The following is a 72,089-nucleotide window of genomic DNA, read 5'->3' as shown; positions in this document are numbered from 1 at the left end:
ACCATCCCAGTAATGCGAATAGTGCACTCTGCTAATGCGTCTATTACGAGTGTCATAACATAGTTAGGTAGGAGTTTGAATCCTACAACTGCCCAGTGTGTGTGGAGGGGGGTTAGTGTGTGTGGATGTCTTTGTGAGGGAGATGTCCCTTTTGGCAACTGTGAAAACACTCTACAGGATGCACATTGCTAAGCACTGATGATGTCAGCACCCTATAAGTATAGCAGGAGAAGAGAACCCACCCAGTAATGTGAATAGCATGCTCCGCTAATGCGTCTGTCACGAGTGTCATAGCATAGTTAGATAGGGGTTTGAATCCTGCAAATGCCCAATGTGTGTGGTGGGGGGTTGGTGTGTGTGGATGTCTGTGTGAGGAAGATGTCCCTTTTAGCAACTGTGAAAACACTCTACAGGATGCACATTCCCCTATCTAAGCACTGATGATGTCAGCACCCTATAAATACAGCAGGAGAAGAGAACCCTCCCAGGAATGCGAATAGCGCGCTCTGCTAATGCATCTGTCACGAGTGTCATAACATAGTTAGCTAGGGGTTTGAATCCTACAACTGCCCAGTGTGTGTGGATGTCTGTGTGAGAGACATGTCCCTTTTGGCAACTGTGAAAACACTCTACAGGATGCACATTCCCCTATCTAAGCACTGATGATGTCAGCACCCTATAAGTACAGCAGGAGAAGAGAAACCTCCCAGTAATTTGAATAGCGCTCTCTGCTAATGCGTCTCTTTCAAGTGTCATAACATAGTCAGGTAGGAGTTTGAAACCTCCAAGTGTGTGTGTGTTTGGATGTGAGGAGTTTGTGTGTATGCAATTTTGTATGAAAAACATGTGCCTTTTTGGCAATCAGGAGATCACACTACATGATGCACATTACCCTTTCCAAACACTGATGATGTCAGCACCCTATAAGTACAGCCGGAGAAGAGGAACCTCCTACTAATCCGAATAGTGCGCTTCGCTAATGCGTCTTTCTCACGTGTCATGACATAGTTAGGTAGGGGTATGAATCCTGCAAGTGTGTGTGTGTGTGGGGGGGTAGTAGGGTGTGTGTAATTGCAAGTGTGAGAGAACAGATCCTTTTGGCAAATACTACAATACACCAGATGCTGCATATTCCCCCAGTAAACACAGGGGATGTCACCACACTATCAGTACAGCTAAACAGGGCTACTTGGCCAGTAATGCCAATAGTGCGCTCCGCTACTGGGTCTATTACCATTGTCAGAGCTCAGATAGGTATGTCTTGGAAACCCACAACTGCCACGTGTGGTTGTGTCACACAATATGACCTTGTGTGGGTTTATGTGCATAACAATGCATGCCATTGCCTAAACCAGCAATGGCAATGCACACATGATGTATGTGTGTGACACATACACATAAATACCTGTGACCTGCAGTAGTTACCATGTCTGACACGTGCCTCGAGTGGATAAATGGTATTCACAATGCATAACAATATGACTGTGTCTTACTGTGCAGGGGCGCAATGCGGTATGTGTCTATACAGTGTGGGTTGTATATGGTATAATACCTACAGCAGGGGATACACATCTGGTCTGGGCCATATAGTCTACATGTAGTCGATGAACAGGTGCTGCATGTTCCCACCTGTTGTGGGAGTGGTAACATGTTATTCCACTGCAATTCAGTGACCACATGCTGGGAACCTTTCAGCTAGTGTGTTGTAGCTACAGTAATGCTCACCCACAATGTTTGGCTGGATGTAGTCCAGCCATATAAAGACATTTCTTGAGAATGTCATATTGCCAGTATTGTTAGGGAGGATAGGTGGGTTTCCTGTGTATGGGAGGGTTGTGTGTGCCAGGCTATGAACCAGAAGGCAGTCCAACACACTGTTAGCTGCTCATGAATAGGCCCTGATGCTTTGTGCTGTGCCAACTACCTGGAGGTGTGTGTATCTGTGGTACCTTGGGATACCACCCCCCTGTCCATGTGTGTTACATGTGTAGGGGACGACAGGCATGGTATGAGGTATAACCTGGCAGTGATGGGTTGCACCTGTGAGCCGTGAATCAGGACTCTGGTACTGCACAGACATTGCAGTTCACCGTGCTGAGGACAGTGTCCAGTGCATGCATCTTGCGGTGTACACTGCTGGTGTTGTGTAGCATTACTGTTAGTGTCCTATCCTGTGTGATACCCGCGGAGGTGGCTATGTAATCCGTGTCCTGCAGCAAAAGGCACTATGTGTGTATCAAGGGCATTTGCCAATATACAATGGCCCATGGGTGTCACGTGCAAGCTGCCCTCGCAAATCATTGTGGCTTCCCTAGCATGTAAGCACACGTTGACAGCCAGTGGATACCCTATGAATGACATTGGAGATTGAGCAGAATGTAGACATAGAACACCCTTCCTACATATAGTGGTAGCATACCTGGTGAGGGTATGATGGCAACCAAGATCAGGCTCATACTGGCCCGTGCCACATGCTGAGAGATCCCTTCTATGTTCCCTATCATGTAGTCCAGGGAGGTATGTCTTAGGTCATCCATAGTGGCATGGTCAATGACTGAGTCATATGTGTCCATGCCTCTGACTGACCTGTATGCATGTGTTTTGTGGTGGACCATAGTGCCCCACAGGCGTATCACTGTGACCTTCACCATGTACAGCCTGTTGAGCGGGACCCCACTGCAGCGGCCAAGAGAGGTACCTGACACATCTGTAGCAGGTGTGTTGTGTAGCCCTACAGGCTGTGAGTGTGTGGCACACGGGATGTGTGTGCCATGTGTGGCATGTGCTCTGTTCCGACGTAATATATGCCTGTGTGCCAGCTGCGGAGGTGTGTGATGCTCAGGCAGGATGCTATTCGAAGTCTCCAAGTATGCCCCAGTGTGTTCAGATTGCTGTCAGTGCGGGTCTATGTCAGGCTGGTATTGTAGTCACTGTAGTATGTCATGCCACCTGACAGGGTATGGCAGTACTGGGTTCAGAGTGCTCATTCCCCAGATTGGCTATGTGGTGGCATTCCACACATGTGTTGCACGTTCCTGGCCAGGGGTGAGGGTTGACTGCATACATGTGGCAGCTGTGACATTGCCACATGACTCACATAAACCACAACTGGACCATAGAGGTGATTCACAGGTTACCGTTGCACATGCTACCATAGTAGTGTGATTGCCATGGTGATTACCAACACATAGGGCCAATGGGGAACAACATACTGAAGGTGTGTATGTGTGGGTGTACTGCTACTGATTTCATAGCACTGGCATATATGGCTGCACACGTGGCTAAATGCCAGGTAAGTCATGTGCAATGTATCACAGGCAACGTACATGCGAACAGGACAGACAGTGACGTTCTGTCATGTGGAAACTTGACATATTATAGTACGCTATGCAGATGTCACTAGGAGTCCACAGAAGCACTGTAACTCTGCATTGCAGGTGGAAGCAGTGCTCCAGGGAACCCCAAGCGAACATGCATGCAAACAAAGCTACAGTAAGCAGGGCTGGAAGTAGTCCATTGAACAACAAAGAAGGGGTAACACTAACAGTAGGTAACAGTGCAAATATGTAGGCACTATCAACATGTACCCAGGAATGCACAGCTCAGATGTCCATGGTAGAACTGATATTATGTCATAGTTAATTGTGATTTGTATTACATTGGTACTGCACACATATCAGCATGTGCAAACATCCACATTGCATAGTCGTTGTGGGCAACTTGCCACCATTACTGTACATGTCCATCATTGCGTATCACTACTTGCATTAGCTTCCCCCCTGTGCTGCCCATGTATGTGGCTATCTGTTGACATCCTTACCACCGGTATGCAATAATGTGCAGCTGTTACACTATGGTACTTACTATGGGTGTAGATAACAATTCAGGACAGTCATACGGTTACTGCATCAGGCATGCTGGGATATACACACAGTCATATCAGCACACTGTACTGTTACCAACATGATACTACTAATACACTTCTATGTAGTCACTGTGTGCATCAGCAACGTGTTTACCTGTTCCTGCACTGATGTTGGAGATTGCAGGAGGTGGCACAGTTTCATCATATGCACAGGGTGTGAATTAGGTATGCCTGAGTCTGCCACTGATACCACCGATTGACATGTGTGTGTATGTGTGTTGGTGAGGGACAGCAGTACAGGGTGGGGCACTGTTGGTGCAGTGTGTGCATGTATGTGGTAGCCCTAGGTGTTAACATTTCGCATGTGTGTATGCACACAGTTCCACCTCATGGCTGCCATATACAGGAGTTTGTGGACAGCCACAGACTGCACCTGGCAGGTCATACAGATCAGTGTCTGTGGGCACGGACATGGTACCTGTGCCTGGCAGGGGTGCTACGGACCGTATCTGGTACTAAGCCAGACTGGATACTGTCATCAGAAGCGGGAGTGTGTTGACTGGACACAGGTCCCTGTTGGGACTGTCCAGAGCCACGTGCACGTGGTCTCCTGGGGTGTTCCGATGACAGCACAGACCCAGCATTGCTGGGGCTGCTGCTGGCACTATGGGGGCGTCCGCGGGCCTGTTGTCGTCCGCGCCAACTGCCAGCTGCTGCTGTTGCTGGCATACAGCCACGTCGACGCCGCAACCGTCCACCATTGCCCTGGCTCATGGACATGTGGTTGTGGAACTGCTGTAATATGTCCCCACAATGTCTGTCTATGACATCGGTGAAATTACGGATAGCATCCACGATGTCACACATACTGTCAGTCATGGCTGTGCAACATGCTCTCAGCTCCCTCAGACCCTGTCTGGTGTACCTTTCCATACGCGACTGTGCCTGCATGACAGCCCGAAACATAGCTGAGGTTGACAGACCTCTTTGGGCACGTCTGCCAGAGGCAGTACGCCCACGGATGCTCCCACGAGAACCCATAGGCAACTGTCTGTGTGGTACCATCACAGGACCCTGCCCATGGCTGCTGTGTGGGGATGGCATGTGCCACAGATGCCACATTACCCTGGTCAATGCCCACTGTATCCTGTCCATCACCTAGGGACAATGGTGACATAGGATGTACTGGCAGGATGGCTGTGCGCAATGATGGAGTTGACAGCTGTGTACTGTCAATTGGCTGACCAATGACGGACCCTGACACACCTTCCTGTGCCATTACACAGATTTCATCATTATCAGTACCTGTGGCACCAGATTCAGGTTTCTTGCTTCAGGACACCAGAGCAGCACCAGAACCTGTGGGAGGAAGACAGGAAACACAGTTTACAATGTCTACACAATGTTACCAGTGATGCACTTATGCACACATGCACACATGCACACGTGGACATGTGCACACATGCACACATGCACACATGTACACATGGACACAGGCACACATGCACACATGCACATGTGCACACGTGGACACAGGCACACATGCACACATGCACACATGCACACGTGGACACAGGCACACATGCACACATGCACACGTGGACACGTGTACACATGGACACATGCACACATGCACACATGCACACGTGGACACAGGCACACATGCACACATGCACACGTGGACGCAGGCACACATGCACACATGCACACATGGGCGCAGGCACACATGCACACATGCACACGTGGACACAGGCACGCATGCACACATGCACACCCCGCAGTATACACACAGAGCACTACTGAGTTACACTAGTATTACTAGCACTATCAGGACTATTATAGGTATTGTTAAAACACACTCACCAGCATGGATGGGCTGCCTTGCTGTAACACCGGAGGGACCTGCAGAAATGAGGAGATTAATGTCAGTGGGCACAACTGTGCCATTGATACTGCATATGATACAGTGCAGTAGTACACCAGTTGCCTTTCACACGTGAGCTGCTGATATTGGCAATATCACACCTGCACAATTACATACTATGTTGACAGCTACATACCACGGACACACCTTACACGTGCATAAACTAACAGTGTACAAAACAGTCAAGTGTACATATGGCATATTACCTGCATGCTCCATGTCGTGCTGCTGTGTGGATCCAGCCTCCATCATGATGCAGGTGTGTTGCTGTTGATATTCCGGGGCAGGAGCCACAACACTTAGGAGTAGCCCCTCCAGTCTGGTGAGGGGGGGATGTGTGGCCACCCCACCTCCTGTGGCAACCTGTTGCCTGTGGATATCTGACGCACGCTGACGGACATTTCTGATTAAATCACTGCAGTGATGTCGTACCTGCTCATATGTCCTATTATGCATGCCAATGTCATTTACCATACGGACAAGGTCTTGCCACAGTGCAGCCCTCTCTTGCTGATTCTGGCTGGTGCGGGAAAACAGTATGTCATAATCCCACACCAGGCTCTGGTGTATCTCCTCATCTTCTGATGCAGAGTAGGCAGGATTACGCTGACGCGCCATGTCCCTGGAAGAGAACACAAACAGGATATCAGCAGACTATGTCAGCAATATATGGCACACACACTATACATGATACTCAACTGTAGTGATATACTACTACTCCCATATGTAGCATGTGTGTGTCTCTTGGTGGATACACAAGTACATGGCCAGATATCAGTGCTCAGCCAACACCTGTGCAACAATACCTGCCACATTCCATACAACATAGTAGCATGCCCCATCGGTCAGCACACTGCGACGGGTCCAATGCACAACCTAACCCTGGGGGTTCATACCAAGGTACTGTATGTGGAACGCCATCCACTAGTGTGATCTGGACACAAGTTACTCAGCCTGGATATACATATCCCACCACCACCACCACCAGCACAGTAGACTACTTTGATATGTATGTGATTAGACAGTTATTCACTTGTTAGGACTGAGATGGTATGCATGCAGCCCACTGGGCCAGTGGAAGCCACAACCCACACTGCTGACCCCTTTGCGAATGCTTCCCACGGACATCCCAAAGAATGCATGGAACATGCACACACATTTCTAACCCAGACCCTATGCACAAATTTTAGGCATCCTGTCCGGTGGACCCCAGCCAAAGGCAGATTGTATAATGATAGAAGGAGGCTACTGCAGGACAGAGCAGATTCACATTAAGGGAAGGCATCTGTGGTCAGCACTGGTAATAAGCTACGGTCTCTCATAACAACATCCACGGCCTACTCTGGGAGGGAAATGGCCACGAACACTAAAGATAACCACAAGGCCTTCTTCAGTTACGTTACACATATGGACCAAACGCCACAGATATGCTCTGAGTTACTACACACCTACTTAACATTCACCGAACACACAGATATTGACAACATTCTTGCAGACAGGTTCGGTGCACGTATCCCCCCTCCTTCTCCCCCACACTTAGAAATACTTATCACAGCTGAATGTAACCTCCCTATCATCTCACATGTCCAGGTGAGGGCCGCCCTCAGCAAAGCAGAACACACAGCATCAATGTGACCTGATGGTATCCCTGGATGTGTGCTACGTGAACTCCAAGAGGACATACAACCGCATATAAGACTGATATTTAACCTTGGCCTTACTACGGGATATGTACCTGAACACTGGCATACAGCAACAGTAGTCCCACTCCACTAAGGAGGCACCTCTACTGACCCTGGGAACTACCGCATAAGCAACCAGCCTGTTCTGCAAAGCTATGGAATGATTCAGTATGGGACGCATATACAGCAATATTGGGTACCTGCAGACACTTGTTCCCAGCCAGTTTGCCTTTGTGATGGGCTGATCCTGCCTTTTGAACCTGGTTGACCTTTCAAAACAGTCACTACAGCCATTGATGAGGGCAACGCAATCCATACAGCCTACCTAGACTTGCCTAAGGCCTTCAACACAGTACTCCACTCAGGCATCATAGACAAGCTCATTAGCTTACATGTTACTACATATGTCACATGATGGGTTGCACACTGGTTGACATACAGAACCCATAATATTGATATTGTAGGAGCCATGTCAGACTCAATGCCAGTCACATGTGGTATCCCACAGGCCTCTGTCCTAGGACCCCTCTTGTTTGGCATTTATTTCTCAGATGTAAAAGCAAACATGTGCGGGTTGTGGATGACAAAGTTCCCAGGTGACTGCAAACTAAGCGCCATAGTCATTACACCAGCTGACACACACATCCTACAGACAGGCCTGACTGAAACGGAAAGCCGGTGCCAGGATCATGGCCTAACACTGAATGACATGTAATGTATAGTCATCCCCTTTGGGTGGAACTACGTGCACACAACATATCACATGGACATACCTATAGATACAGACCTATGACACATATGGAGGGTTCACAGTATGCAGACTATTAACTTGTTACTTTACATTACCTGTGTTTGTCGCAGCTGGTTGCGTTACCGCTACTACAGCTTCCTGCTGCTGCTGGAACAGCTTGGTACTGACACTGCTGACAGCTTCAACTTAGTTTGTGTACCGTGTGTTGTTGTTTGCGTTCTTAATTTTTTTTTTCTTTCTCTCTCTCTCTCTCTCTCTCTCTCTCTCTCTCTCTCTCTCTCTGTCTGCCTCCAGACAGTGCAATGAAAGTATTGCATGTGTGGAGTGTGAGCACAGGATGCTTTTGTAGGTAGTTGCATAGGTCCATGTGATGGCCTCTGCACCAATTTTAAGCCAGCATTTGCTAATTGCATGCAGCCAGTTGTGTACTGATTGCAGTTCTCACTGTGATTTCAGGACAGTGCTATAAAAGGGTATGTGAGATAGGCATTGCCCTTTCAGATTGTAAGGGCGGGGACCATGCTGGTATGCTGTGGACACTGTTCTGCGAGTGTAAATGTTAGTATCTCTCTCATGATTCAGGCTGTGTTGTAGATTCACATTTCTCCATTCCTCTCTCCTGTTTCCTGTAGTAAGTGTGTATGCACACTGACACCTACAACTATATATATATATATATATATATATATATATATATATATATATGTAAATATACATACATTTATATATGTACATTAACTGACATTATTACCTACTAGCTACCAACTAACATGGCTATTTCTGTTCACACACTACTATTATGGAAATCCACAAGTTTTGACAGTAAGTATAAATGACATGCATTGTGTACTACACATCCTATATTCCCTTTACATTCATTCCTACTATTACATGATATATTTATTTTAGCACAATGTTCTTCTATAACAGTCATGGCTTAGTGGTAGGTCATGCAGACTAGTGTTTCCAAGGTCCTGGGTTCGGGACTGACAGTGGGATTTTATTTTGCTTTTGAACTGACTACAGGACCTGTCAATCAGAGTGACTAAGACACTTTTAAGCAGTTGTAACCAGGTTAGCGCTGGTTTGCGTGGAGCTCCCGCATGCGCACTGGCATTCAGCTCCGCGCACAGCCGCTTACAACTGCTTAACAGTGCTTACTCTGGCACACACCCGCGCTATTTTCTTTAAAAGAAATGAAAATGGGGAGACAGGAAAGTGGTGAAAAAGGGGTCACAAAGTGGGTAAGACAGTAGGGAATTAGGCTTGGGGTTTGCAGGAGGGATGTAGGTAAGGTCCATAGCTGCCCATTTCTTCATCAGCAACAGCTGTGCATATGTATGTAATTTGGTGTGACATTTGAAACCTTCCACCCTTGAGAGAGGTGTCAGGACAACAATAATACTTGTTGTACAGCCAATTGTAATTGATAGTTTCCATGTCCAGCAGACATGTGTGTAGAATGGGCAGCTATGTATGGGGCGTAATTTTTTTGTGGGTACAGAGTGCCCTTTTTTTTTTCAGGTGAGAGTGGTATGTCAGGTGAAGGAAGTCGGTATAGCTGGGGAGGTAGGTTGGGTAGGTCAACAGACAAGACAAACAAGACGCATACAGGGGCGGTGTATGACACATGTGGGGGGTTACACAATTGACGGGGATGGATGTTTGGATATCCAGAGCCCATGAGCCCACAGATGGCAACAGTGGAACTGATATCCCCACCCATGGGCAGTTGCCACTGTTCCTTCACTGCCCAGGATGGGGCTGTGCTGGGGGCTGTGTAGGCTGGGCAACAGGCATGCCCGTAAGTTGTGCCACCTGTGCCTCAAGCTGGCATAGGGGCCCAAGAACAGAGTCCCGGATCTCCCTACGCACCACAGTCTGGACGCTATGGAGGGTGAGTGGTGGTTCTCCTCTGGCCACACTTGCAGAGGGGGGACGGGCCCCATCCCCTGCAGTGCTTCCACCCACAGGTGGCACAGGGCCACCGGAGGAGGGTCCAGACTGGGCACTAGTGCCAGGTGCACTCGCCAGCTGAGGTGGGAGAGGTGGGTCTGCTGGAACCCACCTTCCCTGTCGTCCTATGTTTTGCATTATGTCATGACAGTTTGGGTTAGTAACATACAATACCATTCACAATTAGTTGTAACAGCATGCATTAGTATTCCCATTAACCAAACACTCAGATATTCACACCATTGAACAGCGAGCATAACACATGCATAATTTGAACAGCAATACACAGTCCAACAACATGCAGGGTTGATTGATGGCAACAGGCCATCAGGTTTGGATGTATGAACAGGGCAGATGCATCAACGTACATGCAAATACTTATGACCCAACAGGACAAATGTCCAGGGGTGTTAATTGTGATTGCACATACCAATTTCACGTGGAATGGATTATATGTGGTTATAGGGTGGGGTGAAGAAAATATTATTAACACCTTCGAATACCAATACATATGCTGTACATTTCTAATAGCTGCAGATATATACACACTACTGTTCTAACTACAGTTTCCTATATGATAACTACTTCAATTTGGTGATAGGACTGTTACTGCTACATCAATATACATTTTATTGTTATTCATACACGTTCATATCTGGCTTTGTTCAGCTACATCATCCTGCTGAATTTGCTTTATATAGCTATAGACAACTGTGGATGTTTGATATTTCAGACAATCATACTATCTGCATATTGCAGACTGAGAGCAACATATCCAGATTTTGGGATACACATTTCAGCTGCAGCAACACTTTGAACACATTTCGCAGTTTGGTTCTACTTGTCACATTCATTTCATTCTGTACTGACTGCAGTATACTTTATTCAGGGGTTATTACTAATTTTTTGGTGGATTCATAACTCTTTCTCACACTCTCTCACTTGTTTTCATTTTACTATTCAGGATGGTACTTACTTCTAGGCTTTATTGACATGTTTTACCTGTAGTTATTACAATCCTTTCCAGCAGTCTCACTTCTGTCATGTTTCAGTATTTCAACAGGGATATATTTCACACATGTGATTTGCTCATCTTCTGCAGCTGTACTTTTCAGCCTGCTGCAAGTTGTGTACTATTATATTACAGGTGGGGCATCTTTATTTCAGACTTTATTTCAGACATTTTCATTTTTCTGTTTGGATTACAGACTGCAACACACTTTTGTAATCAAGCAATACTTGCAAACGCTCTTACACTGTTACTTGCACATTTTATTACTTAGTGACTACACTGCACTATTTTGCTAACTGTCATACTTTTATATTTCTTTACAGTTACTGGGAGTGGATTACTGACCTGCCTGGTGGCGCAACCACACCAGCCTATCACCATAGGCTCTGCAGTTCGCAGAACAGACACCTGCAGCTGTAATATACATGAAGTAATATTGGAATACACATCCCCATAATATCAGCTAGTTTAATTTCTTACATACATAATTAAATGTAACTTACTCAGTAGTGGGGCGTTGGGCATTTGCCGGGCCTCCTGGATCCAAAGGTTCAATTGGTCCTGCTTATGTCTCTTCAGGTCCGCATGGTGGTAACGGACCTGCTCACCAGTCCTTGGAATCCCTGTGGCACTGGTGAGATTATGAGCCAACCGGTCCCACGCCTCAGCCCTATATGCTCCCCACAGGACCTGGCCCTGCATGAGTTGGGCCTCATGATTGTGGACTAGGAGCCAGACCATGTATCTGAACTCCTCAACGCCCCACCTCTGTGCTCAAAAGCAACTACCCTCACCTACTCCTGACATTCTGGCTGCAAGTTAGTTCTACAATCATTTATGCTGTGTATTCCCGCCTATGGGGCTTATATATGCCATTTTTCCCGCACTTATCTGTGATTGGCCATTTTGGAATTGTATCAACTTCACAAGACCTGCTTTGTCATGCTCCACTTTCTATTCATTCCTATATATTTGCTATTACTGCATTTCTAAGTATAGCTGTCATGGCTTAGTGGTTCAGTTCCTTGACTATGGTGCATGGTATCCTGGGTTCGAACCTGGCTGCTGCTTTTTATATTTTATGACTGTCTAGACAGGCTAGGGGTGTGTCTGTGTAAAGGCAGTTTTGATACAGCTTGCTCAACGTTGCCCGTCGGTAAGCTTGTTGGCGTGGTGCGCAGCTCCGGGCAAACGAGTTATGCTAGTTTACGCTTCATTTGGCTGTCAGCACGCATATTACGCTCAACTCAGCTAGGGGCACACAGTTTCAGCATGTTAAACCACTGCTCACCTACGGGCACTCATTTTACACCTGTTAAACCACTGCTCACCTACGGGCAGATGCACTCACCTTGTTAAACTGTAGCTCAGCTATAGGCACATCTGGCATTTTTTATTGTTTTGTTATCTCACATTTCTTCAAAATAAATGGCCTATTTCATTACATTTTACATAGAATATAATTTTATATGTGTACATATTTGTCAAGGACTTGTTTCGTGCTTATTTTACTAAAAATAAAAATTGATGTTGTGGGGGCTCGAACCATGACTGCCTGCTCTTCAGCCGATATGTCTACCGCTACGCTATTGCTTCTTGGCTTACTTTGCATATTTAGTTCTTATATGCTTTTCCACTGACTGCTAACTGTGGCTAAGCTACGGGCACGCCCGCGCAAACAAGCGCACTCACGGGCAAACATCTTTACAATTTAAAAAAAAATTATAACATGTCCATTTATATATTTTATGTTCATAGTCTGTGGGGGCATGTGCTGTGTTGTGTTTATTCACATTTACATGGACTCTGTCGTGGGTGGTTACTTTGAGCACTTTTACTCTTCTGAGGGCGTGTCCGCTTGCAGGGCTCGGCCTATGGACATGCTCTCTACTGTCTTCCACGGACCGTGTTAGCCTTAGGTGTTTCAGCATGCCCTCATGCATATGCATGACATGCTGACGTCACACCGTTTAACTGCAGCCTCCGTGTAAGCCTTGTATCTCTTACACGGAGGCTTTGTGAATCCTGCCCACTGATTATTAACTTCTTATACAAGATAGCTGATGTGTCTTATGCAGGACAACTCTGTGTTAAAATGGGGCATTTTAAACAAAAGTGTGCTGATGAAGCATAAGAACAAGACTGCGATAAAACATCCAGTGTGTGTGGCAAGAAGATGATTTTGGACGAATTAGCCAAACAAAAGTAATCAATAAAATAATGATGCTGAAAATGTAAAATAAAGTGATAATGTCTAACAGCTGGATCCAAATCATGTAGAGTTTTCTCAGGGTAACACTGTTCAGCCAAGATATGAAAAGGTCCTCCTAAGACATATTTTCTGTTATCAAATTATTATGCTGCATTGGCCGTTGAGTCTAATGATGATGAAACTGAAAGTCCAGTTAAAAGAGAATAGATAAAATATGATTGTACCTCAAAGGAAGAAGATTAAAGGACTAAGAGACATAACATGATTTTTTTAAAAGTTGTATTTCTAATGTTTGTAATTGAGGAATTGTAAAGTGGGTTTATGAATTTGGGGTGATTTTTATATGTTCCAAGGTGTTAAGAACATTTCTGATAGTGAATAACATATATGTTTTCAGCTAGCCACTTTTATTTAAACTGCAAAATATTTGTAGTTTACATTTATTTATTTATTTAGCATATGTTTACCGGGAATGTCTGACTGGGTCATGAGGTACCCATTTTCAGTGGAGACCCATGGAGAAAAGTTCCAGATACATATGGTTAACAGAATGAAAAACTAGATAGACATAATAAAGTCATAACATTCAAGCCCAAATATGAAAACAATACATTAGTTTGCCAGAATGAGAACTTAACAGACATACCCCCAGATTCAGCAAGCCCTGCACAGTGTGCAGGACTAGTACAGGAGCTCCAGCAGGCAATATGTCTGCCGTGCAATCCAGGAATAAGCTGTAGGGACATACACGAGTGCTCCTGCGCTAGTCCTGCACGGACTCAGCCCCTGTATGCAAATCATCCCATTTGCAGGTGAAATCCATGCAAATGAGGTGAATTTGCAACCCAGAAAGCTGGAAGCCAGCCGTGCAGGGTTAGTATAATCTGCAGAAATGTACTTCGCCAGTAACTGAGTACATTTCTGCAAACTACAAAACGGAGCCATGACAGCTCCAAATAAAGGGTGGATATTATGTAGAAAGCATGCCAATGCCAAATATAAGGCCATTGGGATAGAAACCAGTTGCAAAAATAAAAAAAATCAACTTTTATTTTTTTTATCCGATCTCGGCTGTTTAAGCATAGGGCAGTGGTGCGCAAACGGGATCGGGCCAAAAATAAGAAAAAATAAATAAAATAAGCATTCTAACCAAAATCACTATTTTGCCATTACACTCAATGGCAGGCAGAAGACAACATGACCAGTGAATAGTGGTTGCTAAGGGGGGAGGCTCAGTGTGGGACCTGTAACTATACATCAGCAGGCAATCCTATGCAAATGAGGGGAATGATTCTGAATCCCAGATATCCCCTGTATGCTAGTCAGCACCCAACAGTGTAAGAGCAGGAATAGCTTGGTGCAAGCCTAGGAGTTAGCTGACATCATAGTGGGGCATACTGTAAGTGGATTGGAGCCCTGTGGCTCGGGTTTGCCTTTAGCTTAGCAGAGCTAAAGCAAAGGGATGCCTTAGCACTCTTTACATTGCCTAAGTGGGTGTGTGCACCGCATATCAGATTTAAAGGGGAAAAAAAGTAAACCAGGAAATAGCAGTTCTGTGCACATATGAGCACTATGTTTGCACTGCGTGCCCCCACACTTAAACAGGAAGGCAATGGGAAGGGAAAACTGCAGTAGGAAGGTAGTCAGGGAGAACTAGCATAGCTGGGAGGTGAAATGTATCAGAATCAACCAATTACATAGGCAGCAGCCCAGCACAGAACACTACTATAAACTATGCAAACACCTTTCCCTCTGGTTTTAGCACATACTCTACACCACCTGTGTATACAAGCAAGGGAATTTTAACAAACAAAAACAACAAAATGATAGGGGCTGCAATAACTATCATACAACAACTTGTGGAAGAGGCTGAGGGTGGTGAGGATGAGAATGCTGTTGACCAACCCACAGTGAGGAGACAGAGAAGAGTGTACAGACCCTGGGTAACCTACCAGGGGCTACATTAGATGGAGACAATGGAGCACTATATGGTGGACAGGAACCTCCTACAGCAAATTGTTGAGCTATGCCGGCCACGCCTCACACACAGAACTAACAGATGGGAACCCATCCCAGTGGATACCATGGTATGTGTAGGTCTAAGAATACTAGCTACAGGTACCTTCCAAAGGCCAGTTGGGGATATCGTGGGGATTTCACAGGCATCAGCATCCAGGGTACTCCACCAGTTCCTGGATGCCATGTCAGCACATGCCGGTGAGCACGTATATTTCCCCAACACCCATGAGGCATTGGCCAGCAATATGCATCCCTTCCACCAAATAGCAGAATACCCTGAGGTAGTGGATGCTATAGACTGCTTGCACATATGCATTAAAGCACCACTGGGTGAGCGGGGTATGGTCTACATCAACCGCAAGGGCTTCCCCTCCATCAACTGCCAGGTCGAGCGTGATGCCCAGGGCATAATAATGAATGTGTGCGCTGGCTGCCTTGGAAGCTACCAAGATTCCCACATCTGGCATCTGACACAGCTGTACCAGAGGTTTGCCAATGGGGACATCCCTTATGGTCACCTAGTGGGGGATGCTTGTTATGCACTGGAGCCGTGGCTGATGATACCCATCAGAAATGCACACACACCCGAACAAGAACTCCATAATGAGGCGCACACACAGACCAGAATTATAATAAAGCATGTGTTTGGGATGCTCAAGTCATGGTTCTGGTGCCTGAACACATGAGCCTTGCAGTATTCACCAGCTACATGTCATCGTATGTGCCATGCTACACAATATGATCCTGTGGAAACAGCTCCAGCAGGAACAGCATGGGGCAGGGCCACACAGCCCCCCACATTTGCCAAGGCCTGCACAGGCAGAAAGTGACTCAGAAGAGAAACAACCTGAGCCTGCCCCAGCAGACAGAAGGAGGCGTGCCCAGTATGCCCTGGCCTTGGCAAATAGGCAACTCATAGCACATACACTGACACAGGAGGGACCCAGGGAATGACACCTCTCTCTGACTCACACATACAGTAAAAGGGATGCCAAACATGACACTACCTGTGCTCAATCATGTGTATGGAGTGAACTATGTGCATCCAACATAGGGAGCTTTCCAGCACCATCCTCAATACTGGCACACCCACAAGGTATGTCACTCTCCTTACCAATCGCTGAATGGAGTAGTATGTATTGTTACCTGTATCTATGGTATGGATGTCAGCATGCAAAGGAACTGGGTGGCTGAATGGGATGCCAGCAGATAGTAGGCACCTATAGTGGCAGCATGAGATCTGTAACAAATACTGGTGTCACCATAGTAGCCAGTACTATACATGGTGACAAAACCCACTACAGGAAATGTGCTGGGCCACATGTGTGTCCATATGACACACACATGCCAGTCACGGAGGTTTACATACCCAACAACAGTCTCAGCCAGCAGGACATGTGTAGACAAACACAAACAAAGGCTGTGTTAAGGCTTTGAATGATGCCTATGGGTAACCTCCACCCCCAGGCCAACACAGACAGACTACATCAGGTCAGGCAGTGGGATGTTAGTTCTGAAGGGTAGGAAGTCAGAAACTAATATATAGGTCAATCAAACCTAAGACCTGTAGTACACTGATATGCCTGCAGTCAGCACGATAGGTTAGAATACAGAATGAAGTGGAGTACCTGACATACCAGTACAGTCATAGCAAATGTGCACAAGTGTCAGGTGTGCCCACCCCAATCCTGTGTAGCAATGTAGAAACAGCCTGTTGTGCCCCCCCCAAATCATATGTAGGCATGTAGTAACAGTCAGGTGTGCCCCCCCAGTCCTATGTAGACATGTAGTAAGAGTCAGGTGTGCCCCCCAATCCTATGTAGAAATGTAGTAACAGTCAGGTGTGCCCCCCATCCTGTGTAGCAATGTAGAAACAGTTAGGTGTTCCCCTCCAAAACCAATGTAGACATGTAGTAACAGTCTGGGGTGCCCCCCCCAATCCTATGTAGAAAAGTAGAAATGGTCTGGTGTGCCACCCCAATTCGATGTACACATGTAGTAGTAACAGGCAGGTCTGCCTCCCAGTCTTATGTAGACATGTAGTAACAGGCAGGTGTGCCCCCTTAATCTTATGTAAACATGTAGTAACAGTTAGATGTGCCCCCCCCAATCCTATGTAGACATGTAGTAACATGTATGTGTAGGTATAATACCAGTGGAGCACAAATGCCCAGAGGTGGCCAAGGTAGCAGGAGACATTGAAGCATTATGCAGGTATGTGTGTGTTAGGTTGGTGTGTGTTTCATATTGTGTGAGGGTGGTCAGTATGTATGCATGTTGAGGTTTGAGCTGGTATCCATTGCCCACTACTGCTGATGACAGGGCCAAGTCCTCACAACTGCAGTGCCAAAGACAATTCTCACCAGTATAACACATGCTAGCAGTAAGCCATTGTAAATGTATGGTGGTAATATGTGTCACCATCTGAAAGATGGACATAGCATGGATGTTTGCCTAGATATACAAGCAGTACACAGGGAACAGTACCCCCAACATACAGTATATAATGTGCAACTGTGAAATGGACACACCCTTGGAATTGTACATACAGGTATGCATCACATTATCTGGCCCTGTAGTATGGAATACTGGTGTCATCTGGCCGAACATTTGTAGATCACAAAGGTGATAGGACTGATGTATTGGGAAACAGCTGATGTACCTGCACATGCCAGCATAACTGGAATGCCCCATACATATCTGTGAGTCAGATGCAAGTAGTGTCTATAGCACATATGCACCCAGCTCACCCAAATACTACCCACAGGTACCTCTCTGGTCATATCCCTGCTGTTGGGAATGGGTACAATATGACCCCCACATGTGTATGGCAATAGCTTAAGAATGCAGCATGCAGTGCAGGTGTCCCATGCAGGTGTGTTCCTAGCTGTAGGTAGCACCCTGCCAGCATTCACACCATCTGATCAATACTGATCGAAAGCATTGGCATGAACACATAGCAAACCTACCCTGTCTCCCCAGAGGAATATACTGTATGGCGGTCTGGAACTATAGGACACACAGAATGCAATGGCCTGCCACAGCTGGCCTGCATCACCACCAAATGGTCTACAGGCGTCTGCCAAAGGCCTGTGTCTCACACATACTGCCAATGCATGTTATGTCATGGACACCCAAATAACAACATAACACACTCCACATAAGCCATATGCAAGGCCATGTGAACAAACCAAACTAACATGTCCACCATGTCCCATTGCATTAACTGTGGACCAACACCAAAACACAGCTGTGATGAGGTGATAACCTTAGGGAAAGTATCAGAGAATGTATGCATAATATATGAAAGAGGATAGAATAATAGAGGGGGGTGGAAGCATGGGCAGCATGGAATATGCAAGGTCTGACACACAGCTGTGTGCAGATACTATCTCTGGCTGCAAACACATAAATAGGTGGCTACAAACCTCCCCATACACAACAATAGGGGTAATGTCCTGTCTTATGACCACTGCCTCTGGGTAACCTGTGTGAATCTGTACAACTGTAAGGTATTGCCACAGCAATATAAGGCCATGCTGTCATGTTGATGGGCATACAAGTATGGGATCCTCTGCCAGTGCTGTATCAAGGTGCTGAACTGGATACACAGACCCTGCAGCAAGTGTCTGCAGCTCCCCCTCCAGAATGGCATAACTTCACATGAATATGTAGGCATTTGCCCACAATATCAGACACAGCTGCATTCACCCTTGTTCCCCAGGAAATCACTGTGAGCAAGAATGTCCACCGACAGTACTTGAGGACATAAAACATCACAGTGTATAACAGTACACATGTCTGAATATCTTTACTAACACCAGTACCATGTAGCAGAAGCAGCACAGACACAATCACCTACAGTACATACTATTCCTTGTACAGTTTGACCCCATATTGCCCAATGATCTACAGATACCCTGCAGAAACAGTTTGCTACCTGTAGGTGTACAACACAAAGGTCTGCACTGGAGTATTAACTACCTGGAATGGATCCACACATTCAATACAGAAGGGCATACTGGGCATGCTCACACACTTAGAGAAATGAAGGCAATGTCAGACAACAACATACTGAAAGGTCATACTGGGCATGCTCACACACAAACAAATGAAGCCCATGTCTGCAAACAACAGCGGACCAGACATATATGACAGTTGCAGATGTTATTGCATACGCTCCTCAGTATGCACCAGACATGCTTTGCACACACATTGGATAGGAATACAGACATATATCCAAGTACAACACACTATAATATGCCAAAAGTAGACATACATAATAGATATGTGGAAGAGAGTGACTGTGACACACAGCAATCCATCATGAAGTTTTTCCCACCCAGCACACAGCCAAATGGCTACAACCACATGATGTGTAAATGTCACTCACTGTAAAAAGTAGCCACTGGTAGCCATCAGCATTACAGCCTATGTGGTGCAAGTGCTAGCTGTGCAACATGACTGTACAAGGCAGTAGTAATCTAGCAGCTGTATACATGTACCTGTAGAATATAACCCTGCGTGTGCCTGCATGTGGTGTGTCAACCTCAAGATGAATGGGTTATGGCCCATGTGCACACATTGCCCTCTCCATAGCCCTACTATGACAAGCCTGCTGATGTCATCCACTTTGAAATACACCTTTGGAAATGGAGTAGCCCAGTAATCTCTGTGGCACATCCTAAAACAGTGTAATGCTGTAGTGTGAGAAACTAGTTAGGTAGGAGTTCTAATCCCAGACATGGCAAGTGTGTGTTTGTATGTCTCTGTCTGTGTAGGGGGCAATGCTTTTTAGGCTAGTCACACTACTTTGGCAAGGCTGCTGATGTCATTCACTGTGAAATACACCTTTGGGAAAGGTGGAGTTTGGTAATCTCTGTGGCGCATCCTCTAACTGTGTAATGCTGTAGTGTGAAAAACTAGTTAGCTAATAGTTCTAACATATTATATCATAGTTATAACATGGAAACCAAGTGTGTCTGTGTAGGGAACAATGGTTTTTAGGCTAGTCGCACTCACTATAATTCAAATGCCCTACTTTGGCAAGGCTGCTGATGTCATCCACTGTGAAATATACCTTTGGGAAAGTTGTAACCCAGTAATCTTCGTGGCGCATCCTATAACTGCGTAATGCTGTAATGTGGTAAACTAGTTAGGTAAGAGTTCTAATCCCAGACATGGCAACTGTGTGTGTGTGTTTGTGTGTCTGTCTGTGTAGGGATCACTGCTTTGTAGGCTAGTCACACTCACTACAATTCAAATGCCCTACTTTGGCAAGGCTGCTGATGTCATTCACTGTGAAATACACCTTTGGGAAAGTTGTAGCCCAGTAATCTTCGTGGCGCATCCTATAACTGTGTAATGCTGTAGTGTGATGAACTAGTTAGGTAAGAGTTCTAATCCCAGACATGGCAACTGTTGTGTGTCTCTGTCGGTGTAGGAAGCAATGCTTTTTAGGCTAGACACACTCACTGCAATACAACTGCCCTATGTTGGCAAGGCTGCTGATGTCATTCACTGTGAAATACACCTTTGGGAAAAATGTAGCCCAGTAAACTCCGTGGCACATACTATAACTTTGTAATTCTGTAGTGTAATAAACTAGTTAGGTAGAAGTTGTAATCCCAGACATGGCAGGAGTGTGTCTGTGTTTGCCATTCATATCATGTGTGGAGGTGGCTGTGAGTGTGAAACAACTGGACTCATTGTGGAGTGGGTTTTGCATACTTCTTATATGGTTGCCCTATTATATGTCTCAATTTCCAAGGATAACAGAAGTAAAATAGCCGAGAGGCTGGGGTGGCAATCCATACCCCTACATGTGACATCAAGGCCTGGCGAACAAAGTTAGCAACCCTTGTATTAAACAGAGAACACTGTCACCCCATGTCTCATACATAAACACACTTGCCTAGGCAACAACTTCTATGTTGGTAGTACCCTGCATATTGCCCACAGATAGTAACTATGGTGTGACTGCAGTGGACTACACAGGGTATGGCACCCTGTCCATCAGTACAGTACACATGCACATGCAGACAGTGTGCCTTCAGTATGCTCCCCACTGGATGCCTGCAACACCTGTGGTGCCATCAAATGTGTCCCACAAAGGACATACCATGCCTTATACACATGCTCTGTATGGATAGATGCCACTAACACCAGGGAATACCTGTATCATGCTATCAATGTAGGTGCAGGGTCAACCTGCTGTCCATTACCTGTTCCCAGCACATGAGGCCAGGACAGGCCCATCTGTGTACACAACATGTCAGAGACACCCCGGGAACAATTTCACATGTCACTGTAAATGCATGTGGGATGTGTGCACATCCCAGACAGTGTCCATGTCATGGACTAAAGAACAAATACATGGCAAGCATTGAAAAGCAATGACCACACACAACAGTTACCCAGGTGACTGGATGGTGAATACAATACCCATCTGTGTGGGCCATTCCAGACACTACACCCCTGAGCCACACTGCATACCATTGTCATGTGGCCTAATGCCAAGGTATACCCTTTCACCTAGCCTTGTATAGTCTTCTGGCACAGTCAGCCACTACACATCCATGAAGCAATGCACGCATGCATGTCAGTACTGGCACCCTGTGACTGTGTGTGTGGTGTATGATGTTTTTGACCACATTCAAACTCACTACAACCCCCATTGGCATACTGAAGCATGCTGTCTGATGTCAGACACCTCCACATACCCTTTACCCATATAACCTCTGGATAACCGCTGTGGTGCATGTGATATCTGCAAAGTACTGTACTGTGGCAAACTAACTAGTGAGGAAGTGTATTCCTGACCCTGCCAAGTGTGTCAATGTGTGTGAGTCCCTGAGAGAGTGTGGCTGTGTTGACACTGACACCTGTTCATGTGGACAGGCACGTGTACTACACTTACCATATCGCTACCATATTACTGTTGCAAATGTCACTCACCATCACATATACGTTTGGAGAGCTCCTCAACATATAAGCTATGTGGTGCATCCAATTACTGCATAGACATGTGATAGCAGTACATAGTCAGTCAGGGGTTTGATAACCTGTACTGGTAGGTGTGTGACACCAACATGCTTAGGTTTTACTCTCCCATCCACTCCCTGACTTACTTTGTCTCTGTCTGCCTCTCTCACTCCCTCTCTGGTGGATGCGGAGAAGTACACCTGCTTTGCTTAGGCAGCAGGAAGCGTTTTGTAAGTGATGCTCATGGTCAGCTGATGGCCTCTGCCCGACTTGCATCCCTCATCTAGATGATTGCATGTGGAACAGCTGTGGTAACATTCCCATAGCCAATTGCATGAAAACACACTCCAATATCTAGGAACATCATGTTGGTGTTGGGCCTTTTCATTCGCTGTGAACAGGACCTAGATCTGGTGTTTGGCAAACAGCATCACAGATGGATTGGAAATTTACCTCTAACAACATACACTGTGGAAACAGGCCAACACACAGGAGGGGATATGCCTGACATGACTACAGAATGTAAGTGTTGCCATTCTGCATTTGGAGTAATGTTGGTTTAACAGGGTGTGTGTAGATATGGCTGGTCTACATGTTTTAATACCGGTCATGACAGTGTTATGTGTTTGAGAAAACTCCCACCTGTGGGGTTATCTGCAGACAGGTCAGTGTTTGGAGTCTTATGTTTCTTGTGTTATTCACAGATTACCTATCTTAGAACTGCAGAAGCATAGTCTGAGGATTGCAGTCAGTACATGGTGTCACTCACTGGCGTTACTGACTTCATATCCCTCATAGGACATATGTCATAACAAACCCTGTTACAACAGTAAATGTATGAGATTATCACAGCAACATGTCAATATTGGCCCTGTGTTTGTGCCTCCAGCCACAACTCTGTCAACCTTTGTACATATGTCATGCAGTAAGAGGTGCATAAGTTCTGTACACCATAATTTATTCACATCATATCTGATAACAAGCCAGTGAGATATCAGACTTCTACACATGTTATGTATAGTAGGGGTTATATTTGAGGACATAACCTGGGCATTCTGTGGTTGTGTGAACAGTACTGAGGTCTGCGTACCTATGGTGATTGTCGACAGTGTGTGTATTGTGAATATGTACCTTGGCCTGTGTACAGACTGTGGTAGATGTCATTGTGCTTGGTCCTGTTCTGTCTGATGTTACATGCTGCACCAGTGTATGTTACCCTATCAGCTTACATGTTTGTAAGGCCAAACACACACATGTCCCATACCACAGTCAGGCATCAGACCACACTGTGTAGTGGCCCAGTATATGTAGGGTTAGTGTGTAAGTGGCACATATGAGGATGGTATTGATCAGATAGTTCATATACTGTAATATTATGCTAGCTTACCATATGTGGCTGTGGCTGTGTTCACATTGGTTGTAGTTATGCACTTTCACACAGGTGTCTGTTACTCTGTGCTGTGACATGCCCATAGAGCCTGCTATATATGCAGGTACATGCGTATTCCCCCTATAAGAAATGTAGGCCAGTGTTGTGGCAGTCTGCCTGTAGCCTACACAGTGCTTTGTTACATGCCTAGCAGCTTATTGTACTTACCCAGTGTGATGTTATGTCCAGATACTTGCCAGATGTACTGCTGCCAGGCCACCATAACAGTCATGTATTTCTGACAAAGCAGTGAGATGCTGTACAGATGTATGTCACTAAGTAGTGGGTAGTATGTGGCCATGTCACCTTTGTCCCAGAGGTTAATATGTGTCAGGACAGACAAGGGTGTGTGAATGCATAACATATGGGGGCAAATGTATACCAGTATTTACATGATATACCCATCTACATGCCTGTTGACATCCACATTGTCAGGCTTGGTCCACATGTCTTGTACTAAGGGGTTCTGTGTATACCTCTGGACTGACCAGAGTATGTCAGACTGTCCCCGTTTATTGGCCATATCTCTGCTGTAGTCCACAGGATCATCACTGTGCTAGCAGTGGTACTGTACTATGATGTCCTTAGGATGTGTGCCAGTAGCGAATGGCGCACATATTTAAAGCAGATGTGACCTCCCACACATAACATGTCTGTGAAGACAACCTCTATTACAGTAGCAGTAGTCTACATATATACCTGCAAAACATACCTGATATCCCCTTGCACTAAGAAGTTAGGACTATTGGGGCTGAGGTAGGACTGCACTCCATGTTCTGAACATATGGTGAACATATATGTATATAACTATTGAAAACAAAAAATGAGAGCAGATTTGTAGAACTAAACTCCTTTATTGGTAAGCGCTTTTGTTGGCAAAAGGTAAGCCAACTTCTTCGGAACATACAAGATACCTATGCATATATAATTATCCATATATCTATATAGATATATACACACACACATATATATATATATATATATATATATATATATATATGCACATATAAACACACAGATCTATACATGTAAACACACAGATATATAAATATACACAGCAATATATGTCTACACATATACAAATAGAGATACACATGCACATATACTTATGAATATCTACATATATAATGACAGTAATAGGTATATCAGAATAGATATGTATGCACATATAGTTATAGATATCTACATATATATCTACATAAATAGGCAAATCTGTACACATAGGATGTGCATACATGGATACATATATAGCTATATCTATATATACATATATACATATATATATATATATATATATATATATATATATATATATATATATAAAGAAATGTACACATGGCCATATATATGTTGAACTATACAGATGTGTATACAGACATATATATATATATATATATATATATATATGAATATACATGTTTATGTACATGTAGACATATAACAACCTATTATATGTATACATCCATATTCCTGTCATGTGTAAACCTCACAGTTGTGTATACCCTCCCAGATGTATCTGACCCTATGTATCTGCTATGTGTACTTTATGATAAAACAACTTATGTGATGCAACAGTCATATTAATGACAAGTACTATACAATTGTGGAAGTAAAGGCAATTGTTCAATACTAATCAATATGTGTATTGACAGATATACTGGAAAAACAACAGCTGTCTTCACAGTGGTCATGGTGTAGTGGTTAAGTGTTGTGAGTATAGTGTACAGGATCCTGGGTTCAAGACCTGCAAGGGCTGTTCATTTTGTTGTTGGGCAGAATAAGGGCTGTCGGATACAGAGTGGTTAAGGCAGTTTTGAGCAGCTTTAAGCATGTTTGCGTGACGGTAAACACTGCTAAGCTATGGGTAAACATACAGGTGCTTACACAGTGTAGGCTTCGCTTACCAGTGCACACATCAGCTTAGCTGTTATATTGGAGCAATGTTGATACCTGCTAAGCATGGCTTATCCCTGGTAATCAGTTCAAACCACCCAGTCCAATAACATAGCAGGGTAATGACATCTGTAATAATTGTATGTAATGCCATGTACAATACATGCGCCTATGTGCTGTTATTACAGTAGCAAGGGGTGTGAGTGTCATGTCTAGGACTTAGACATATATGTGGCCTGTACAGCATTGTTATCCATGTGAATGTGTTGAATACAGGGGTAGTAGGCCAGGGTACATGCTGTCACACTGGCATGTAGTGTATCATGACGGTACTACTGTTGAAGGTGCTTATCCAGGCAAGAGTAGAATGCTAAATTTAATACTGACAACAGGCACACCTGCAGGCATAGCTAGACTCTGAGGCCTCCCTGTTGTATCCCTGGTGTGTGAGCTATGACACAGCATATAACCCCTACTGGATAGTGATCTGACATGTGGAATGTAACTGTAGACTACTGTCTGTACAGCACGTTAGAGAGGGCTTCTGACATGTAGTTATGGCATACATATTGTTGTCAAATGTCTGTCAGCACATTCATCTTACTGCTTACCTACTTGCCAAGCTGATGACTGTCATTCCCTGTACATATGTGGATATGGCAGGTATCCAGCTGGGATATGTACAGGCAGCCTAAGCTTGATTGACACTGACATGTCTGCCCAGCTGTGTAAGAACTGGCACATATAGGAGATAACACCCTGTATGCACAACATGCAATGGGTACCTCCACTACACTGCCATAGTCAACAAAACATGCTTGGGTACAGGTCTCCATCACAGCCACTAACCATGTGTTGTAATGCATGTTGCATACATGTCAGCTTGATCACCTCAGTGGCCATGTGCAGGAGGCACCTGGAGGATTGGCTGATGCATGTCACTTTCACCCTGAGGGTTGCCACAGTAGTGGTCGATAGATTATCTGCTGCCACATGGTAGGTAGCAGGATACCACTGTACACACATCCCCTACACAACACATCTCTCCTTGGATATTAGCTAGGTACACAGCTATGACCACCTGCAGTGATACACCAAAGTACTGACACATTTGTACATGTGCATTACTGAGTATAGCAGTGTCCTTATGTTAGCACACCTGTACTTGGGAATTCCATGAGGGCCTTCACAACCACAGCAACACCCATTGCCATAGTCAGTTATGACTGCTGCTGTATGGGACATTACAAGTACCCTGTTAATCTCCTCACCATACAGGCTACACGAGCCTTGTAGTACCAGCACAACAGTGTTGTACAAATGGGGTGATAGGCATGGGATACCCATTGAGTTCTGACAAGTGTGTGTATGTGTGCATGTCTGTATATCTGTAGGGTACAGCATTCTGAGGCCACATACTCCTATTACAATACCCATTGCCACACAGTAGTACAGATAGTGTTGTTGCTGCCCGTAGGTGAGATATGACAATGCAACACCCTGCTATGCCTGTGGCATGTGCATTAGATGCATATCCCTGTAGTACCACTGTTGGGATATACAATGGGTTTTATCACAGTCAGGGGCACTGTATGATGGTGGGTATGTCAGAGTGTTATCATGGGTTTCAGGGAGTACAATATCCACTGGAGGATGTGGATGCTGTGTACACTGTCTTTACACCAAGGTACACCCGGTATATGTCCCATGTACCACATTATGGTTACCACTGTCACCATCAACCATACAGGTAGCTGATGCCACAATCCAGGCCAGTTATGCATGTGCTGTGTGTAGCCAACCTGTAACACATTGAACACACAGTCAAGTTAGTTAGCAGTGATAGGCTCAGGTCTCTTGGACATGTGTCTGCCTGTTATGTGTCTGCTAATGTGATATGAAGGTATGTCACACTATGCATTGTCCATATACACCTATTAAATCCCCCATTAGCATACTGTACATGTCTGGGGATGTTCTGCATGTAACATGTAACCTGGAACACACCTCACCCTAAACCTTGTGTGGTGTGTGCAATGAAAGCCACACACTTCAGTATCACTACATACCTAGGTAGAGGTCTAGTCCCAGTGTTGCCAAGTAAGAGTGGGAGTGTATGTGGATGGGTCTACATCAGGTTGCAGATTATACACCTCCCAGCGAGTCACCTGTCCATGTGGCACAGTCAATAGCTGTTATGCAAACCTGTGACATGTGTTCAACTGTACCCCAGATATGTCACAGCCATGGTGTCACCACAGTACCATACCCCATTGGGGAATATGACTGCAGACCATCCTTGTGCTGATACATGTACGCCTACAACATCAATGGATAACATTATAGAGACCACAATCAACCAGTGTTACTAACAGCTATAATGCATCATTGCTGGACGGCTACACTACCTAACATATATGCATTACACTTTACACCTGACAACATGTTACACTGCAGTACTTTGGTACACTGTAGTACAGTCACTGTGTGCATCAGAACCATATTAGCTTGTCCCTGCATTGATGATATGGATGACAGGGATGTGGCACAGGTATCACCATATGCACAGTGTGTGTTGTTGGTTTGCCAGAGGCCGAGGGTGGGTCATACATTTGACACCATGTGTATGGGTGAGGGGTGTAATGAGGTGAATTGGGCATGGTGATGTGGTGTATGTAGGTATGGGGATGCCCTAGGTGTATTTGTATAGTGTACGGGTATGCATGCACACAGTTCTGCCATGTGGCTTCCCTACACAGGTGTTTATGGAGAGCTGCAGACCATACCTAGCAGGGTGTGCAGCTCATTGCCTTTGGCCATGGATAGGTGGACTGTGCCTGCCAGGGGTTCCATGGGCATGTCCAGGTACAGGCCACAATGTGCTACTCTTACCTGATGATGACAAATGTCCACTGGAACCAGGTCATTCTGGGACTGGCCAGGACCACGTGGTCTTGGCCTGCTGTGGTGTGGCGTGGACAGCGCTCCCCCCCACAATTCCGGGGCTGGTACTGCCACAATAGGAGCCCCATGGTGTCTTACCATGTCCATGTTGACTGCCAGCTGTTGGCATTACTGGCCTACATCTACGTGGCCATCACTGCACTCCCACCACACGTTCAAGCACGTACAAACCATAGTCGATGAGGGCCATCATCTCACAAGACCATCTATCCATGAGCTCAGTAAATGCACGGATGGCACCAGACCATTCACATAAGTTGTTACTTGCAGATGTGAGAGCATTCCTCTGCAGCCTCAGGCCCTGTTTGGTGTAATGTTCCATATGTGCCTGCACCGCCATGACAGCCTGAAACATGTGCCTACTGGTACCAACTGTGTCGCGTCTGACAGGGGCATGATGACCAGTGGCCCTACTATGAGCACCCTGGGACATCTGCCTATGTGGTGCCCTGCCGGACATCCAGCTATGCCTGCTTCGACCAGACAAAGTAGGCATGGTAACCACACTTTCCTATGCACTGCCACCAAATGCCAGCTGTCCCTCCACTATGGCAACTGGTGATGGGGTATATATAGACACTGAAAATGTGTGCGAGGTTGGGGTGGCTAAAAGGGGGATGTCAAATGATGGGGCTGTTTTGGCCCCTGACAACCCCACCTGTACCTCAAAAGTACTATCATCATCTATGTGTCTGTATGGACAACCAACATCAGATTGCATGCAGGAGAGACCCTGACCCACCTCGCCACCTGTGGGGGAAAACAATAAATGCACTTTAAGACCTGTACAGCATTGCATAACAGTACACACATATGCACACAAACACACATGTGCACACACGCCCACACACACACACACACACACACACACACACACACACACACACACACACAAGCACACACGCATCCTACATGCATCAACCTCATCTCCACTTCACCAGAGTGACCACGTTTATATTACGCTGTTGAAAACTCAAACTGTCGACAGCGTAATAATCGACACGAAAATGTTGAAACCCCTGAACATCGAACATACACAAAAAAAAAAAACACCCAAATTGCTCTATGCAGGAGGGCAAGTCCCCTGCACCCCCCATACCCCCGCTACTTAAATATACCAACTCCGAGATTGCACTACATTGCTGTAAATGGAAATCTCATTTTACGGGGATTTACGTTTACACGCGCAATGACTTTCGCTTTCGACATTTTGGTGCCGACAATATCAGCTTCAATATTGTCGGCCTTCGACAGGGTGAAGTAGACCCAAGTGACCCTACAGACAAACTAACCACCCACCAGGATGCACAGACATACATACAGGTGAGGTTGCACAATGATAGTACACACAGCCCTCCTATTATCCATCTGTCAACATGAATAACATATGGTACACAACAGCATGCAGTGCAGCTATAGTCAATCCATGCTAGTAATAGTATACATGTGTGTGATGCATGTGCTGTGTTACTAGGTGATGCCCCTTCCCCTGGATACCACTGCACCCATGTACACAGTATTGCTGTGCAAATGTTTTGCACCCTGCCATGTATTGTGCACCACACCTCACAGGTGTACAACCCATTGCTGAATGTGTAGTACTGTGTCAGTTATGTCAGCTTTAATGCTCACAGCCCCTATATTTTTCAGCAACACATACCTGGGATGATATGTGAACAGATATCATTTGTGAATGTCTGATGTCTGATTTACAGCTCTCAACATCAGCAGACCATGTATGACCAACCAATCCAATACTATTACACTGACAACCATCAGAGCATAACATGGCTATGGGGCGTGTAGACACCCTTACTGATATGATGCACCCTTCCTTGATCTGCCGTTGGACCACATCACTGCATATATTAACAGTACATGAGCCCGATATGTGACCTATGTCCTGTACTTTCACATGCAGTGTCTACGGAATGTGTTAGGTGTGTGGATGCTGACTGCAATGCATACAGTTCATGTGGGCATATGTTTGCACACACTTATGACGGTTTGTTGCACCTATTGTTATGTGTACTACAGCAGTCACTACTCCTGGCAGGGCTATACTAGCATGGGCCATCTGCATTTGCCAGTGTATGTTCAGTCTGCCCTACACATGTCCCCCTAATCTGCATGATTGCAAAGTCTACTCAAGTGCACATCCCTTGGTTTTCACACACTGCCATCACACTTGCTATGGGGGTAGGGTTACATCTGCCACAGTTCTTGAACCTGACTATGTGCAGATTCAGACATTCTTAGCATCCTTAGTATCCCTGCTGCAGTGCACTGTTGTGTCATGCTGATACCCCCCACCCACCTTCAGCCTTTTTGCAGATGCTTGACAAGTAAGGGATACACATGTGTGTCAGTTTGCAGTGTCCCATACACTGAACAACACATGTTACAGCCTATTCCCAGTTGATAATGTGGACCAGACTAATATGTTATGCCATAGTGTAACTCTGCAACAGTTGCCATTGTCCTACAGGTATATACACTGGTGTTGCACTGTATACGGGTGATGTTTCAAACATTTCCCTACTGTAGGACATGTCTCCTACCATTATGTTACTCCCTGTGGACACATTCTGCAATGACAGGATGCTAGTCATCTTGCAGGAGTCTGACATACCCTTCCAATACCCCATCATGGTCACCACTGTGATGCCGTGCATTTAACAGCAACAATACATGCACATGTACAGCATGCATTCTGGGTAGTTGTGTTAGATGGGTGCATGGAATATACCGTAGGCATTACATGCCTGGTGTATAGGCAAGCATCAACATAAACCATATTCACCAGCTACAGGCTGCTACCAGAGGGACCTACATAAGAGGGTGAGAGATGCAAAGTCAGTGGCCACACCTGTGGCATTGCTACATGGTGGGTGCAGCATTACAATACATCAATAGTACATGTCCACAATACTACCACATATGCACATCTGTTTATCACTACTATGCAGCAACAAACTATATCTATGACATGTCAGATATGCATGATCTACCTGTACAGATGCAGATGTATAAGCAACAGTGGTCTACTGATGTGCCCTGTGGCCATACCTGCACGCTCCTCAGCCGGTGTGTGGGTAGCACCCACCTCCACAATGGTGTCCGGCAGTTGTTGGCTATGTGAACGGGCAGGTGCCACAAGACTGGCTAGGAGCTACTCCACATGTGTCGGAGGGCTGGATGGCATGGTCCTTCCCTGTTGGTAGGTGATCCCCCCGGACTGCAGCAGCATGCTGACAGGCATTGCGAAGCAGGTCAGAACAATGATGCCAGACCTGCTCATAACTGCAGTTGTGCAGTCCGACATCATTGACCCTGTGGACTAGGTCATTCCACAGGGCAGTCCGCTCCTGCTGATCATGGGCAGCCTGGCCAAACAAGACAGAGTAGTGTTGGATTAGGTGGTTTACCACAATGACATTCTCAGCTGCTGAGTACGCCAGGAGCCTTCCATGTGACATCTTGCCTGAAAGACATAAAGATGGACACAGGTGTGAGCAAGTCATGCAGTAAGTATACCACAGTTCTTAATACACATCACTGTCACTCCCCCACCATATCAGCACCAACAAACTGTATGCACAACTCAATAGGTATGGCTACAGCTTACCTACCAGTGGGGCAGATATTGTATTGTACCACACTTTGTGCAATGTGTTTGTAGCCATGTTCCCTGTGTGGACATTATCATTGCTAGCGTGTTGCAGACTATTCACCTGCATGCCATTGTCAGGGCCACTATGATTCCATATATGACTGTGGTATACTTGCTAATTGGTTGCTGCACATCTGACATTCTGTGTTATTGGGGATATCTATGCATGCTGTTGAACATGTTCCAGGATTGTGTAGACTATTACTACCCACATATGTTCTATAACAGTGACACAATAGCATGTTTATGTACTATTGTCCAGCAAAACCACCTCTCCAAACTCATCTGCCCATGTTACCAGGCCACATCACAGGTGGAACCCACCCTGGGGCCTCCTCATGTACTGGTCCAGCAATACCTTCAGGTGGAACCAACTCAGGGGATGTTGTCCCCCCCAGGGGCACACACAGACATGATCTTGTCCCCCGAGGTCAGGTCCAGGGTCTGTTCCATAACAGGCTCCACAGACACATGTGGGATGTGCTACATCACCTTGAGGCACCCAGTACACATTCACATGGTCCACATGCTCCTCCTCCTCAGCCTCCAGGCCAGGCACCTTTGGGACATGGACTGCTGTTATGAGCAGCAGTGGGTGGGAGGCTTGTTCCCATTGTGCTTCCACATCACAGACCACACACACCATCCAGGGTGTTTACCCAATACATGTGTCACATACCACCACTGTAGGCTGTCCTCTATATCTACCAACCCTGTCCACCTTCACAACTATACCTGCCATACTTCCCCATATTCCCATTCCATACTTCACAGACAAGGGCAATGTGGTCCCAACAAGGGGATTCACATGTAATATACCCGTCCATGTTGCACACACTGACAGCTGTAGAAATCTGTGTGTATTGCTATGTGTGCTGTTCCCTCACCCTTAGCATGCAGCACTGTGGTGGTAATGTAGGGGACATGTATTTACATACATATATGTATGTGTGTGTGTTTGTATATATGTAGACATGTGCATATAGGTATATATCTATATATGTGTAGATATATATGATGTTGTCTATATGTGTTTATATATATGTCTACACATGGGTATTTGTATATTTGTGGACATACATGTATACATATATATATATATATATATATATATACATATATATATATATATATATATATATATATATATATATATATATATATATACATATATATACATATATATATATATATATATATATATATATATATATATATATATACACACACACACACACACACACATATATATATGTACACATATGCATAACTATATATTGGGTACATTAAGACTTCCGGTCCTCAATTTCACAACACCTTCCTGCACAGCTACACTGTTCTGCCTTGCTACAACACAGACAGGTGCCACATATGGACACAGCTTGACATTAGGTGGTATAAGTAGGGGCAGATTGCAGGTGACCGTATTACACACCTATGGCATTGCTGCATGCTACAATACAGGTTAACCTGAGAATCCGCCAAGAGGTGGGCTGTGGAACCCACGTGTCCATCATTATGGCATTATTTCCACCACCAGCTATTGGCCACAGTAATACACATACTTCCCATTACACAACACACACTATGATGGCTTACATCTTATCAGTCAGTGCTTCTCTGCACATTTGACGGGTATGGTCCACTACCCACAGGGACAGACTCTATTGTCCTTAGCAGTTGTTCAGCTGAACATCATTACAACAACAACACCTGATGGCACATATAAATCATTCCACATCATCTATCCCATTATTATGGACCAATTAATACAGTCAATTACACAACATCCCAGGCTGTGTTTTACATGAACTTCAGAATAAACTGGCTCCCCACCTAAGCACCATGTTCAAGCATAGCCTCATGTCAGGCTTTGTACCCACTGTATGGCGCACAGCAACATTTATCCCATTCCACAAATGGGGTGCCACTACTGATCCTGAGAACTATTGCCCTATTAGCCTGACGAGCCTGGTCTGCAAGTCCATGGAACATGTCATCATGGAATTCATAAACAAAGACATTGATAACCTCCAAACTCTGGACACCACCCAGTTCGGGTTTGTGAAAGGCATATCTTGCCTCCTGAACCTGGTCGACTTCTTTGAGGCAGTCACCAAAGCCGTAGACAAGGGTAAGGTGGTTCACAAAGCCTAACTTGACCTCGCCAAGGCTTTCAACACCATCCCCCATTCTGTAATTATAGCTAAACTCACTAAACTAGGTATAAATCCCTATGTCACAAGATGGGTTGCCAACTGGCTCACTGACAGAACCCACACTGTAAAAGTTGCAGACTCCAAATCTGACTTCAAACCAGTGACAAGTGGAGTACCACAGGGTTCAGTCCTGGGACCTCTCCTGTTTGGTGTCTACTTCTCTGAAGTACAGGCTAACACAGAAGACTTCTGGCTAACGAAGTTTGCAGATGACTGCAAACTAGGAGCTATAGTCAAGTCCCTAAATGGTATGGCCATCCTACAGAGGTGCCTCACTGAGACAGATGCTTGGTGTCAGAGCCATGGCCTCAAGCTCAATGCCAAAAAGTGCATTGTTATCCCCTTTGGTAAAATCTCTGTTCCCATGAGCTACCACTTAGGCAGCAGTCTTTTTAACACCAAATGTGTGATAAGAGACCTTGGGACCTAGGTGGACAGTAGTCTCTCCTTTGATAATCACATTGCCACAGTAGTCAGGAAATCCTTCTACATGGCACACCTCATCACAAAAGGGTTCTCTTCCAGGAAAAAAGAGGTCATTGTTTCCATCTACTTAACACTCATTAGACCCATTATAGAGTACACCACCCCTTTTGGAATGTACCTCACAAGACATCTGCAGCAGCTGGAAAGACCACAGAAGTACCTCACAAAGAGAATTACTGGCCTCAAACAGATGCCCTACACTGATCATCTCAAAAAACTCCAGCTTTACTCTGTAGCATATCGCCTACTTGGAGGTGATCGCTGCCTAGCATATAAAGCTATGTCAAACCCAGAGCTGTTGGACATGCTACACCTAAAGAAATCCCAATCCCTCCAAGCTACACGCTCTAGGGACCTAAACCTTGTCACCACAATAAACAGGACTTGCTGGATGGAAAGATTCCTGTCCTAGAGACTTCCCATACTCTGGAACAGGCTACCCATCTATATCAAGCAAAGTTCCTCATTAACACTCCAAGAAAATTCATGATGCGTGGATGGGAAATAGGAAATACACCCCAGGGATCATTTCTGTGGCTCTGCTCAACAGGGGCACAGAAAATTAACTTTCTTGGGTTGGCGGAAGCCAGGGAACTTTGTTGGCTAGGCTTACTTAGGCCCTTGGGCCGATAGCCTAGTACCAACCTATGAACCTATATATACTTCACATACCTGTTGTGGGAATGGTGTCTCTTCTGGATAGTTTGCTGGATGTTTTTTTCTTTCTCTCTCTCTCTCTCTCTCTCTCTCCCCTCCCCCCTCCCTCCAATAAATGGATTGAGCTGCGTAGAATAGATTGCACCATGGCTTTTGTAGGTGATGCACATGATCAGGTGATGGCCTCTGCACCAATCAGTGTCCTTCACTTGCTACCTGCATGCAGCATGCTGTGTAGTACTTCCAATTACCACTGTCATGACAACCAACTACTATAAGTCCCTACATCATGTAGGCGTGGTCCCTTTACCTTTCCTTTATGGTGGACATCCTTCCTGTGTGTGGGCAGCAGTGTTACAGACAGCAGGTGGCAATACCTCTTACAAGAGAAAGTGTACACTCAGGCCAGCTACATATTTGTAAGAGGTCTCAGAACTACAGAAAGAGTGTGAGTAGTGTTGTTGTATGCATTGTATAGCAGCAGTGTTACAGGGTTTATGTGTACATACTAGTTTAACTTTGAATGCAGTCTTTCTGCATAGCTCTCAACTGTGGGCCTATCCACTTGATGGACAGAAGTGTGCCTATTATGTTTTGTCTGTCCACCACACGTCTTGTGTCAGATATATCACTAGCAGTGTGTGTGTGTTGAGTGCTATCAGTACATGGCTACATCCTTGTCTGTTTCTAACTTTATATTCCTGACTAAGGGTATGTTGCAGAATATCCTGTAACACCACCGACTTGCTTAGCGTATGACAACAGTATTTCACATATGGGCCTGTGTTCCAGCCTCTGTCCTCCACCTATATACCAGGCTTTGTACATATGCCATGCTGTCAGGGGCTGTTATGTAGTGGGCTGTGAATTTGTCTTGCTGCCATTCCTGCCATCAGTCCACTGCTGTTGTGGCCCCCACACATATTGTGGGGTTGGGTCCATCTATGCGTGGGCTTTATCTGCACAATACATGTGTGCCCTTATGCAGTCCAGAGGCCAGTGTATGTAACAGTGATATATGGCCCTGTATTATTCAGTCTATGGGGGGGCGCACCATAACTAACCTAGGTTGTTATAACATGTGGGGGTATCAGGGGTAAGCTGCCTTAAGGTATCTGGATGTGCATTGCCATACAATTCACCTTGGTTAAATGCAGGCCTACTGCTTCCTGCTATACAGACTGTTCTGTTTGTCAGTGTGATTATGATGGTGTCAATTATGCCTTGTTATGTAACAGATACATCCCATTGTGTCAACTGAGATCTTTACCCCCTAGGGATTGTGTACAGAGTGTAGCTTGAGGCTGCTGGACTATATATCTGCATTACTTACTGTTGATTGATTGTTATCCTGTGGCCCAGTCTGTCTTTACTATTGTGCTACTTGAAGGCCTCGGCCTGGACAGCAACATATGTGAACCTTTCCAGACTACTGTATTGATATTACTGTTTCACAGTTGCATTACTCTGTTTATATGTATGTCAGAGTCTAAACAGCTATATGACATGGCATATACAACTGTAATAGTACACAAATAAAGCTTTCCCATATATGCAAACCTGTGTGTGGTGTAATATCCTTTGGCCTCTCTATGGGTATATGTTGCAGGCAACAACTGCCATTTGTATGGGTGGCTCATACAGTGTCCAGTTGGTAAGGTGGCAACTGTAGGCATAGTGGCTTTTCTGTATTGTGTGCACCTTTTACATATGCATCTTCCTATACATATCTGTGTGTGTGTGTATGTGTAGTTACATATCCATAAATAAATATGTATATAGATATATATATATATATATATATATATATATATATATATATATATATATATGTATATATATGTATCAGCATATATGTGTCTGTGTATATGTATTTTAGGAATGTTGATTGCTTCCACATTGTACATTCCCTATGGAAGCCAGACTGTACCACATGATATCAGCCTGACATCATACAGATGGGATGAAGTACTGTTAACATCTTGTGCCCATATTGTGTCACGTCCTGGTTATGGGATTTGCAGCAGTTGGTATTGTATTTCAGGGTAGATGTGTTTGTCTGTGGGAGGGGGGATATCTATATGTACAAGACGTATGTTGTTTGGGCCCCCTAACCCTCATTAACCGTGCATGTGTACATATATGTTTTTGTTATGTTCTATTTTATATCTATAGATATATGTCTGTTTATACCTATATAGATATATATTTATGCTTACATAGATATATTACTGTATATATATATATATATATATATATATATATATATATATATAGACATATAGATGTAGACATATATATCTATAGATGTATGCATATATATCTATAGATGTATGCATATATATATATATATTTTTATATATATATATATATATATATATATATATATATATATATATATATATATATAGATATAGATATGTTATATCTATTTAGATATAAATATATATACACACACACATCTACATGTTTAAATACATTTCCTGCACTGTTGAATAACTGGGCTGGATGATATGTTTGTGAAAACATCAAGGCTGTGTATACCTGACATGGCTTAGTGGCAAATCACTTTAGCTATGGTGGACAGGGTCCTGGGTACGACCATTGGAGAGGCTGTTTATTTTGTTGCTGGGCAGAGCAAGGGCCATTGGATATAGAGTGATTAAGGCACTTTTAAGCAGTTGTAAGCGGGTTTGTGTGGGTTTGCAAGGAGGTAAGCACTGCTAACGTCCGGTGACAGTTTCTTATACTCAGTTAGTTTCTAAATTGCTTAACCTGTGTAGGCATTGCTTACCCCTGTGCAAACAAGGTTAAACCCACTTACTGCTGCCTAAAAGTGCTTACTCCAGCTTACCCCTGTGCTAATTTCTTTAAAAAAAAAAGAAAAAGGGGTTGATAGGAAAGTGGTGAACAAGGGGCACAAAAAGGGAAAGACAGTAGGGAAAATAGCTAGGGATATGCAGGAGGGTGTAGGGAAGGTCCATAGCTGCCCATTTCTTCTACCCCAACGGCTGTGAATATACACTGAATTTGAAGGTAGATTTGGACACTGAAACCCCTGAGAGAGGGGAGTGGACAACAATAATATGTTGTGATGCCAATTAGACCAGATTACATGTGTCCAGTGGACATGTGTGTGAAATGGACAGCTATGTATGGGGCAATATTTTTTTGGGTGAACAGATTGCCCTTTTTTTTTTTCCAGGTGAGATGTTGGAGAGGTATAGTAGGTATATTTGGGGAGGCAGGCTGGGTAGGTAAACAGACAAGACAAACAAGATGCATACAGGGGCAGTATATGAGACATGTGGGGGGTAAACACCTTGATGGGGAAAGGTGTTGGAAAATCGGAAGCCCATGAGCCCTCTAGTGGAAACAGTGGGACTGAGGTCCCCACCCATGGGTAGTCAACACTGCACCTTCACAGCCCCGAAGGTGGCTGTGCTGGGGGCTGAGTCGGAGAGCCAGGCCAACCCTCTGGTGCCCGGTGCCATGGCCAGCTGAGGTGGGACAGGTGGGTCCACTGGGACCTGCATTCCAATACGTGCTATGGTGTTTATGGTTTATCAACATATGTGGGTTAGTAATAGTCAGCACATTCCAGAATTAGGCATGCAAAGATATTCCCATTAACCCAGACACCAGATATGGAACAGTTGCATAGCAAACAGAACACATGCATATATGGGACCACAGTGGTAATAACAACAGCATGCAGGTACATTGATGGCACCATGCCACCAATGTTGGAGTATTTCAACATAGCACATGCATAGAAACAGATTTAAATAATTATCAAACAATAGGACATATGTCACAACATTACAGTGGAGTCATCACGTACCGATTGAGGTGGGTATTTAGTGTATTGTTGGAGATATAGTTGGGGGGAGTAGTATATTACTGTAGTTCACATTACTTTCCTAGTCAGTGCTGTTATCTGTACCTTACAAGTATTACTACACTATCCTATTGCCTTAGTTTGGACAGTGATATGGCTGTCAACAGCTATATACATGGACTGGTTTTACCTGCAGTATTCACCTCTTACCTGGTATACCTGTGGAGGAATTGTTTGGTAACACTAACTATTTCTACACAAACTCTCAGTTTCCAAGTTGATGTTATGCACATACTTGTCCATCTCTTTTTGAACAGACTCTGGCCATGTCTTGACCACATGTAGGTGAACTGGGACATAGCTAGACTATTGCCCTCTTCAACTTTTAGTGACACAGGATTTCCTAGACAGTTATATTATGTAGCACAGTGTGATTGACAGTGATCAGTGATACCTTATTATTCAGAGCAACTTCAATACTCACAATGCCATACAATACCAGAGTAAACAGTACCAGTACGGGTATCAATCTTTTATTTCTAGGCACAATGTTCATATCTGATGGACCTGTGGGAGCAATGTTTGTTAGCACTACCTGAATGTTGCCACACAAAGTACCAGATTTCACATTAGTGTTATGCACTTACATCTCACTCTGTTACTGTACACACTTTGGTCACAGCTTGAAAACATGGGGGTGTAGATGGGACATACTTGGCCTAGTACTCTCATAACATTTTGGGGATTTGCTAGTGTGACATGTTTGTTTTTATATATGTGTGACAATCAGTTGTATTTCCTGTCTGCTGCCTAAACGTCTGGGATCACCACACTGATTTACCAGGGGGACAGGGCGACAGGCAGCAGATATGGGCCAATATACTGGACATTCTGGACATATCTGTACAGTTGTGGGGTATGATTCTGTATGCAGCCTACTTCCACTCCCAGGATTCAGACCATGGCTGTATCTGCTAACACTAAAACACTGTCCATCACAGTTGTGTGTGCTATATGGATATTGCTATATATCTCTTATCTGATTTCTGTGTATAATTCTCCTGTGATTTTATATTCTGACCTTGTATTACATCACTGTTATGCAGGATTTCCTAGGCAGTTATATTATGTAGCTGAGTGTGGGTGACAGTGATGAGTAATACCTTATTATTCACAGCAACTGCAACACTAACAATGCCATACAATACCAAAGTAAACAGTACCAGTACAGGGTATCACTCTTATTTCTGGGCACAGTGTTTGTATCTGATGGACCTGTGGGAGCAATGTTTGTTAGCACTGACTGTTGCTACATGGAATACCAGTTTTACATTAGTATTATGCACTTACATCTCACTCTGTTACTGTACACACTCTGGTCACAGCTTGACAACATGGGGGTGTAGATGGGACATACTTGGCTTATTACTCTCATAACAGTTTGGGGAGTTGCTAGGGTGACAGGTTTGTTTTTATAGATGTGTGAAAATCATTTGTATTTCTTGTTTGCAGCCTATACGTCTAGGATCATCCCACTGATTTCCCAGGGGGACACAGTGGTAGGCAGCAGATATGGGCCAATTTACTGGACATTCTGGACATATCTGTACAGTTGTGAGGTATGATTCTGTATGCAGACTACTACCACTCCCTGGATTTGAACCATAGCTGTGTGTGCTAAAAATACGACAGTTCACGTCTCAGTTGTGCATTCTATTTGGATTTTGTTGTCCGTCTTTTCACTGTTTTCTGTCTATGTCTCTCCCAGTGGTACTAGCTGACTTCTGGGGATTACACCAGTCATATACAGACATTCCTACACATTTTTTCTTTATGTTGCACAGTGTGGGTAACAGTGCTTAATGCAACAGTAGTATTAAGTGATTGCAAATATACATTACCATATGATACCAGAGTAGACACATGCAGTCTAGCAGTTATACCTTCATTGTCAGGCTATTATGCTTTTATTTGCATACAACCTATATGAGACTCTTCCTGCCATATTCGCTGGTGTATGCAGCACTTGCCTTAAACAATACAGGTTTTATACAGGCAATTGACTTACTAATACAGTTAAATTTATTTCCTATGACAGTACATGCAAGAGTATTACCAACCTGCCTCACGTCGCCAACTCTCCAAGTGACAGCCATGGGCTTCCTGGTTCACAGCCCGCTCACTTGCCACTGTGAAGGACGTAAGAATAATATTTATCCATACCTATCCATAATATACATGACCTGGAAATTATTAAACAGGTAATGGAGTGATACTTACACACTACTGGGACCTCCCCTGTCATCCTGGCCTCTTGGATCCACTGATCCAACAGATCCCCCTTTCATGCTTCAGGTCGGCATAGTGATGGCTGACCTGCTCACCAGTTCTGGGTATGTCAGTGGCATTGGTGAGGTCACGGGCGAGATGGTCCCAGGCTTCCACTTTATATTGGAAACCCTGGCACTGGCCCTGCAGCAGTCTCTGCTCATGGTCTTTGACAAAGAGTCCTGCCATGACTCTGGACTCCTGGATGCCCCAGCACTGCACCAGAAAGCGCACTCCCTCTCCCCTTACTACCATAGTGCCTGCAAGGGGAAGCTACAACCAGTTATGAGATGTATTACCACCTGTTGGGTTTAAATGCGGCCGATTTCTCGCACTTTGCCGTAATTGGATGGTTTTGAAAAGGCTAAGCTAAGGGCAAACCTGCTTACCTAAGGTGGGCATTGTTTAAAGGGGTATACCAATGGAAAAATTGAGTTAGCTGGCATATGCATTGCTTACACTTACTAAGCTGGCCTGTGCAATGCTTAGCATTACTTAATATTTAATTTGCATTATATTTGCTTTTTGGCATTGATTTATTATTCATTACATGTTATACATGTGTCTGGTATCTATGATTCATGTGTACGTACACTGTATGTGGCCCTTGTATTTATTAGGGGGCTTCAACACATTATTACAATTACACCTCACATCTGGGCTTACTGCAGTACTCCAGTTCACATATCTGTGTTATGTAGTAGGTTATACAGCATAAGACTGTATACTGATTCCTTTCGCATGTTCAGTTAGATTTTTCCGATAGTGAGGATTTGTTTGGTGATACCTCTATCTTATGTACTGCTGTGATGGCTTAGTGGTAAATCACTATGCTGTGCAGGGTCCTGGGTCTGAACCTCGCAGAGGATGTTTATTTTGTTGCTGGGCAGAACAAGGTCTGTTGCATACAGAGTGATTAAGGCACTTTTAAGGCCTTGTAAGCGGGTTTGCACGAGGGTAAGCAATGCTAACCTCCAGTTAAATATGCTTAGAGAGAGTTAGCTTCAATAGTGCTTAACCTGTGTGTGCATTGCTTACCCCCTCATAAACAGGCTTAAACCCACTTACTAGTGCTTACATATGCTTACTCTTGTGCTCAACATTTTCTGGAATTCATAAATTCCATGGCCTTGGATCAAATTATCAACACCCCCACCAGGGGCAGCAATATCCTAGACCTGGTCATTACCAACATGGGCAACCGGTGTTCCACACCAGAGGTCAATTCCTCATTGGTCAGATCTGACCACAAGCAAATCACCCTAGACATCCACTCCCCCCACCCCCCATTAGGTAAACCATCGTAAAAAATTTCTCCAAAGCCAACTTCATGCTTCTTAAGACAGAAGTGGCAAACTTCACGACACCCTTGCTGATGGACAATAGAGATACAACTGCTGAATCCTATACAATTGCACTTTATGAGCACTTACACGAGTGCATGGATCATGCAATCCCTAACAGAACCAAGATGCTAGCCTCCAAAAAAAGGAAACCAATCTGGTGGTCCCCTGCTATAAACAAACTCTACAACAGGAGAAAGAAAACTGTTGCAAAAAGAGTAAAATCCCATGATTGGAGGAACTCTGTGGTCAGCTTCAGTAAGAAGCTGAGATTCCCTCATAAAATCCTCCAAAGCTAGTTACAAAAACAAAATCGCCACTGATTTTAAAGACAACCACAAAGCATTCTATAGCTATGTCAAGAATCTCAATGGCAACACTCAAATCTGCTCTGAGTTACAACACAATGGCATGAAATATACAGAACCAACTGATATTGCCAACATCCTGGCAGACAGGTTCATTGCTAACTTTACCCTCTCTCATCCCCTAAAGGGCCCATCTCTATACTGGAAGAATGCAAAGTACCTGTAATCATGGCTGCACAGGTAAAAAACACAGTCTCCAAAGCCAAGAACACAGCATCCATGGGACTTGGCAACATTCCAGGTTGCGTTCGACATGAACTCCAGAATGGACTGGCACCCCACCTAAGTACCATGTTCAATCATAGCCTCACCTCAGGCTTTGTGCCCATTGAATGGCACACAGCAGTGGTCATCCCACTCCACAAAGGGGGAGCCACCACAGACCCCAGGAACTACAGCACCATTAGCCTGATGAGCCTGATATGCAAGGCTATGGAGCGTATCATCATGGAACTTATAAACAATGACAGTGGTAATCTCCAAACTTTGGACCCTAACCAGTTCGGGTTTGTAAAAGGCAGATCATGTCTCCTGAACCTGATTGACTTCTTTGAAGCAGTCACCAAAGCCATAGATGAGAGTAAGGTGGTCACACAGCCTATCTAGATCTCGCCAAGGCTTTCAACACCATCCCCCACTCTGGAATTATAGACAAACTCAATAAACTAGGTACAAATCCCTATGTCACAAGATGGGTTGCCAACTGGCTCACTGACAGAACCCACACTGTGAAAGTAGCAGACTCTAAATCCAACTTCAGACCAGCGACAAGTGGAGTACCACAGGGTTCAGTTCTAGGTCCTTTCCTGTTTGGTATCTACTTCTCTGAAGTACAGGCTAACACAGAAGGTCTTTGGCTAACAAAGTTCGCAGATGACTGCAAACTAGGAGCCATAATCAAAACTCCTAATGATGTGGACATTGTACAAAAGGACCTCACTGAGACAGATGCCTAGTGTCAAAGACATGGTCTCAAGCTCAATGCCAAAAAGTGCATTGTCATCCCTTTTGGTAAAAACGCTGTACCCATGAACTACCACATAGGCGGTAGTCTACTTAACACTGAAAGTGTGATAAGAGACCTTGGGACACAGGTGGACAGTAGTCTCTCCTTTGATAATCACATCACCACAGTAGTTAGGAAATCCTTCTACATGGCACACCTCATCACAAATGGTCTCTCATCCAGAAAAAAAGAGGTCATTGTTCCCCTCTACTCATCACTCATTAGTCCCATTATAGAGTACAACGCCCCTTTTGGTATGTACCTTACAAGACATCTACAACAACTTGAAAGGCCACAGAAATACCTCACAAAGAGGATTACTGGCCTCAAACAAACGCCCTACGCAGACCGTCTAAAAAAACTCCAGCTTTACTCTGTCGCATATCGCCTACTCAGAGACGATCTCTGCCCAACATTCAAAGCTATGTCAAACCCAGAGCTGTTGGACATGCTCCATGTAAAGAAATCCCAATCCCTCTGAGTTACACGCTATAGGGACCTAAACCTTGTCACCACAATAAACAGAACATGCTGGAGGGATAAATTCCTGTCCCAAAGACTTCCCATACTCTGGAACAAACCACCTATCTATATCAAACAAAGCTTCTCATTAGCACTCTTCAAGAAAAATCTTGATGATTGGATGGGAGATAGGAAATTCACCCCGGGGATCACTTCTGTGGCTCTGCTTGACAGGGGCACAGGAAAATAATTTTCTTGGTTGGCAAAAGCCAGGGTACCATTTGACTAGGCTTTTATAGGCCCTAGGGCCAATAGCCTAGTACCTACCTATGAACCTATGAACCTATAATGGAGAAGAACTAATGTTTATGCCTATACAATGTCAGACAGGAGGAAACAATTATGAGATAAAACTGAAATTGGTTATTTATGGAGCACACTGTTATATGGGGGAGAGATTAGATTATAACTTCATTTTGAAAGAGGTTAGAAAAAGAGATGAAATAATTTAGAAGATGTGGATATTAGATTTTGCTAATAATAAATAATTAAAAAACAAATCATTCCTAGAAGCTCTGAATGGCCTACCTACTTTAAGAGGAAATTTGCTACTGTAATAGACTCTTTCCTACGTGTGAGTTATTTGAGCAAAAAGGGAAGACAATGAGAAAGGTGTTCTCAGATCTCGATACTGGTTCATAAAGAAGTTAATTACAGAATATAAGTGGAGGGTACATAAAAGGAAAAGGAAAGAGCTAGATGAATATAGGAAGTTAATGCATGAATATAAGCAAGCTATCTTAGAAGAGAAATACCTCACATGCATTGTTTATAATTAAGGAAATACTGTGAACAGAAGACAAATCTATGGATAAATCAGTTGAAGTATTGGAAACAAGAATATGACACATGAAATGCTGCCAGTTGAGGTTAAGTGGCTTAAAAAGACAGACAGTCTGTAAACAGTAGCTGAATGGTATCTGTGGCATACTAGTGATATCACACAACAAGTGCAAAATATTTTCATTAAAAATAGTATAAGAGAAAATATGGTTATGCAAATAAATATTAATAAGTGGGGCATGAAGATACAAGATCTATTACTCTTAAAACGTCAATTTTAATTCTATCACAGGAGAAGTTGTCATTTTCTATATAAAAAAGATGAAAGAATGACAATATGAAATAATTGTTAATGGTTTGTAATGAATGGGTCTCTTCTGTTATACTCACTTATCCAAGTGATGACTGCTAATGCCCTGTGCTAAAGCAGATATGTAAAAGCCAAGAAAAACATGTTTTGACAATTGGCATCCAATTTTGTTGTTGAATTGTAATTACAAAATATTGGCATACATATTGCAAAAGGGAATACAAGCTCCGACAGTGTACAATGTTTACAAAGTGAAATACGTGTTGGTAATGGTTTAGGTATACTTGCAGTATCTTGTTTAGAAGGAGAATATATATATAAAAAAAAACTTCCCTTAAAAGGTGAAATGGGAACTATTTTGGAAACTCCAAGTACTAAAATATACATGCACAGTTTTTCTGTGTAACAAATAATAATAATAATAATAATAATAATAATATATATATATATATATATATATATTAGTAATTCACTTGACCTGATAGAGCTCTTGATCATCTCTGGAAAGGGACACTTGTATTCAGTGAGCTTATCCAGTTAAAATATTATAAAATATGAATATCTGACAGATGGAACCATTTCTTTGAAATTTTGGTTAATCTTTTCCTATGTAAAAACATTCACATGTCATACAGTTAGTGAAATATATAACATTTTCAGTATGGCATGTCGCAAACACATTAAATCTAAATATCTGTTTAGTAATCAGATGTATAAGAACCATTAGTATTTGTTAAGCTTTAAGATGATGCTGTTCCTCACAAAGACTGTGGGCATTTGAGCTCTATACAGTACTTTTTATTATTATTATTTCTTTCAGCTACGCATTTTGAATTAAAGGTGTCTTTAGCACAAGCACATGTATTTTTTATAAATTAATACAGTGGTGGTGAGACCACTACCTTATGTGGAACTACTAAAACGTGATTATGTTGAGCAGTTTCTTTGCATAAAGCTGGTACCATCACCAGAAATAATAGGGATAATACAAATCAGTCTATAGGGTATATCACAAATTTTAATAGACATACTGATTCCATTAGAAAAATAATTCAAAAGAATTTGGTTATTTTGATTGCTGATCCTGAAGTTAAAAAAGATTGTTGGTGATAAGCCAGAGTTTATATATAAAAAAAAAGAGAAACATTTTGAAACAACGTCTATGCTATAAGGATCAAGCATTTTGTCAAATTAAAGAATTTATTATCAGTATGAATGCTAGAGTCCCATGTAAGAACTCTGTCTGTTGTCGCTACATTAATCTGGGCAATGAATATACATATCCGATTACTAAACAGATATTTAGATTTAATGTGTTTGCAACATGCCATACTGACAATGTTATATATTTCACTAACTGTATGAAATGCGAATGTTTTTACATAAGAAAAAATAAACAAAAGTTTAAAGAAAGAATGGGATCCCATCTGTCAGATATTCGTAGGAATATTGATACTAATGTGCTAAATAAGCATATTTTGCAGGAAGGTGATGAGCATCCTTTTAAGTTTAGGGTGCTTCAGAAAGTATATATACTTTAGAGGTTTTAGCCAACCTTTTTAAATAATTTGTAAATACTTCACTGTCATAAATAACCTGTACACATGTTTCCTTGTTTTTGGAAATGAATAAAAAGATTTACAAAAAAAAAAAAAGAAAGTATATATACATAAGAGAGGGAACAATTTAGTCAATAGAACTGAATTGGATGAGGACAAATGGATTAATTATTTTTAGAGCAGACTCACCACCAGAATAAAATACTATGAGTAGCATAAAACCTATTTTAAAAAATAAGCAAAGCTATGAATGAATTTTCAGTCTGGGCTATGGTAGCTATTTTATAATGAATATTTTTTTCTGCTTTGTATATGTATCAGATTAACACACACATATGTGTATATATTTTTAGTTTTAGTTTCATATATTTATATATAGTTGCACTTTATGTTTTAAAAAGTTTATTGGATTATGTCATGTGATGTGGAATTAGGTTGTGATAGGCTGGCATTTTGATTATATACTTGTATTAGAAGTGATGTAATTAAATATTTTATGTATTGAAAAAGAGTCAATTTGAATTGAAAGCTTTGTCTGTTTGCGGTTTGTTGAATAAAGTATTTTTATGACAGTCGGATTCCTGACTTTTTGGTGTTGGATTTTTACATATTAGCTGTTGGGATCCATTTAGCTGCTTAGTGAAGTTATTATTATTATATTTTTCATAAAGCATTACTTGGAGTTTACCTTTCTGACCAGACCTGTTTATCTGCTATGAGACATTGCATTGAAGGATGGTTTAGGTAATATTAATTAATTTATTGATTTAATTGATTAAAATTAATTTTAATTAATTATTTTAAAGTAGCATTAATAGCTTTCTTCATCTCCGTCCTTGTTTTGAGCCCTAATGAACAAGAAAGAAGCCATGCACATGTTAATGTTTACTAATTTCATTGTAGTGCATGGAGTGCTGTGATTATGCTCCAAAATCAGAAAAAAGATAAACCTGTAATGTGCTTCTGTAGTGCAAGACCAGACTGTAACAGTGCTTTTAGAGGTATACACCCACTAAGTGCTGTTATAGGCAGGTCTCACCTAAGGGATGCTCCTTTACTTTGAACTGTCCTTGAATATCTTACATCACCTCCACAGATCTTTACAGATGTTAGTCTATAAGTAACTTAGAGCAGTATTTGAAAACTGTCCGCAACTATTTAATACGGTTCTATTTACATCATGTCTGTCTGACAGCACTTAGTAAGTGCTTTAGTAGCTATCAGACTAGAAAAACACATTGGACTTTTTTTTCTTTTGTAACTGGTAGTACATGAAGCACATACAACTACATGCAGTACAAAGATTTATAATAGGATCTCACCAGTCTTAACCAATAATTATATGTTCTCAGCATGATCACTAAGATTTACTCTTGAGGTGAATTTCTTGGCATCCATGTCAAGAATACATAACAACATGGTTACAGTCACAGACCCGCTCATAACCCTCTATACTATTTTCTAAAGTTAGTGTGCCTGTGGCAGTGACTGTAATCATGAGGGAATGAAAAAAAAAGATAACTAATATCAGCAAGAATTGTTAATGAACTACAAATTCATGCAGATTCATTAAAGAACAGATATACAGAATAAATTACATGCAGATATACTGAAGTGCATTATGTATTATTTTCAAATGTGCTAAATGTAATCTTGAACTTGTGTGAAGCTAATAAATTTACTGTATGTTTGTCATGAATTCACCTATGCAGTCAAATATAAAGTATACATTTTTATCTATAAGCTGCATGTTTGTCATGTGAATTCACTAACGCATTCAAACATAAAGTGTACATTTTTAATATAAAGGCTACACATCCATTGCTGTACCAGGGTAGTTCTGTTTTTGCAACATGTATTGATTAAGTTTAGCATTGATAGTAGTTTAAATAACCCTATCTTAAATATACAGCACATCTTAAATATATAGTTAGAAAATTTGATCAGTGCATTCATTTTCCACTAGGTTATATTCCCTTCAGGCTTTGTTTGTGTATTCGTGACTCTAAGCAAGTTACTCAATAAGTGCACCCAGTTGCATTTTTGAGATGCATTTGTGCTTAGTAGGTTTATCCAGTTAACAAATATGTGAAAAGATCATGAGGATCTTCAAATATAAGAAAGAATGAACTTAAAAAAAAAATCTGTCCATCATCAATAAATTCTCAAAGTTAGAAAGTTTTATCATATAGGCAGAAATTAGTACTTTGGAGGCATGCATTGTTTAAGTGGAACATGAATTATTATTGATTTTAATTCCTATTTAGTCCTTCGGAATCCAGTTCACTCAATACGTTCCTACTTCTGTATCTTCAGTTAAGCTATTCTCAATCCTAAAATCCAGAATGCATGACACAAGAGTCTCACATTGAAATACAGGAAGGCTCTCAACTCTCTAGCAGATTCAGTTTCATCAGTCACTTTAATACTCCTATTTTACATTGGTTTCATACCTGAAAATGAGAAATGTGCTGAAATGTATACAAATGTAATGCAGGCAGCCTTATATAAATCAAGAATTACAGACTAGTTTCTTTCCTTCCAAGGCCTACTAAAATATGGCGTCAGAAGGCTGAAAGGTAGAAAATAAAAATATAAAAGGATCCAAACAGAAGGCAACATTTAGACACAGTAGTCAAATGAAGTATCACATTAAATTATATTACATATTTACATTTGTATTGTTATTCAACTTCTTGTCAAAGTAGGATATATATGGGTGAAAGCAAAAGCAGCAATGAAAAATTTATTCAGTCTTCAACATCTTGCAATGTGACATCTGACCAATAATATACATTTACATGTGGCTAATAGACTTTCACTATGTAATGCTGTGCTTAGGAGATAGGTCAATTTTCAGAAGCTTGTTAATTCACAGACTATTTATCTCTGTTTTTTGAAAATGGCTCTTCAGAAACAAGGGGACTTAACTTTCCTTCAAGAAGTAAAGACAGAAGAGTTTGTTCCATTAAGGATAATAATCTAAGTATCTACCCAACAACAGAAGGAATAAGGGTGAGCCTTGGCTCCTGAAAAAAAAATTGCAAAGTTAATTTTTCATTGAAGTATAATTCAGAATTGCTAAAAGTGCTTCAAAAAATTCCTTCAGAAATGGGGTTTCTAAAACAATAAAATCTTGTTACTCACTCAGAGTAACAAAAGGATGAATTAATGTACACCAGGGTTTGATACCCTCAGAATTAGTTTGCCTATTGTATAACAAGTTACTTAAACAGATGGTGCTCTGGGGGAGCTGGAATAGCTGGGAAACTAGAGTAAGCGCTTGATGGTCTTCTTAACCGTGTGCCTATTAACAACATATAAACCTACACATTGCATGAAGCCAGTGTGCCCAAAGGATTAAAAAGGATTCCTTCTAGTGCCATTTCATTCACTACCTAAATCAGTATCAAGAGCAAGTGTCTTAGACAAAACAGCATTTAAATGCACTTCATGGAGATTTTACTTCTACTAATCTTTCCTCACTAAATACAAAAAAATACAGCAACATATTTCTTATCTAGTCTGTTAGGAAAATTATTTACATTAGGCCTGAAACATTTAAATATTGCCTGTTTGTAATATTTAATATTTTTATCATAAAATAATTCTCACTTTACACTTTATGCTACTCAAAAAATGTTAATAAACAATCACTGACTCTGTGTGTGTGTGTGTCTGTGTGTGTGTGTGTGTGTGTGTGTGTGTGTGTGTGTGTGTGTGTGTGTGTGTGCCCTTTCATATGGTCTGAATAGGACCTACACTTCTAGGGAAGGAAAGAAGCTATTCTGCATCACTTGTTAGGGTGCTTAACTGAGTAATAAAAAGCTCTACAGATGTCAAGGAAGATGTAGTAGATTATGAATGAGGGGTTTTAGGACATGAGTGAGACAAGCAGCTGTGTTGGGAACCAAAACTATTAAAAAAAAGGAGAGTGTCTTAGTTGATAAGATATACTTCTGACCTGGAATTTTCAGGTTGTCATTGGCAAGAGAGAGTATAACAGTATCCATGCCTCTCAAGTGTCCTTGATTTTTCCTCATATTTTTGCAGTACCTCACACACACGTGTGTATATATGGATCTACTTTGTTTCATTGAAAGCTCATTTCACTGAATTTGAATTCACCCTGACCAAATTGCTGAAATCTCAAATTACTGAAAACTCATTTACCAAATCTCATTTCACTGAAGTACTGGCACCGTGTAGAGTACTATAAAGCAACCAAAATGTATATGCCCTTTTCCCCACTGAAGTGTGATCCTGGAGTTAGTATATATAGGTATGGGGGTGTGGGGGGCACAGCCCTTCACATTGGGGGGGGGTGTGGGTGGGGTGAACCCATATCTTAGTTTGGGTATATATATTTCCTTCTGGAAAGAGTTAGTCATTGGTATTGTATGTATGCATGTCTATGATTTAAAATGTGTTGTTTTGAAGCTTTCAGTGAAATATAATATAAAACCAAACTAGAACGAAGAAATACTGCCAGGAACCACCACGATAAAACAAAAGTCCAATTTTATTTTAAAACAAACAAGCGCTTTCACGCATACATATGCGCTTCATCAGGTTATAACTTACACATAAAAGACGCCCATTTATATAATAAAACCAAACATCAATTTGACAAAACAATTATCAATTTACCAATTAATTAAAACGTAATTGCTGAGATGGAAACACCCATCATTTGTATTTCTTCTGTCAGCACGTCTAATGCAAAAGTTACAGATGCACTAAAAAGGTTTGACATGACTTAAGACAACTATATATATACGGTAGAAATGTATCATATCATATAAAAACTATAATAATTAGCTAAGCAACAATCTCTTAGCATCAAATGGAGCGCATCAAATCCACATTATACAAAAACGCATGGATTAAATAATATGTGTTATACTGTTTTAAGTAAACTGAACTAAACTTATTATCGTGGATGAACTAAAACAGTTATTAATCATCCCAATTCTTAATTACATAATCAATTGGTTCCGTGGAAGGCAGACAACCTTCGGAATAGCAGCATATAGGAGACATAGCGTATAAGTTAAAGCATAGCTTATGTCTCTCTCAGCTCTTAATGTAGCGCATACTGTAAAAAGTTATCAATGAGCTTAATGCGTTTCTGAATTCCTAGTTTGTATAACAACCTATGTATTCTTTAGCAAATACTCATCTTAATAACTGCTATCTTAGCATGGTGAGAGCAATGAAAAACAAACATTCCATAAACTCAAAAAATATATAATAAATATATTCCTGTATTATCTGCACGGGTCATAGTAACACAATGAAACCAAACCATGGAATATCATTCCTAATACATATGTAACGTGATTCATTCATTAAATCTTACTCTATATAGAGGTAAAAAGAACGCTATTACAATCAATAGAACATAAACAGCGTCTTTATAAATATCCTCAAGCGTATATAAATGGGTGAAATAGAGTGTAGATCATGTAAATGGGAAGACGCCACTCTTGCGACGATATAGGGGATTGCATACCCAAACAAAGCATAGGAGAGAGTAAAACTCAAACCTCCAAACTGACGCTCCAAATATACATTATGCAAAGTGTTATAGTGATCAAGGGCACGATCACCAACGGGTCCCGGTGGTACTGGATAAATGTCAACATATAATATTTCTCCAGTATTTAGTCACAACCAATTAGACTCATATCAACAAGGAAAAGCTTGTCAGAGAACGTGCTCACCATATTTATAAGCAAAACCATGATATAAAAGTACCAGTATTTGGCGCAATTGAGCACCAACGGAGCCATAAGGCATCCCATTGGCTATATAATATAGGTGGTCAAGATTATAATGAGAACAAGTGCATATAAAAATCAAACAGTACACAAGTATTGTAAATAAGAAACGCCACTCTGTGTGGCGATAGAGGGGATAGTCACTTTCGGACAAAACATGGGAAAGAGCTGAAAGCTCAAGCTTCCAAACTGCAGCTCCAAATACACATTATACAAAATGTTATCATAACCAGGAGCATAAATATAAATATTAGTAGTCCCTAGTAGATCTAGATAGATATCAAGAAATGATATTTCTTCAATATTCAGCCACAGCTAGTGGATATCATAACAACAAAGAAGGCTTATCAACATGCATAATCGCCAGAGCTATGAGTAGAGCCACAACATAAAGGCATTAGCGTTGAGCATAGTTAAATGCTACAAAACCACAAAATGACCCATAGGCTATATATGTTCAAAAATATATATCTAAAAGGGGGCATTATTCTAGTCCTAAGACAATAATGCTATATTAGCACCAATATCTCTATATAAAATTAACATTACATTAATATTGCCCTATCAGATATGAATGTATATTGGGAAAACCCTCATTCTAAAACTTACATGTTCAATGTATTATTATAAATCAAAACAGTTATAGAGACATGAATATAATATAAATTCTATCACATGAGCTCTAAAGTGCTATGCATTTAAAATAGTTATCTTAGGTAGACCCCAATAAAGCAGGGCGTATATTGATGGCAGTGTTGAGTCCTGGTGGTATGTGTGCCTTTAGCCTTAATATCCATTTAAGCTCGAACATTTCAATGGTGCCAAAATGATCACCCTCTCTCCTATTCGGATTTATAACTTGTAGCACCTGAAAACTAAATCTATGCCCAGATCTTTCATTACAATGTGTGGCTAGGGCACTAGTAGAATTGCCCTTTCTGATATCGTAGACATGATTATAGACTCGGTCTCTGAGTCTTCGTGAGGTCATGCCTACGTAATAGCTATCACATTGATCACATTTCGCAAGGTAGATAACATTTTGTGTATTGCAGGTGGCATAAAAGGTGGCTCTAAAATTTAAGTTAATGCCTGGGATCCTTAGATCCTGTGCCCTGTTTATAAATGTGCACATGGAGCACCTGCCACATGCATACGTACCTGTTCTTATCTGGGTGCGAATATCAACGTGCTTGACCTCATATTTATCTTTACATAATAATCTCTTAAGATTCATACAATTATTAAATCTGAAACTAGGTCTATTCCCTAATAGTTTCACAAGGTGTGGCTCGGACTGCAAGATTTTCCAATTCCCTTTTATAATTTCAGTTAGCTGCTCAACGTCGCTGGTATACTTAATGTCATATTTGATGCTATCATTTTTCCCTAATCCATATTTGGCTTTCCCTCTTTTATTCCATGGGACATAATTATTTAAAACAGAATCTATTACTTCGTTGATCAAGTTCACAGGATATCCTCTATCCATAAGAAGATATTTCTGTTGCTCAATCAGACTCAGGGCATCTTGTCTATCAGTGCATATTTTTAAAATCCTACTGATCTGCCCTTTTATGATATTGCGAAAAGTGTATCGTGGGTGCAAACTGTCATAGTGGAGGATACTGTTCCTCCAACAAGGCTTCCGATATAAAGTAGTAGCTAAACAATTGCTATCATTCTTAATTATAGAAATATCTAAGAAATCAGCCTTAACTGAAGAGTATTCATAAGTAAATGTAAGAAAAGACGTTGTATCATTCATATAGCTGACAAAGTCTTCAAGCTCATCTGCACATCCATTCCATAATATAATGACGTCATCTACAAAACGTCTGTAGATGACCACATTGTCAAATCTAGGGTCACCAAAAATATTCTCTTTCTCCCATCTGTGAATAACCAGGTTGGCATATGCGTTGGCACAGGGAGTGCCCATGGCTACTCCCCATGTTTGCGCATATGCCATATCATTGAACAGAAAGACGTTGTTATTTAGAACCAAATCTAAAAGACAGCAGATATTCATAATTTCATTGCTGTCTATGGTTCCCTGTTCAACTAAGTGGAGCCTAATAGCATCAAGCCCATAGTCGTTGGGAATGCTGGTAAAAAGACTCTTTATGTCCAATGTAACAAGTAAGGTATTCACATTTAATTTATCAGTTACTAGGTCTTGTTTCAGATCTTCTAATAGATCATAAGAATTTTTCAAAATAGTTGGTATTTCTTTTGTCATCGGACCAAGCTTAGATTGTATGTAAAGGGAGGCATTTTCAGTGACCCAATGGTCACCCGATACTATGGGTCGTAATGGAGGAGGGTATTCACCTTTATGCAATTTTGGCAGTCCTTTTATGACCGGTATGAGGGGTGAGTCTACCTTCAAAAAATCATATAGTGACTTATCTATTGACCTTGTCATAAGCATGTCATACAATGTGTCATGCACATAGTTAACTATTGATGTAACCTTAGATTTATCAATGATTTTATAGGCCTTATCCTCACTAAGCATTGTATTCATCAGTTGGTCATAAAAGCATTTATCTAAGGCGACAACACCCCCTCCCTTATCTGCTGGTTTAAATACTATATTCACATCATTGACCAGTGCGTCTAGGGAATTTCTCTGTGCATAATTCATATTTACAAAGGTATTACTATGCTTACCATGCTCATAATAACTATAGAAGTCATGTTCACATGTTCGCATGAAGCACTCAATGGTTGGTGTTAACGGAGGTATGAACGAGCTTCTTCTTTTATAGGCTATAACATTACAAGCTGAAGTATGACTATCAGATAAATCATCTTTAAAAAACACTTTAAGAGATAACTTTCTAGCAAACAGGCGTAAGCCTATAAGAGTGTCAGACAGCACACTGTGACAAGAGGGTATAAAAGATAACCCTCTATTGAGCAACAATTGTTCTTCTGATGAAAAAGACCTAGTCGCCAGGTTGAAGAACAAGGAATTTAGTTCTTCATTCTCCTTCTCCGCTCTGGTGTTTCTCCCGAAAGTTTTCTTTTTCCTCTTCCCCTGCTCCCAGAACGCGTGCGTGTGGCATCCTTGTAAGGGAGTGGAAAGTTTAAAGGCAGAGATGTGGCAAAAGTGTTGTTCTTGCCAAAAGTTTTAGACTTAGCACCTAGGTTTTCAGAAGGGTTCAAGCCTTGTTGATTACAGGGTAAAGACAAACTGGGTGTATTAGATGTAATGGGCTCCCGATGATTAATGTCATCTGCTTGAGAAGAGAAAACTGGCCTATTACCCAGCGATTCTGTTAAAGTGGTAACTGTGCCTTCATTAACTGCATTTATAGTTACCGGTGACTGTTAATAAACAATCACTGACTCTGTGTGTGTGTGTGTGTGTGTGTGTGTGTGTGTGTGTGTGTGTGTGTGTGTGTGTGTGTGTGTGTGTGTGTGTGTGTGTGTGTGTGTGTGTGTGTGCCCTTTCATATGGTCTGAATAGGACCTACACTTCTAGGGAAGGAAAGAAGCTATTCTGCATCACTTGTTAGGGTGCTTAACTGAGTAATAAAAAGCTCTACAGATGTCAAGGAAGATGTAGTAGATTATGAATGAGGGGTTTTAGGACATGAGTGAGACAAGCAGCTGTGTTGGGAACCAAAACTATTAAAAAAAAGGAGAGTGTCTTAGTTGATAAGATATACTTCTGACCTGGAATTCTCAGGTTGTCATTGGCAAGAGAGAGTATAACAGTATCCATGCCTCTCAAGTGTCCTTGATTTTTCCTCATATTTTTGCAGTACCTCACACACACGTGTGTATATATGGATCTACTTTGTTTCATTGAAAGCTCATTTCACTGAATTTGAATTCACCCTGACCAAATTGCTGAAATCTCAAATTACTGAAAACTCATTTACCAAATCTCATTTCACTGAAGTACTGGCACCGTGTAGAGTACTATAAAGCAACCAAAATGTATATGCCCTTTTCCCCACTGAAGTGTGATCCTGGAGTTAGTATATATAGGTATGGGGGTGTGGGGGGCACAGCCCTTCACATTGGGGGGGGGTGTGGGTGGGGTGAACCCATATCTTAGTTTGGGTATATATATTTCCTTCTGGAAAGAGTTAGTCATTGGTATTGTATGTATGCATGTCTATGATTTAAAATGTGTTGTTTTGAAGCTTTCAGTGAAATATAATATAAAACCAAACTAGGTGGAGAACTACATCCCCCACACCCCCCAATGTGGGGGGCTGTGCCTTCCACCCCATAACTATATATACTAACTCCAGGATCGCACTAGAGTGGGGAAAGGGGCATATACCTTTTACTTGCCTTACAGTACTCTACACAGTATTAGTACTTCACTTCAGTGAAATGAGATTTGGTGAAATGAGTTTTCAGTAAATTGAGCTTTCAGCGATTTGGTCAGGGTGAATTCAAATTCAGTGACATGAGCTTTCAAGGATATATATATATATATATATATATATATAGAGAGAGAGAGAGAGAGAGAGAGAGAGAGAAAGATAGGTTTACTATCATAATCCAAAAGTGCACTCCATCGAATGGTGCAACATCAGAGTACAGTTTCAAAATAGATACACCTCAAATGGAAACATAGCAAACCACATCACCAAACATTGAACGGCACATGTAATCCAATGGCCACATTTCCATAACAGCAAATGTTGAACTGTTTATATTAAAATGGTTCGACAAGGGAGTGAAAAGACGTCTTTTATTTTCAGCATTCCAGTTCAGCGACATGACCATTCAAAGGTAGGCACTTCTAGTTTTTGATAGTAAACTATGTATATATATATATATATATATATATATATATATATATATATAGAGAGAGAGAGAGAGAGAGATGTAGATATATCGATATATATAGATATATAGATATATACACATGTTTGTGTATTATTTTCTGATAAATCACTGTAGATTTCTGCAGTTCATAGACAATAGATTTTATTACCTTTTTATTGTTCTAAAAATTAATGTTGTGGAAAAAAACTGTTTTATATGCTTTTTTCAGTGAATTGGAGTTATATTTAAAAAAAATGTCCATTTTCATGGATGAAATTGTCTCAATTTATTTGCAATGATATTGACAATATCTGCTGTGTAAAAATAGGAGGAACCATTATGAATAAATTTAGAGCAATGTAAAATGATGTTTCTTAGTTTTCTAATATAGCTAGAAACGTATTTATAATTATTTCTGGCTTCAGAGGCCAGCCTGCCTATGTTTAGAGGCTCCTTTAGGGAATCATTTTCAGATTTTTGTAACACTTAAATATTTTTCTTTTTATGAAGAGTTTTGAATCTGCTATTGCCTTCTGGAAAGAGTTAGTCATTGGTATTGTAAGTATGCATGTCTATGATTTAAAATGTGTTGTTTTGAAGCTTTCAGTGAAATATAATATAAAACCAAACTAGGTGGTTTAATATTTCTTTCTTTTGCTGAAGAGTTTATTTATGGGGGTGGACCACTACTGTGGTTTATTTTGAATTTTCTGTAATACCAGGTTCCAGCATGTACTAATAGTTGTATGCATTCTTCTAAAGAGGTGTAGAATTCCTTAGCGAAGCTTGCAGGGTCAGGGATGGTGGAGTTTAAAATGAATTTTGATATTTTAGGATAGAGTAGATTGAGGTTGGAAAATTTATAATCCTTACATTTAGTGGAGTTTGATGTAGGGGATTTTGGAAGTTTAAAGTAGAGAGTCACAAGGCTTGTTCAGACTTCACTTAGAGAGAGATATCAGAGTGCTAGTGTAGATTTGCATGAAAGTGTCACATCATTGTTTGCTTGCAATTGACATTTGTTTGCTAGCAACCTTGCTTTATTTTTATATACTTAAAGTTTGTTAAGCAGGCAGGCAGACTGGTGCAAGGACCCTTTTCAGTCCTTATACAAGAACAGAGGCACTACATAAACATAAAGAATACTTATCATTTACAATGTAACTGAGAAGTAGTACAAGCATAGAATAGTTCATAGGTTCATAGGAGGTTACTAGGCTAGCGGCTCTAGAGCCTTTACAAGCCTAGCCATGTTAATTACAAGTATCCCCATTTGTACATTTTTGGGTAGTTGCAGAAAAAAATCTATGAACAGAGCAGGTCTGTGATCAGCACTGGCTACCCCTGTCCATGAAGGACATGGGTGCCACCCCAGGGGCAAATTTGCAGTCTCCTATCCAATTATTTAGGTTGCATTTGAATATGGTTAGTAAGGAGCTCTGTTTTATGCAAATACAGAATCTATTCCTGAGAAATGGCAGTCTCTGGGAGACATATCTATCTCTCCAGCATGATCTGTTAATGTCACAGGTTAGGCTGACATCCCTAGAGTGAGCGACTCTTGAGACATTTCACTTGTGGATGTGCAGTATTTTGATTAGGCAGGGTTAGAGACTACCCTATAGGCCAGTCGCAAGTCACTTATAAGTAGCCTTAAGGATACAGAGTAAAGTAACAGGGCTCTTTCAGCCTGTACAGATAGATCTTGGTTTGGAGTCATATTTTCTTAGTGAGAAACCTCTGAGTTTTTTCCAGCTGCTGCAGGTATCTGTTGAGGTACATGCAAAAGGGTGCATTATACTCTATTATAACATGACCCCCCATTAATATTCCAAAACGTGCATGGTGATTGGTCAGTGTGCACATTGTAAATCGACTTATACTAATGGAAAAAGGTCCGGTCGCCCGGACTTTTTCCATTAGTATAAGGCTTTTTTAAAACACTGTCTCGCTATGTTAAAGGAGTTTAACATAGCGAGACAGGTTTAAAAAAAGCAACGGAGATCTCTGTTGCTTTTTTTAAAGCTGTCTCGCTATGTTAAACTCCTTTAACATAGCGAGACAGTGTGTAAAAAACAACGGAGATCTTGCTTTCTCCGTTGCTTTTTTTTTAAACCTGTCTCGCTATGTTAAATGGGTTTAACATAGCGAGACAGCTTTAAAATAAGCAACGGAGATCTCCGTTTTAAAGCTGTCTCGCTATGTTAAACCCATTTAACATAGCAAAACAGTTTGTAAAAAGCAATGGAGATCTTGCTTTCTCCGTTGCTTTTTTCAAAACTGTCTCACTATGTTAAATGGGTTTAACATAGCGATACAGCTTTAAAATAAGCAATGGAGATTCTCCGTTGCTTTTTTTAAAACTGTCTCGCTATGTTAAACCCATTTAATATAGCGAAACAGTAAAAAGCAACGGAGATCTTACTTTCTCCATTGCTTTTGCCCACAGCTCTGATGTACTGCATAGGCATACGCATGTGCAGTACATCAGAACTGCCGCAGAATACCAGACAGCTGCGGAAGGGCAGCAAGGAGGCATTATACTATACTATATTATATATTTTCAAATCTAGGTGCTTAGGATTTCCCTCTCTCTTCCCCCCTTGGCTGACCTGGTGTGACTTAGTTTGAACTGTACAGTTCCCTACAAAATGGTGTCTACAGGACTGCAATCAGTTTCTCTCAACATTTAAACAGATTGAACTCTACAGTTCCCTACAAAACGGTGTCTACAGGACTGCAATCAGTTTCTCTCAACATTTAAACAGATTGAACTCTACAGTTCCCTACAAAATGGTGTCTACAGGACTGCAATCAATTTCTCTCAACATTTAAACAGATTGAACTCTACAGTTCCCTACAAAACGGTGTCTACAGGACTGCAATCAGTTTCTCTCAACATTTAAACAGATTGAACTCTACAGTTCCCTACAAAACGGTGTCTACAGGACTGCAATCAGTTTCTCTCAACATTTAAACAGATTGAACTCTACAGTTCCCTACAAAACGGTGTCTACAGGACTGCAATCAGTTTCTCTCAACATTTAAACAGACTGAACTCTACAGTTCCCTACAAAACGGTGTCTACAGGACTGCAATCAGTTTCTCTCAACATTTAAACAGATTTAACTCTACAGTTCCCTACAAAACAGTGTCTACAGGACTGCAATCAGTTTCTCTCAACATTTAAACAGAGTAGGTTGCACACACAAAAAGCATTTGTTAAGCTTTCACTTACAGTGCTTTGTAATTAAGCAGGTCACCATATTGGTCAGCCATAGGGCTCTTTGTTTCTACTTGAGTGGTTGCCTCCTTCCCCTGTAACTGAAGTAAATTGACTCTTACTTTAAGAGCTGTAATACTTACCTTATAGCTTTAGGACACCTTAGGAAACCTTGTAAACTGCAATAGCCTGACATTTGAACAAGTAACCCTTGTAAAAATTCCCAAAATTGTATACTGTTTATCTGTCTTTCCAGCTACACATAAGTGAAATTACAGTGCTGAGTGCAAGTAACATTAAAATTAAATTACTGAGTGCAAATAACACAGTGCTGAGTGCAGATTTTAGGCCCTTACATTCAACTTATCTCTGGTGTGGTGTCTTGAGTCAATCAGGGTATTCCCTGTAACCACTCCCACTGCCTTTTCTTTTCACCCACCCCCTCTTTCCTCAAACAGGTTAAACTGCTACAATTCAATACAGGCATCATTTTCAAATCTAGGTGCTTAGAATTTCCCTCTCTCTTCCCCCCTTGGCTGACCTGGTGTGACTTAGTGTAAGTTTCTTCATTGTATGGATCTTTTACTATTTTTTGTGTAACTGAATGACCTGCTGCTAAATTCTAATTCTGCACAGACTGCTCTATTTTTTTTTCAGAGGCTCTATAAGTAGCTAGTGACTTTACTGAATTTCTGTGGTGATATTTGTGTTTAAACTGAACCTGTACCTAGAGAAAGTGTATAATCAGAGCTCCTCCTTGCTGCATGTGTTTTTTAATGTTTAAATTGCACACACACATTTAAGAAGTGCTTTCATGACTTGAATAACTTGGGCTAGCTATACCTGAAGCACTTTTACTGGCAATTTTCCAGTTGTACAATTGTGAATAATTGATTTAGTTTTTCTGGTATATCTTTAAAATCTGGCAAGTGTTTATTTACTGCATTGCTCTCTTGCTTAGGTTTCTTGGCTATAAATCTTAGTTAATTCTGAAGTATGCTACTTTACCCCCCCACCAAACCTTTCTGAATGCATTATCATATAATAACTGCCTGTTGTTGCCTTCATGCTTACCCTAGAATCTCTGCTTTTCTCTTTTCCTAGTTGAACTCTGCAGTTCCCTACAAAACAGTGTCTACAGGACTGCAATCAGTTTCTCTCAACATTTAAACAGAGTAGGTTGCACACACAAAAATCATTTGTTAAGCTTTCACTTACAGTGCTTTGTAATTAAGCAGGTCACCATATTGGTCAGCCATAGGGCTCTTTGTTTCTACTTGAGTGGTTGCCTCCTTCCCCTGTAACTGAAGTAAATTGACTCTTACTTTAAGAGCTGTAATACTTACCTTATAGCTTTAGGACACCTTAGGAAACCTTGTAAACTGCAATAGCCTGACATTTCAACAAGTAACCCTTGTAAAAATTCCCAAAATTGTATACTGTTGGTCTGTCTTTCCTGCTACACATAAGTGAAATTACAGTGCTGAGTGTAAGTAACATTAAAATTAAAGTACTGAGTGCAAATAACACAGTGCTGAGTGCAGATTTTAGGCCCTTACATTCAACTTATCTCTGGTGTGGTGTCTTGAGTCAATCAGGGTATTCCCTGTAACCACTCCCACTGCCTTCTCTTTTCCCCCACCCCCTCTTTCCTCAAACAGGTTAAACTGCTACAATTCAGTACAGGCATCATTTTCAAATCTAGGTGCTTAGGATTTCCCTTTCTCTTCCCCCCTTGGCTGACCTGGTGTGACTTAGTGTAAGTTTCTTCATTGTATGGATCTTTTACTGTTTTTTGTGTAACTGAATGACCTGCTGCTAAATTCTAATTCTGCACATACTGCTCCATTTTTTTTCAGAGGCTCTATAAGTAGCTAGTGACTTTACTGAATTTCTGTGGTAATATTTGTGTTTAAACTGAACCTGTACCTAGAGAAAGTGTATAATCAGAGCTCCTCCTTGCTGCATGTGTGTTTTAATGTTTAAATTGCACACACACATTTAAGAAGTGCTTTCATGACTTGAATAACTTGGGCTAGCTATACCTGAAGCGCTTTTACTGGCAATTTTCCAGTTGTACAATTGTGAATAATTGATTTAGTTTTTCTGGTATATCTTTAAAATCTGGCAAGTGTTTATTTACTGCATTGCTCTCTTGCTTAGGTTTCTTAGCTATAAATCTTAGTTCATTCTGAAGTATGCTACTTTACCCCCACCAAACCTTTCTGAATGCATTATTATATAATAACTGCCTGTTGTTGCCTTCATGCTTACCCTAGAATCTCTGCTTTTCTCTTTTCCTAGTTGAACTCTACAGTTCTCTACAAAACGGTGTCTACAGGACTGCAATCAGTTTCTCTCAACATTTAAACAGAGTAGGTTGCACACACAAAAAGCATTTGTTAAGCTTTCACTTACAGTGCTTTGTAATTAAGCAGGTCACCATATTGGTCAGCCATAGTGTTCTTTGTTTCTACTTGAGTGGTTGCCTCCTTCCCCTGTAACTGAAGTAAATTGACTCTTACTTTAAGAGCTGTAATACTTACCTTATAGCTTTCGGACACCTTAGGAAACCTTGTAAACTGCAATAGCCCTACTACGTTCGCTCTCACTATGCTCAGCCTCTCTTCGCTCCCCTCCCTGCCCCCAATTTCCTCCCGCCCCCAGTACCTCTAAATTTATAGTACTATAGCCACTTCCCCACTTTCTAGATCCTATCTGCTTTCATCTGGGATAATTCCACCCACCCCCATTCTACTACCTACATTTTAATAGCACCTATTAGCTTTCATCTGGCATTCTCCCATCCCCCTTCCAGTACCTTTACCTCACCACTCTATCTTCTGGTGTTGCATCACTAGGTAAAACAGTTCCTTAACTCACTAGCTGAATCACAGATAATGATATACTCCTCTTTACTACCCCTCTTGTTCACACCATACCTCCTTACCTTGTATGAAAAACCAGTTTCTCATGGGATTTCAAGTCCCAAAAGGCCATACTATCACCCCAGCTATAAATCCTTCCACCTTCAACCATACTTACAGTACCAGATCCTATCCAACATCTTGTTCAGTCTATCAACATCTCAACCCCAGGCACATTAGCTGTAGATCCAAACACTACCACAAACTAATAAACAAATTCCTGAAGTTCATCACCAAGTATAGACTCAACATAATACTTGGTGGTGATATTCACCCCAACCCTGGCCCACTCACTTCAATTACACATACCCCCTCTACTTGCAATCTAAGCTACAAACCTACAATTAATAGGCCAACTAACTCTCTCCTAGTCTGTCATCTCAATATTAGAAGCATTAATAACAAGATACATGAATTGCATGCACTTCTGGATGTCCACTCCCCTGAGATTCTCTGTTTATCTGAAACCTGGTTAAAACCTAACACTAAAGACAATGAAGTGTTACCACCTGGGTACAACATACACAGGCTGGATCGTGCTTCGAGGAAGGGGGTGGGGTAGCTGTACTCTATAAATCTGAGTTGAATGTCACCATAGATGTAATACAACCTCCTCAGATTAATAACTCAGATATTCTTGCCACCAAATTGCAACTTAATAAAAATAAATGCATTAATATCATCTGTATGTACATTCCCCCAGGTGACAATATATCTACATTTGAAGATATCCTGCACTGGCTATCATGTCACTACTCCCAAGAAACCCTACTACTTGGAGACTTTAACATAGACTGGGACACCTGTTCCTCAGAATCCCCAACCACTCATATTAACCTGCATGCATTTACACAAATCATATCCACCCCTACCAGGATAGGTAAACCCAACCAAAAAGAAAGTATACTTGACTGGATACTCATAAACAGTCACCTCCAACTGTACACCTCTGGTACCCTCCTTAATGGCCTAAGTGATCACCTTCTCACATATGTAATTAAACACAAAACCATTAATTCCCAACAACCCTTACTCAGAAAGGTTAGAAGCAATAAAAGCATTGACCCTGCCAAATTCCAACAAGAACTAAACTCATGTAATTGGTCTATTCTAAAACACCTCCCCTTAGAGGAAGCAGTAGCATACTTTAACAACAAATTCCTTGAGATCCTTGATTTGCATGCACCTGTTCGTTCAAAGAGAACCAAGGCAAAAACTGCACCATGGCTTTCTATAGAGTCTAAACTCAAAAATAACCTTAGAAACAAAGCATGGGCTTTATGGCATTCTTCTAAAGACCCTCAAGATCACATTAAATACAGGCAATCCAGGAACGAAACCAAAAAAATCAATTTTACAAGACAAAAAACAATACTACTGTAATTTACAGACAGTAAATCAAAATAACCCTCAGGAGTTTTGGTCAGGTTTAAATAATCTACTACATCCTGGACAAACTTCAACCCCAATCCCTGCTGCTACTATTGATAAAACCCCTGAAGATGTTTCTGATAGTTTTAACCAATTCTTTACTGAGACAATTCCAGCCCTAGCTAGCCAACTACCTCCTAGCTCCCCTGGTCCTGAAAGTAGCACCCCTAGAAACCTACTCGCGTTCAGCTTCCAACCAGTCACCACTTCACTTATCCGTACCTTGATCAAAAAATTAAAACCCACTACACTTTCTGCTGATCAACTCCCTGCCGAGTACCTACACAAATCAGCTGATGCTATTGCTTACCCTGTCTCAATACTAATCAATCGAACCATAGTAGAAGCTAAAATTCCCACCATCTGGAAAATATCCTATGTAATCCCTCTTCACAAAGGAGGCAGCTCTACTGAATTCTCCAATTATAGGCCAATAGCTATACTCTCTCCACTTGCAAAGATTATGGAAAAATGTATTCATAGACAACTCCTGCACCACCTAATCCAAACTCGCCTTATGGCAGACACTCAGCATGGCTTCCGTCCTCATCACAGCAGTACTTCAGCCCTCCTAGCCTTTACTAACACCATAAACCATAATCACAACAATAATTATATATCCTCAGCCCTCTTTTTGGATCTTTCCACGGCATTCAATATGGTTGATCACCAACTTTTAATCCACACCCTGCAAACATTCTGTCTAGATACTGGAGCCCTCCAGTGGTTTCAATCCTACCTGAATGGTCGACAGCAGGCTGTCCTCTGGCAGAACAAACTCTCTAACCTTCTACCTAACACCCTTGGAGTACCACAAGGCTCTATACTAGGGCCCTTGCTGTTCTCCATCTTCATTAACGACCTTTATACTGTCATCCCAAAAGTCAGCTGTATCCAATATGCTGATGACTCTACTCTGATTTGCTCAGCCACATCTCCAGTAGAGTTATGGTCAGCTACCCAGACCACCTTTAATACAATAGAAAACTGGCTTTCTGAACATCGTCTGATCCTAAATCCCAAAAAAACTAAAATGCTGTTATTTTCACCAACACGTAGGTCTACCGCTTTCACCTTTACCATAAAATCAAATGATGGTACAATAATCTCCCCTGACCCATCTACAAAACTATTAGGTGTCATCATAGACAATAATCTAAAATTTGACCTACATGTTAACCAAACTATTAAAACCATCAATAAAAAACTAGGGTCACTTTACAGAATAAAAGCCTTCCTAATCCCTCCAGCTAAAACTGCCATAGCTCGCTCTCACCTTCTTTCAACCCTTCTGTATGCATCCCCTCTACTCTCAAATTTAAACAAGACTGTCCTTAACAAACTCTCAATTTGCTACAACCACATTGCCAGGTTTGCCACTGGGCTGCCTTTTAGGACACATCATTGCATCAATCTAAATCAGCTTGGGTGGCTTGAACTACCCAGCCTAACCCAGTATAACCAACTGATTATGGCCTATAAAATCCTCTATAATCCAGACAATACTCCTGCACTTAAAAATATTATCACCCCCTATAACAATCTTAGACTGCTTCGATCCTCTAACAAACTACTAATTCAGACTAGCAAAATTAATAACACAGCCGGTGATTCTCTCTTTCCAAACACTGTAAGTAGATCCTGGAACTCTCTTCCATCTGATATTACCTTACTTTCCACCTTAGGTCAATTTAAAACTAGACTCAAACAACATTTGTCACTTAACTGGCTATGTCAATGTATCAAGCCTGGCTAACTCTCTCTAGAATGTGTAAAAATCTGTTAACCAGTTTACTGTGTAATTTAATTTAATCCTGACTTGTGCTCAGGATTAACTGTAACCTCTGGAACTTTGTTTAACTTGCTTACTTATGTAATCTCTGTAAATAGTCTGTTTGTAATATGTAATGCTGGTATTATGTAATGCTGTATCTGCTTACTCTTGGAGCTTTTCTCCCCAGGCCTCCGCTGAAAATGGACATGCATCCAGTCGGACTATCCCGGTCAACAAATGTAAGATAAAATAAATAAATAAAATAAATTATACAATGCCATTATTTAAGAAAAGTAATTATTTTTTTTCTTAAATAATGTCATTGTATAATAGCAATAACCCACTTCTGGGTGTTGGTAATGCTGGATTTACCCACGGTTGGCATGGTTTGGTCATGAGGGTGAAGCCCGAGTGGCCAAACAAAGCCAACCGTGGGTAAATCCAGCATTGCCCACACCCAGGCGTGGGTTATTGCTATATTAGTGGTCTGATGAGAGTCAAGTACAGAGGAGTTATAACTTCCCTTGACCTAGATGCTATGGCCTTTCTTATGAGGTGCACTATGTAGAAGGCTTTCCTTAAAAGTGTGGAAACTTGGTGGTCAAAGTTCAGATTGCTATCAACCTGTGTTCCGAAGTATCACACCACTGGGTTGTAACTCGGGGGGGGGGGGGGTCTGTCAATATTGTAATTTGTAGGGAATTCTGTTTTTGCAAAACAGAATAATAATGCATTTTTTTTAATTTAGACCATTGCTTTGGCACCAATCATTTGTTTGTGCTAGCCCTTCCTATAATATGTTGACATCATTGGAGGACTCAATTATTGTTCCAATTTGCAATCATCAGTGAACTTGGTGAGTCAAATACCATCTACTTTGGCCTGGACTTCTGAGAAATATATGCCAAACAGTAAGGAGCCCAGCACAGACCCCTGTGTTACTTCACTGGTAACAGGTCTACTGGTAGAGGTGGAGTCACCAATTCTGAAAAAGTGTGTTCTGTCAGTGATCCAACTGGCTACCTATCTATTAACATAAGGGTTGATCCCTATCTGTGAGTGTTTCTCATTAATGCCAGAGTGGGGAATTCTGTTGAAAGCCTTGGCAAGGTCGAGCTGGGCTGTGTGCACTGCCTTACCTTCTTCCATGGCTTTGGTGACATTCGTAAAGTAGTCTACCAGGTTTAGTAATCATGATCTACCCTTAATAAAGCCAAACTAGGTTGGGTCCAGCATTTGGAGGTTGCCTATGTCCTTGTTGATATGGTCCATTATAATTCTTTCCATGGCCTTCCAGATGAGATTGGTTAGACTTATGGGTCTGTAGATCCCAGGGTTAGTTGATGACCCCCTTTTGTACAGGGGGTATTATTGTTGCTATTCTCCATTCTGTAGGAGCATAGCTAGTTCTCAAGCTATGATTAAAGAGAACACCAAGTGAGTCCACTAGGTCTTGGTCTAGATTGTTTAGTAAACAACCTGGGATATTATATGGTCCCAATGAGGCCGTGTTTCTGGCCTTGGTGAGTGCAGAGATGATCTGTTCTTTAGAAATACTAGGCAGAGGGCTGATGTCAGGTATGCTTGGGATATGGTAGGTGGGGATAGGTGGTTTAAATGTGCACTGAATCTGTCAGTAGGTTGGCAGTATCTTCCAGTGTAGTATGAGTGATCCCATCTACAACCAGCTCAGCACATAGCTGGGCATTCACTTTTAGACTCTAAACATAGTTAAAGAATTCCTTATGATTGTCCTTGGCTAGGGATAAGATTTTAGTTTTGTAATTTGCTTTAGAAGACTTTACAGGGTTTCTGATTTTCCTCTTTAGGCTTAGGAGGGAACTCTTCCTCTGCACAGTGATATCCCTGTTGCTTTTGGACAGCAGTTTCTTCCTCTTGTTATATAATCTGTTTATACTTATTTGTTGAGACATGGATGTGTGTGTTGATATGTATAGTAGTTTCTTTATACTTTGTGGTGAGTGTGGGTGGTGTGCATTTAGGAGGTCTCTGTTCTTTTGGTAAGCTGTTAGTGAGTACCTCCATGAATGTGGGTTTATGTATCATGATCTTATTTTGTGTGAGAGGTGAGGTTTGCATGAGAGGTGAAGCATATTTGCTGACAAACCTGTTTTATGTCTAATTTGTTTTTATGTGAGAGAACTAACTCCAATTCCACAGTGTATTTGTATCTCTCAAATAGGGTGTTAGTTTGCTTTAGAAGTAAATGGTTGTCAATATACATGAAGGAGTTTGCTACATTGCCTCAATATGCCCATATCAATCAAGCTGTGATAGTGTAGCTAAAATAGTGATTGCTGCATTTGTTATACAATTACATAATCTTGATTATTTATTTTTTGTTTACTGGGTTAGTCTCATAAAGGTAATAATAACCTCTTTTCAAGGGAGACCTGAGGTAGTATTTATACTATTCGGGAAATTTGACCAGGGTGTGGGGGAACATGCATGGGGGAACATCCCTTACCACTATAACACTTGTGGTATATGCGGCCAATGAGTGCAAGTGTCCATTCTATTCCTAGTACTGGGGAAATTTGACTAGGGCATGGGGGAACATCCCTTACCACTACAACATTTGTAGTGCATGCAGCCAATGAGACACAGAAGATGTTTTCCAAAAGGATTGTTTGGAGATTCAAGGGGTGAGGAGTGATGAAAGGAAGATGTTATTATTATAACCCTCAGTTGGGAGGGTTGTGGAATGATATATTAGAAGAACTTGTAAATCAGAGAGAGCCAGAGACAGAGAAGGATATGTCATGGGGAGATATGATTGAGAGGATTAATATGGAAGCGAAACAAGAACTGAAGAAAAAGACAGTTGCAGAAGTGGTCAGTGGGCAGAAGAAGAAAAGCAGAAGAAAAAAACCCAGAAGAAATGGAAAGCAGGGAGTATGTAATAAGAGATCAGAGCAAAGAAGAAACAGAAATGGACAGGCACAAAATGTGGGGATAAGATTGTTGTGCCTTTAGGTATCAAAGCACAAGAGGTAAGAGCTTTTATTTTGATTAAAAAGATATGTATTGTTACATTTTCTCTGAGACTGCTGAAATGTTAGAAGGGTTTTTTTGAGAGAATATGAAAAAAGGAAAGGAACATATCCATGGAATAAATATATTGTAAAGACTTTTTCTTTGAGATACAGAAGAAAGTTAATATACAAATTTGGACCAAGATTGAAAGAGAGACTGTTAAAAATATGTATTAAAGAACTCCTGCAAAGAAGTGAAGGACATTTCTAAAGTACTTCATAATAGTGGACTTCAGATAGTGGCTTGGGACTGTAATGTCATTTTGAATATGGAAAACGGAAAGCTCACACATATTTCTAGTATGATTAATTGGTAATAGAGTTGTTGTTAAGTATTGGGGACAACCAAGAAAACATGTTTTTTTCTATGGGAGGGAGAGACAATTTGTAAATAAATGAGATAAGAAGAAATGTTATTTTAGTAGGGAGATTGGTCATGATGCTAGAAAATATGAAAAGAAACATTATAAATGCAAACAGAACATTTATGGATGGATTGTGAGAAAGGGAGATGCTTAAAATTAAATAGAGAAAGACAAAACAGAGAAGAGGTACATAATATGGTATTTACAAGAAGATGAACAACACAAAGAAAAAAGGGAGAATTGTGAAACTAATAAAGAAGAAATGTGATTAATATAAAATAATAAAAAAGTGAAAGGGAAAGTGGATTAGGAATGAGTGACGGAAGATATTGATTAGAAAACTGCTAAAAAGAAAAGTTCAATTGGCAAAAGGGTTAAAGACAGGAAAAGAAAATTTCAGGATGTAGGTTTGAAACTGAAAAATAAAGGAAATGGCTAAATAAATATTTTACTGCAGCTTAATGAAAATGGAAGCAAATAATCTTAGAATTTTATTTATCGATGTTAATAGTATAAAGAACATTGTAAGAAGGATTGGCATGTTAGGGTGTATATGTGTGAAGTAGATTTAATGGTGTTAGAGGATGTTAGGGGTTTAAATAAAAAAGAAAGAGAACAGAGACTTTATGGTTAGGAGGTATAATATGGAATTTGGGCAGATATACGTTCAGTGATTGCTATATTATATATGATAGGAATAATACTTCTGGATTATATTTCAGTTAAATCGGGAAGACTAAGAATAGTGGACTTTAGGTCAGAAGGAAAATTTACAAAAGTTTAGCAATGTATGCTTATGTGGTATGTAAAGAAAGAGAAATTATTTCAAGAAATATTGAACTACATTAAAGTAAATATGGATATAATAATAAATGGAGATTTTAATTGTGACTTGAGATATAAAAAGCAAAAAGAGAGATCAGATAAGAAAATAATTGAAGAAA

This window comes from Protopterus annectens, chromosome 3.part0 (genome assembly GCF_019279795.1).
Source record: "Protopterus annectens isolate FY-2018-M chromosome 3.part0, PAN1.0, whole genome shotgun sequence".
Taxonomy (NCBI): domain Eukaryota; kingdom Metazoa; phylum Chordata; order Ceratodontiformes; family Protopteridae; genus Protopterus; species Protopterus annectens.
Note: the sequence above shows the minus strand (reverse complement) of the source record.